Consider the following 72,089-nt stretch of genomic DNA (forward strand, 5'->3'; position numbering starts at 1 on the left):
CAATACAATACACACGTCGTTTGGAATGAATGATATTTAATCAAAGTGATGAAATAAATTAGACTAAATAAATTTCTTTGAAGTAACAAATCTTTTTTTTCCGTGCAGCCAGATTTTGATGCAGAGTATATTGAAAGAGTTGGCCACTTTTCTACAGAAATAAAATATTAATAATATTTGAAATATTCAGTCCAGAGACTGTCTGCTCACTTCGCAAACATAAAAAAAGATTAAAAGCCATACAGAAAGGTCTACGCGTAACGATAAAAAACTTGCCCTTCCGCTGCCCACATCATCTTTGACCAGGCAGTCTCAAATCTATAGAAGTAGACAAATATACAATCATATAATCAGTAAAAAACCTTGTTTTGGGAAAGTGCTTCTACAGTTTGGAAGAGTGTTTAACATACAAATTCTAGTCTTTCGGTATATCACGATGTATAGTACGATTTATGTATTTGATTTCACCAACAGCGGTACACATCAGAAATACGCGGTGTTTTGAGGTTCAACTCAATACACCTTGAACTTCACTCTTCAGGCACTCACTCATCTGGAGAACTGCGTTTATGTGGAATGAACTTCCTGAGAACATTTTTCCAAACGAATTTAATCTCCAGCGATTCAAATTCCATGTGAATCGCTACTTTCGCATAGGCATCGCTCTGAGAACGTCTTGAGAATTTTACTGTAGTGCTTGTGTTTTGTCCGTGAAAAAAATCGGTGATCAAATTTCTCCATTTTCACAAATTCACCCAAAACTTTCACTATTGACGGCTGCCAAAGAAATACTAAACAACGCAGCGTCTTCAAACTTGAAATATATGCTCTATAGATTGTGTACTGTCTGAAACAGTGATATTTTTCAAATAACTACTGCCATCTCTAGGTCAGGCCAAGTACTTCTGGCACAACTAAGATCATTAAAGAACACAATCCATTTTCGATTTGTGTTTTTTTTATCATCTTGCTCTTGGTTGAAGCCAGGAAAATTGAAATCGACAAAGATTGATACTATAGCATAGTCGAACATACTATTGAACTTTTCAAATATTTCAAAAAAGGATTAAAATTCTGATATATTCATTATCCTCTTATTTATTGAATTGATACTTTTGACGTATGAAGAAATATCTAAGTTGAAGAGTGGAATAATAGCTATTTATTATGAAACTGCTCAACTCGCTACGTAATAAAATTCCTTTGCTTATTGCTATTTGCTATTTGGTCAAAAAAATCGTGTTAAAAATACTTTTAACACTAGTATTAAAATTTTTTCAAAACTAGTGTTGAAATTTTTTTAACACGCTACTTCGTGAACATCATCTTTTGATACTGTTAACAACCATTAGAAATGTCACTTTTTAATGACAGTTGTACAAAAAATACTTTTCCTGATTTCGATTCCAGCTCTCTGACTATTCTGTTGACAACGCATGTTTCACACTACACATGGAATCAACCAAGGAATTGTACACCAATTCATGGAAAAAATGCGTTAACACCGTGATGCACATTTGCATTTCATATAATTATGTTGGTTTTATATTATGATTTGATGAGCTACCAGGGAAAATTTCAAATAAACTTTTTACCCACCAGAGTGGAATATCGCATGATGAACACAAACATGGAAATTGTCCCGTAATATTATTTGTTGTTTCACTCAAAATGATAAATATTATTTTAAAACGCAATGTGTTACAAATATTTACTATTTGCTCTGGTATGTTATTTGCGGTGAACTTTCTACTATAGCTGCAAACAAAGAAGACCACAAATTGAATTTCTGTATTTTTTTATACTAAAAGGCTTATCAGAATTTCGATATATCATTTTATAATTGATATCAACTGTATCAACTGTTATGATTTACTTTTTATTAAACAAGATCGTACGCATGCAAAATGAAATGAACATGTATCGAAGTGATGAAACATATTAATGGTATTCAGCTATATACCAGGCTTGATGCCCTTGACAGAAGAAAAGTAGATCTGCAAGCTTATGCAGATAATCTTGTCACCTTGGCAAGGTCCACGTTGGGAAGGATAGCTTGTATTATCCTTCAAAGTACAATGGACGTTGTTCACAAGTGGTGCCTGAGGGATCAAATGTCTGTGATAATCCCCTTCACCAGGAGGGTGAACAATCTAACGCCACTCTCCCACAATGGTGAGGTCATTCCATTTGAAACGGAGGTGAAATATCTTGGCATTGTTCTTGACAAAAAACTCACCTGGAACGCTCACTTGGAAAGAGTTTCACACAAAGCCAGACAGTCCCTATGGACATGTTGAAGGAGATGTGGTAAGACTTGGGGTTTAGATCCCAAACAAATCCATTGGATTTATGTGATGATTGTCAGACCAATGATCACTTATGGTGCAACTACCTGGTGGCCGAAGGCTCTACAGAAAACGGCCCAGGCGAAGCTCTCTGGCTTACAGAGGCAGGCTTGTCTGGTCATCAGTGGTGTCCTCAGTACCACACCGTTAGCAGCCAAGGAGATCTTTCTAGATTTACCCCCTCTCCATATTACATTTTTCTGGAGAGATAGGCTAGATGGACTGCATATAGACTTGTGCACATTGCCAATTGCACAAATCGATTCAATGCAGAGTGCAACAGACTGCTGGTTGACATTGGAAGTCACAGCATTCTGGAAATGACCTCTGACTTTATGCCTCCAACTGTAAAGTTCTGTTACCGAGTAGAGAGGACTGAATCCTCTGGAAGAAGGAAATATAAAGGGCAGATAGTTGTTGGTTCACAGATGAATTAAAAACACCTTCCGGTTCTGGTGCAGGTGTTTTCAGTCGCAGACCCAGGACAGAGATACCAATCGCATAGGAACCGAATCAGGTTTTCAGAGTTTGGCAGAGCCGTAGTCTTACCATCTGACCTGAAATATCACTCACCATACAAACTAATCGGCTTCGTTGAGAAGCTGGGTTTATTTGGTCTAGTGTGAATAGATGTGAGCCACAATAAATTATTGTGGGTTGCGGTGAAAGGTCGAACAGGTCCATTCACTTTTGACCTAACATATCCTAACCCTTTCTCGTGATCGCAATATAATATTTCTTACGGAAACACGGCTCAATAATACTATCCTGGATAGTGAAAAGATATGCAGTAATTACAATGTTTATCGGCAAGACCGCGAGCATCCAGTCGAGAGGTGGCGCTACTATGATTGCTGTCAACAAATCAGTTGATAGTTTTGTTCAAGGGAAGTGGGTTCCGATGCTGAGGACCTTTGAGTAACAATTATCATTATTTCAGGTGACAATATTTCAACAAAATTCAATTTATGTTGTATGTGAGTGTATATATACATGTGTATATGTATATATGTATGTGAATGAATATTTCAGTAATGTAGCAAAAAATTCTGTTAACAATCTGTCACAACAGAAATTCAATAAATCTGCTACTGACTTTCTTGAAAATGTCAACCATATTCAAATGTTGAGCTTTGTGGAATTCACATAGATAGAGGTAAGGGATGCCATATTCACTTTAAAAAACAAACAGACAAAGGACATATATGGTTTCAATACCAAAATTATCAAATGCATTGCTAATGACATAGTGTACCCCCTTACTAACCTATACAATGAGTGTGTGAAAGAAGGAACTTTTCCTACTTGTCTCAAATTGAGTTGTGTAATTCCTATACATAAAGGTGGCGCAACAAATCTGATATCAAATAATCGACCTATCTCTATCATACCTTATTTTGTCAAAATATTCGAAATACTGCTGAAAATACGTTTAACTTATCACTTTGAACCACATAATTTATTTACTGTACAGTTCGATTTTCGATCCCAACACTCAACAACAATGGCTATAAATTCACTTGTTGAGACTATAACTGATAGTTTTGAATCCGGCGGATTCACAATGTCATTTTTTTGTGACTTAAGTAAGGCGTTCGATTGTGTTTGCCCTAAAGTTTTGCTCTCAAAACTTCAATATTATAAATTATCTACAGACAGTCTTAAACTGATGAAGTCCTATCTAGACGACAGACAGCAAGCTGTTTACTTGAATGGCAAATTTACTAGCTTACTTCCTATTGAGTATAGAGTTCCCCAGGGGTCGATATTGGGACCGATCCTTTTCTTGATTTACTTCAATGATATAAGATTTAGTGACACAAGTGCTAACTTCGTGTTGTTTGCTGATGATACAACTGTATCAATTTCTGGAAATAATATTGATACTTTGCGTACCACATTCGAGGATACTCTGACACATGTCAGTGAGTGGTTTGCCGTAAATAATCTTAAACTTAATGAAGATAAGAGCCAAATAGTCATTTTTTCGTTGCGCGAAGTGCCAGATATCAGTAACCCTGAATATGTTAGGTTTCTAGGTGTATACATTGACCCCAAATTGACTTGGAATGTAAATATTGATAAACTTTTAGTCAAAATATCCAAAAATACTTATCTCCTGAGGAACTTACAAAAAGCGGTATCAAAACCAGTTCTGAAAACAGCTTTCCATGGGATTATTCAATCTCACATATCGTATTCAGTACTTGTCTGGGGCCATGTGCCCAATGCATCAGATTTATTTGGCATCCAGAGAAGAGCAATTAGGATTCTTGATAACCTTTCTTACAGGCAAGACTGTAGAAGTAGCTTCATAAATAATAAAATACTTACACTTCCGTCATTATATATATTGCAATGCCTGCTACATGTTAAAAAACATATAAGAGGTTATACTACACATGATGCAATCCATAGTTATAACGCTCGAAATAATTCAAATCTGTATCTCCAGAACTATAGAGTCAACAGAACCAGAACTGGCGTAAATTATTATGCTCCAAAAATGTATAATTCGCTTCCCCAAAATATCAAAAATCTACCTTTGAAGGAGTTCAAATACAGAATCAAAAATTTTTTAATTAAAAAAGCTTTTTATTCCTTGGATGAATATTTTAGTGATGGTTTTCGAGACATGTAATACCACTTAATCATATATATTTTAACTTGTTTTATATTTCTATTTCATAGTTAGTTTGTTTTATTTGCACAAATGTATGTATATCTATAGTAATTGTCCATTTAACCATTCAAGTTATCTGAATATTTTATATTTTGTATTTATAGATAAGCAATATCTGTTATGACCTGTGTAAACTTTGTATTAGCACCAAATATATACTACTACTATACACAGCTTTTAAGCTGTGTACATCTTCCCGAGGAGTTGTCCTCCTAGATCATGGTCCATCCTGTCCTTTCCAGGAAGATGAACAGGTCAATAGAAAACATCTCCTTTATATCAGCAGGTGTAGGCCTCCGCGAAGGTGTTGGAAGGTGCAGCGACATTACTGTCGTTGCGCGGCTTCTTCAACCTTCCTGGGGTTCCTCTAATAGATATGTTCAAGTGAGGGTGCTTTCCTGCAGGGCAGCCGGTTCCTTGCCTTCATTCAAGGCGGAGATCTTGGCGCCCGCCGCAGGAAGTGTTGCTGTTGGAGTTGGAGTGAGGGAGTAGAGGGTGCACTTATAGTTGCTGCCACTCCTGCTTCTTTCGCTCTCTTTCTCTTTCTGGCCTCGGCGCCGCAAATGCGCCGCCATCCGAGCAGTAGATTGGGGTGGACATTTCATCCTCAGTCACCGCCATAGATTGAGGTGAGTACTTCTGTCCAGCCTCGGGATTGGTTTTTGTTGTGTCTGTTTGTTTGTTTCATATATGTGTGTTCCCACGAGTAGCATTACCAGAGAAAGGCTGATTACAATGAGGTTTCGTCCAGTTCCCCAAGAGGATCGTTCGTAACCGCATATCACCCTGCGGCCATTCAGCTGTCGGCACGTTTCCTTACACCTTAGCTTGGGTAGGCTGGTCTACGGTGGTATGTTTGGCAAAGGCTTTTGGGGAGTCCGTCTGTAAAGCTACATTGGCTTCCCGGACAGGGCCTCCAGTCCCCTGGCCGTAAGGCCACATTGGCTTCCCGGGCAGGGCCTTCAGTCCCCTGGCTTTTGGGGAGTTTTAGTTCTCCTCACCCTACTTATTTCAGCTACTGACCAGGAATTCTGCAACCCCGTCCGTAAGGCCACATTGGCTTCCTGGACAGGGCCTCCAGTCCCCTGGCCGTAAGGCCACATTGGCTTCCCGGACAGGGCCTTCAGTCCCCTGGCTTTTGGGGAGTTTTAGTTCTCCTCACCCTACTTATTTCAGCTACTGACCAGGAATCCTGCAACCCCGTCTGTAAGGCCACATTGGCTTCCCGGACAGGGCCTCCAGTCCCCTGGCCGTAAGGCCACATAGGCTTCCCGGACAGGGCCTCCAGTCGTTTCCCTCCAGTCCCCTGGCCCTATCCGCCCCCGGGGACGCGTCCCATAGGTAGCCCAACCCACGGATTTAATGTATGTTGTACATATATACCTTCACTTGTTTATCAAGCATTTGGTTCTTTTTGCTCTAACCTAACAAATATTCCTACCACCCATCCGGATGATTAAGTCGTTATTTGTGGTGATTTCTAAATTCCCTCTATTCGATGGATCTTGAATAGTGTTAACAACTCTTGTTTGCCCAGTAATCATATAGATGTGAACAGTAATTCATTCATTGATATTTTTGCCGTACTTTCACCACTGATTATAATATATATTTTTTTGTTAAGATAGCATTTATAACTTATATGTGAACACTGTCTTTGGGTTCGTCCCGTTTGTATTCCTATAAAACTAAATAAGTACAATAAGTAAATAAAACAGAGTGTGAATGGGACTACTTTGAATGGAACAAAATGGGAATTGATGAGTAAATGAACAGACTTTGTATACCTACTAAAAAAATACAGAAATACGAATGAAGATAACACGGATCCCTGAGAAACACCAACATTGTGAACAAAACATCATCATTGTCGAAGAACTTTCCCCAAAGGTGACCGATTCATAGCCAAGAAAGAGTCCAATGTGTGTCATCAGAATGCTTATATGAAAATTGAACTCACTAAATCCATTCTTCATTTCGATCAGACAAGTTCACCCTTAAAATTTCGCCATACCGCCAACATTTTTCGGCAGACACGCGACCCAAAAGCGGTGTTTCCGGCCGGACCGCGTTTCTAATTAAATAGATGTTTTTGTTTGCTCAGATAATCATTTAATAGACCCTCGGTATTAGCTCGGCACGGCTAGTTGCGTCCCTTCGACGACAGATAGGAATCTGGAGATGTTATCGGCCCTTGCACGAGCCCTTTTACCCAAATAATATGCCATTTATTCTTGAGGCTGTTGCGTTCGGTTATTATTATGTATTGACTTCGGGCGCATGATTATTTTCAATTAAACTCGAATGATTGCCATGTTCGATGAATTTGAGGTGAACCGGCAGATTGGATTTCTAAGTGGGTACGTTGGTTCGGAATATGTGTAATTAGCGATCGCAGATATGCTAGACGATTATCCGCCTAATTATTATGTAGATTACTTTAATTTTTTCAGTTTTTTTCGGTATGAAAAGGCAATGAACTTTCAAGCCTCTTTGAAGGAAAACTATAACCTTTGAATCACTATTCCTAATTTTGGGAAGTAGAGATGAATAGAGAAAGTGTCATTAGTGTAAGTTGTCATATATGTAGTATTAGGTGGGTTGAGAATTTCGTAGGCTGACACACATATGGCGCTACTAGTATCAAATCCATCTGATTTTTAGTTGACCCTCACCTTAACAAGACAACTGTATAAATTTCACAGCAGTGACTTCGTTTTTCCTGACAGTTCCGATGACCAGAGAGAGTTCGTCACTCCTGTTACCTCTTGTGAGTGGCATTGTTTCTCCCCTAGATAAGTATATGACGATTATAATTCTTATTATTATTTCCCGAAGGCCAAATACATTCGGGAGGGCGCGCCAGCATTAGAAACCAATAACCACTTCCCACATGAGAGTGTTAGTGATCATTGGGCCTGATAATTATGTCACCAATGTTGGAAATTCAAGTGGCAGAAAGGGTTATTGTTTTTTATGTGAGGGATTCTGAAAATTTACGGACCGTGTATAATTCTTTTTACCGTAGTATGTGCTGGTCAGGCCACGTAGTTGATACATTCCCCGATACATTGGAGGGCGCGCCAGCATTATCAACCAACGACCACTCCCCACACCGTGGGGTGAGTGATCATTGGGTCCAAGAATAATTTGCCCTGGGCAAGCGCAGTGAGCCAAGAATGACAGCCTTCTACATCTGTCCGGCTGAGATTTCTGCCTCAGCGCGGCATGCCGGTATGATTTTAAGATTCGAGAGTAGAGAGGGTATCATTCCACCAAAGACTCCAGTGATCAGAACAACCATCTTGACAGGGTGGTCTGGGTAGAGTCTGCGGAGTTCGAAGAGAAAATCTCGATATTTTATATGTTTTTTCTCCTCTTTTCGGACGATATTCGTCTCGCCAGGAGCTGAAAACTCCACGACGAATATCGTCATGCTCTGGTGGTCGAGAAGGACTGCATCAGGCTTATTGGTTTTCATGAGCTTGAGGGTGGAGAACGAATAGTTTCAATAAATCCGGCACTTCTCGTTCCTCACAACGGACTCAATATCCCACGGAGCGTAGGGCAACACCGGTGTCTCGTCAATACCGTAAGAGTGCCGTTGATGGTAATATAGCACTCTAAGGGCCGCGTTATGTCAATGGATACAGGCCGAGACTGCATATGCTAGAAATGCTGATAGCAAGTGCATTAGGGTCTCAGGCCCTGCACCTTGTGTCAGGAACCCATCACGCGTCATCATTCCATGATGAAACCTTCAGTTTCCGACTTCAGCCCACTCGACCTGAGGAAAGCGAAAGTCAGGTGCATTGATAAGCCAAGGTCTCCAATGTTATTGAAGAAGACCACATGCATTGGCTTATCCTTGTGTTTCTGCAGAAGTGAGGTGATCTGGGCGGCTTTTATATGAGCCTTTTGCTGAACGGTTTCCATTTTGGTGACAGAGTTGTGGTCACCTCGTTCAGTGTCGAAAACTAAGAGTTCATCAGCTGCTCGGGCAGCTGCTCGGGCAGCTGCCCTAAAGAGAAATGCTCCAATTCCTCCTCTCTCATGGTCGCGGACCATGCAGATAAGGGGATCCGAACTCCTGACGACTTTACAGGTTATATCCAGTACCATTCTGTCATGTAGACACTCCAAACTCAAAAGTCCACGGCCTCCTTATTATCGGGGAAGTACAACTGTGGAACGGACGATTTGGGATGCAAACTCCTATAGAGATGCATCATTTTTCAGGTCTTTACGTTGAGTTGATACAGCTCTTCCCGAGTCCACTTCACTACTCTAAATGAGTAGAGTAAGATTGGAACGGCAAGCATGTTTGTTGAAGCAACTTTGTTCTTCCCCGACAGTTCCAATGACCAGATCTGTCAAAGTTTGTGCTGATACTTGCCGCCTAGAGAGTTCTTCACTGCTGTTACCTCTTGTGAGTAGCGTTGTTCCACCTCGAGGTAAGTATACGTCTCTCCGGCATCCAAATGGTGTAGGATGCTTCCATCTACGAGCTGCACATCGTCCTCTGCATCGTCCTCTTTTGAGTTGGACCATTGCACATTTGTCTATCGCGAATTTCATACCGATAGCATGCGTGTACTCTTCCACCACCCTCAAGGACTGATGCGAGATCTTTCTCTCCAGAGGCATAAAATTTAAGATCATCAATATAAAACAAATTGGTGACCTTGTGCCTCCGGTTGCCGGAAGTGCCACAGTTATACCCTTGAGTATTTCTGAGCGCAACGGATAATGGCAATAGTGAGGATGCAAAAGAGAAGGAGACTATTATTATTAGTATTATCGTTATTTTCTCACAGCAAATCGTCCGCATCGGTATTGTGCTTCCTATCAGGAGAAATACAAGTGACAGAAAGGTTTATTCTTTTCTATGTGAGGGATTCTAAAAATTTACGGACCGTCTATTATTATTATCATTATCGTTATTATCAAGATGATAGCCATGTTTACTTGGTCTCTTTTTAAACCAGACGTCAGTTTTCATTTTTTAACCGACTCAATTATGTTCGCCTATGGATCACACCAAAACATCAAGTACGAAAAAACATTTCTGGAGAATAATAATGATATAACGAGGGCTGATACAAAATGCGACTGCTGACCCGAAGGGAGAATCAAAGGGAACAACCGGGAGCCTCATGTAATCTGAATCCCCATTAAAACGACCATCCTTCGTCGGGCCATTGTGCTCCCGGAAAGTACCAGATGGTCGAAGGGACATGATTAAAGTTGAAATTCGAATTAAAAGCAATGGTTAATCTGTTAAAAGATTTGATAGTGACAGATAAGTTCAATTGGAAGCCAGTGTTTGCCCCCCTCGTTACCAAACACCGAATTATTGTTATTGCCTTTATGCCTCCTTTAAGAATTTAGAAAGGCAAGGGTTTAGCCGTTAATTACTTCCGAATGATCGATAAGGGGTGGATGGGGGTTAATGTATGGCTAGTTTTTGCGGGATTGAATTTACTTTGAATATTTTGTGTGAGAGTGCTTGAGAAATATAAATGGTTTGTTTTTTTGCCGGAAACAAAATGTATGTATCGAATTCATGAATTTTGATACAGTTTTGCAGATATTTTAACCTGTTACTGAGATTATAACACACGACAAAAAACTTGATAGTGAACTTCTCAGACATAAAATGCAGAATTTGAATTGGAACGGAATCCTAGGATGCCACGATGTTAAATCTGGGGTGGATGGTTTCATTATTATCGTACAAACACAAATAAACGGCAAGTGCTGAATTTGTGAAGATCAAAAGTTACCTGATAATAACTTATAAAAAGGTTTTGCAAAATCTGATAGCAACAACCAACCAACAACCAAAAATATGGGGAAAATCGTCAATGACATCATAACCAATCAAAAAAAATCGTTCATGAATCCTGAGTTGACCCTCATGATATTGCTGATCATTTCAATGATTATTTCATTTCAATAGAAGAAAATTCAGCAAAAAAATTGAACGGCCTTCAAATTATTTAGAAAATATAAACTTGTGTTTACACCCCGGCCCGATCTCTCTCACTCCAACTATAGCCAGAGTTATCGAAAAACTACAACACCACAATATCTTAAGTGAAAGCCAGTTTGTTTTTCAAAGCATCAAAAATACGCACGATGCCACTTTTTCATTTCTTTATGATATTTATTCAAAGTTTGATTCTGGTAATGTAGCAGCTGCGGTCTTTGGTGATCTTTCTAAGGCATTTGATTGCGTTCATCATGAAAAAATCTGTTTTTCCGTTAACCAGCTGTCGCACCTTTACGAACAACAACCCTTGTTAAGAAAAGTTCACCAATACGGCTGCAGAGAAATGACGCCCAAATGGCTTGAATCCTACCTTTCAGGAAGGAATCAAATGGACTTTCAGAAAAAAAAGAAAGCTTGTGTGGTGTTCCACAAGAATCCGTTTTAGGACCCATCTAATTCTTATTATACATCAATGCCATTGCAAATTTGAGCATTTCTGGAAATTTCACTTTTTTCCCTGATGACACGATATTATTGAACAACGAAAACTCAAATGATTTACACAATGTAATATCTACTGATATGAAAAAATCAAGGAGTGGCGTGATCAAGAACGAGACTCAATCTAAATTTCTAGGTATTCACATTGACAATAAGCTCAAATGTATCAAACATATCAAACAACTTGAAAGTAAAATTTGTTCTGGATGTTATGCAGTGAGAGTAACTTCAATAAATTTGGGATTCAAAACTATCAGAACGGTGTATTACGTCCTCGATTAATCCTACCTACGTTATGGAATACCGTTTTTTGGGAGTATGCAATTCATCAGCACTTCTGTCTGTATTAGTACTGCAGAAACGGCTCTCAGGTATAGATGTAAGAATAATCCTCGTGATTTATACAGACACAAATTCGTTGAGCAAAAGATTCACACAGCAATTGCTTTGTTCATTTTGGAATCGGTTTGCCTCATTTATAAAAATATGTCCCTATATGAGGCTTCATACCATTCTTATAGCACCCTTTCTACCGCGTTGAAATTGTCAGTTCCTTTAACAAATTTGGTCAGGAATTCTATTTATTAGAATGGGATCAAGATGTTTAATCACTTGCCCTCAGATAAAAGACAGGCAAATTTGACCAACAAAATGTTTAAAATAAGAGTCAAAACATTTTTGGCTGATACACCCTAAAACTTCTCAAAAGCCTTACTTGATCAAAATAAAACTTTGAAATTATTTTCCTTCACACTTCACGACTTACATCAAGAAAATATTTCGTTGCTACTTGTCAGAAAAATAACTTTTTTTGTCTGCCACATTCATCCAAACTCGCGTGTACTCATCTATCCATTTAGATTAGGAATGATTTCAATTTGTTTCTGCGTTGGTAATGGAATAGGGATTTGGGATTCATTAAGAAAATCACGTTTCATTTTGTATATTCCATTCATTTATTATAACAACAATTTTACTACACAATTATACATGTATTAACTATTAGTTTTTGGCATAGGGGTAACCTTCAGTAGCTGAATACAAATTTGAATATGTACAGATAGCTACAATGATATAAATTATCAGAAAATATTTACAATATCGTTTCTACAAGTTATCGAATAAATAAAATACAACTTTGCACGTTGAAGTGAAGGAAAAAGTGACGTACACATATTTCAAGAATGATCTGTATCACCATTCACGGTAATTCTTTACCGAAACTAATTTTGATTCTGATACCTTGAACATACTGATCCAACTCAGTTGTTGAAAAAAAATCAGCGGGAGGATCTGACAGTTACTGATGATTGTGTAATAGATTTTCGAGCTGGTTTACATTTATTCCAGCATGTTCGCGTTCTACACATTCTGCAGTTTGTTAACTAATATTAACAATTGCAATGTGTCAACCATATATTATTTACTTCGTTCTCTTTAGGTGTGGCTCATTCACTACCAGAATCTTCCTTCAGTTGTTTTTCATGAGTTTTTCCATCTTGATCTGGATTGATAAAACCATGAGATTCTGTAACTACCTATTTCAAAAATGTGTTAGTCTTTGATATAGCAAATCTTTTGTTCACCCCATTTAGTGTCTTTTGAGTTTTCTTGGTGTTAACGGCATCGACTGCTGTGGTCATTAGCCTCATGTTCTGGATAGGAAATGCCAGTTTTTCCTCAAGCCACCTAGAGAACATGACTATTCGCCATGTGAAGTTGCAGAGTCATCCCAACTCCAACTTGATCAATTCACCCAAAAATATATCTGGCTGATTGAGTCTTCTGCTGTTGATGGAGCTAGTGTGTTTCTACTTCAGCATCCAGCATTGAATGCTGGATGCAATGTTAGTATTCTTTTTTAACTCATCTTGATTACACTCAGGTGCGTAAAAATTGGTAAACTTGAAATGTAAACAAATTTCGATTTTGAATAACTTTCTCATGAATGAACCAATCTTGCTACAGGATGGCTTCGAGTGGGATCCAAAAGCTATATTCATTTCCCTTGTAATGTTTAACAATCACACCTCATCAGATGATGTTGTTGATATGAAGCAGTTCAGAATGAAAGTTGTTCCATTTGATAAAAAAATAAATGAAATTGGGTTGAAAATAAAAGAGTTGTTCAATATCAATATTATTTCGAGGTCGACGTTTTCTATTCACCTGATAGTAGTTTACTCCGGATGATAATTACAACTCCTTCAACGTTTTTTCATTATTGCATGATCAGTTCTTTCACCTTGTCTTGGATAATGTGGAACTTTATGCTGTAATAATGAACCTTCCACTCTTATTCAAGAAGCGATATTTATTCATAAGCATCTGGTGATTTTCTACTTCAATTTGTTATTTCTGACCTTTGATTCTAGACACTCAATATTACTATTGCATGTTATCTCTCACATTTCTTCTTGCAAAAATACTAACCTCTTATTTTCTCAAATGATTAATTATTCATAGACGACCCACAATTTCTATAAACGGAGCTGGCAATCCTTATATACTCTCACTTATATTTCTCTATATTCAACAATATCTTCAATGAAACCGTCATATTAAGTATATTTCTCAAAAATTCAATATCAAGTTCAAAATACGAAATTGGCGAAACTTTACGTCGAAGCTATTTTTTGGATTTGTTGGATGTGGTCTCCAGATTTATGCATGTCGTTTCGTCTACAAATATGGTTATGAAGAAATCGTCAGGCATAAGAACCTACAAACCCCGCTCAACAAATCGGTGGAATAGCTTTGACACCTTCATCTGTGGTTGTGAAAGTTTACAATTCTTGAAAGTATATTGGTCTACGTCACTTTTCCTCTGAAACAAAATAAAACAGAAAACAAACAAAGCACAATTTCACTGATCTTTTGCACGAAAACCCGTCACAACCATCACTCAAGCTTTCATACTAGCCCCGACATTGGCGGTCGACTCACAGGACTCGATGGCAAGTTATGAACGGCTGCAGCAACTGCCGCCTGGTGGTGATAATACAAAGAACTCGGGTATCCTCCAGTACTGCCACCGGTACTACCGGTGTCCCTGCTCTCCAGCTGGTGGTGGAGACTCAGAGGGTGGTTCTGTTCGAAGGGGTGCCTCATGGAGGAGTTCGGGGACTCGTGGTAGAGGATGGGTACTCTGACTAGTCTTTGTGCTGCGTGGGCCATGTTGGCGGCTTCGAGTTCGGCCGCTAACTGGCGCTTCCACTTGTTTCTCCTGTTTTGGAACCAGATTTTCACCTGGAACAAGAAAACGGGGACGTGTAGAAGGAACATTGTTGTTGAGTTACAAATTCTCCAATTACACTCTTCCTAAATATTCGGTGAAATTATGAATTGTCCTTGAACCTCGATTCTCAAAGAATTGTTTAATCCTGGATGTAACATCATTATATTGAACAAAAATCTAGCTGAAGTAGAGAAGGATGAATATACCAGTGAAGACAGCAATACATTTAAGGCAATTTCAGGCAATGTCCTAACAAGATTGAAAGTGAAAATAATGAAATAATCGATAAATTACACAAGAAAAATATTGTCGATTTAAAGGAGCTCCACCAATGAGCTATGAGTAACTGAAATTATGAGCTTGTAAATCCCCTGAAATCACATAAAGGCTTTGATTGATATAGAATCCAAGTAACACTCAATTTAGAATAGAATTAGCCGATACTCGATGAGAATCCATTACTAAGGTTTATTTTGATTTCCACCAAAAGAGGGGTTACAAAATTATGACACATGTTTTACTAGTTCACTAGATGGAGCTGTTGGAAACTTCATTCCTGTCCTAGACACAGTGATCTATCTAGGTTGCACCTGTTCTGCACCGACAAAGAAATATACTTCCAAACCAATCTTTGAGTATACACTCCATGGATTATGCATACACTAAGGATTATTTTCACAACGTTTCGGAAAAGTCCCATTTGCCATCTTGTGAGTCTGGAGTTTAGAACTAGACTGATTCATTCGAACTCTGTTCCTCAATTTATAGGGGTGGTTGGTACCATTTACCTAGGTTGCTCCTACTGCCCGTATTGGCCTGATTACCTGTACTCGTGACCTGATTACTGCACTGTTTGGAACCTTTGGTGTAATAATGGATATTACTGGAGTTTTTTACCAACAACAAACCAAGTGATCATCTTCAAGAGGAAAATCAAACTGATCTTCCTCATCTTCAAGAGCCAGATCAAACTGATCCTCCTCTTGAAGATGATCACTTGGTGATCGAAACACTTATCGAGATGTTAAAATAACGGTTTGGTGTTGGAAAAAACTCCAGTAATATCCACTGATTACCTGTGTTAACCCTATTATCTGTACTGTCCCGCCTGTCTTTGTCATCATACCTGAATTATCACGTGCTAAGTTTAGCTTTTGGGGTTGTACGGTCCGTTTGACTTTGTGGAGTGATAAGATAGATCTCCACGTTGCTGGTAACCTTTGCGTGTCACGTCTCTCTTGTTCATACTATAAGGTTGTGTTTCAATCTTGATAACCTCTCTGATTATTCGATAGTAGAAGTATTGTGTACTGTAGTCAATACGAGGTGGCGACTTTTCCCTTCACTGATAATTTGTGTTCATCCTTGCGTATGTCGATTCGCCTGTTGGTTTGGCCAATGTCTTGTTACTGTATTGACAATGTATTTCGTAAACTTCTTGAAACTCCAGTGATATCTGATCTTGTAGATTACGGAGCACGGACGTTCTGAACGAATGATGTTGCTATGTTGTGTTGGCGGAGAATTCTGCCAATTTTGTCTCTGGTTCCTGTATAATACGGTGATGTGAATGGTGTTACTAGGATTTTCTGTTCTTTTTGTGCGATCTTGAAAGCCACTTCTATGATTGTAATTGGTGGAGTTGTAGCAATGGTATTCAACTCTTGTTGTCTGTATTGAAAACTTGTTATTCCTTCTTCGCTTGTCTTTTATTCGCCATTCTTTGTAAATGTCCCATCAACTCAGTTGTTTTGTTCCATCATCACCCTCGTAGTATAAAATTATTTTGGTTGCAGAACTTGTTTATTTCCCTGGTTTTTCTCAAGCTTCAATTACACTTGCATCTAGTGATAGCTAGATTTTATATCGTTTAAAAATTACATATGAAAAGTTCCTCATGATTAATTTGCTTCAAAGTGTTAATTATCTGCTTATGTGATAATTCGGGGAATGCTCAATTATATCCTTGCCTTCACTATTGCCAAATATGGAAGACTATAGTAAAGGGTATTGTCATCCTCTTAGCGCCAATCAAAATTTGTTTTTCATTCACAATGTGATGTGGGACCAACGACAATCAAATAATTAGAGGGTTATGAACATTTTGTGTCATTACCTGAGTTTCAGTCAAGTGTAAACTAGCAGCAAGTCCGGCCCTCTCCGACGAAGAAAGATACCTCTTCATGTCGAACGTAGACTCCAGCTGAAAAACCTGCGACCTGGAAAACACCGTCCTCGTCTTCTTTTTCCTCTTGTTTGAAAGTGAGCTAGCGGGACTCAAACTGGAGCTCTGTATTTTCTTGTCTTTGTCGTTATCGTAGTCGCTCTCTTCATCTTCCACCTCTTCGTCGATGACCATGTTATCGGATTCTCTGTAGGGGCTTTTGGAGCGCATGCTCAGGTAGTTTTGATCGAGGAAAGCTGGATGCGAAGGATGGGTGATGCCGGGGTGGTGTGGGCTACCCGTTGGTGATCGCTGATGATCCGAGGGGGATGATGGTCTGGAAGATCTGCTTTCGGCGGTGTTGATGGTGGTTTGGTTGTCACGTGGCGAAGTCGGAGGACTCTGGTCATCGTTTGTGGAGCCTCCTGGAAGAGATGAAAGCGGAATATTACTACGAGTTGATATCTAAAAGAAAATTTTCATTCCTCGTTCGTCAGTACAACTGGTTATCGTTGATAGCATATAAAATGAAACTTAACGAACTTGAGAAGATCAAAACTTATTGGTACAATTCACTTTTATATTTTCACTATGAAGAGATCCGTTTCTGGCAAAACGATAGCTTCTTCAGGAAGATTGATGGATGTAGCCGATGCTACTTGGTAGGAAATCAGAATTGAAACTTACGTTACTGCAGTTTCATCCTATAAGAACATTTTCAAACTTATACATTATACATGTCTTCTTCAGGAAGACTTTTTTGATACAGTAGTCTGTATTTTGGTTTCTGAACTTAGAATAGGCTGATCAAAGAATGTAAATTTTTACGGTCTGGTTTCTCTTTAACTGTATTATCTGACCTAGTTTGTATACCTGTGAAGACAGGTAGCCAGATTTTAATAATGTGCATTGCCTCTTCTTTTCTATTGATATCATCCTTGTGTTTTAGAATTTCTATTTTCACTATTCACAGTACTTAATTTGGATCATCCTTAAGAGGAAGATCAAACTTCCTCTTGAATATGATCACTTGGTGATCTAAACACGTGTTTGTTATTCGAAAAAATGAAAAAATCATCAACATAGAGAGTAATGATAGTTCTTAGACGACTTAAGTTTTTTATGTATGAACATGGCTCTGATTTACACACTTCATATAACCATTACTCAACATTGTATTATCAACTTTTTTATGCCATGCCCTCGAGAATTGCTTGAGGCTATATATTGCATTATTTAACTTAGGCACTTTAGGTTTTCCATCATCGGTATACAGGCTGATTAACGGTGGATGGCACATTAGACGTTTCTGGTGAACCAGACAACGGATCACTTTGAAAATTTAATGGAGGGCATATTCGGACATTCTCTAGCCAACTAAAATATTTTCGACAATGCGGTGTTGCCGCTTCTATTAGAAAGCAGTAGCAACTTTGATTTTTCAAACGGAACACTCTGTATATAATATTATTTTTGGAATCTCCAACAATTGCCCGACAACCTTTCTTGATATTTCCCTATACCTATCTGTTACCGTTTTCGAAATAAAAATTAATTTCAATTTTTTTCTTCGAAAATCATGACTTCTAAAAATGCCGATATCTTTTAGTTAAGGAGTACTATGATATCGAAATTTGGTTTGGAGTTAGGTGATACTTGGATACTTCCCACACGTCAGCCTAATCTCCGTTACTTCAATGCAGGGTGGTAAAAAAATACAGTTTTTTCGTTTGCTTGAAAAAATTGCTGAAATTTGATTATTTTAAATGGAACACCCTGTATATTATTAAAAATTCGGAAAGCTGCTGAAATTTGCTTTCTTTCTATGCATATCATACCTATACCTAACTAGTCAAGTTTCGGACTTATGAACATTTATTTGTGAAAATGTCCCTTCAGAATGGTATTTCCATTTGGTATTTGGTAAGCAGGCCATGATTACTATTTGACAGTAGCGTTGTGATATTCTCCTAATAATATCGGCATTTTCGTCACTTCAGAAGTTGCAAATACCTTCAAAACGATGGAACAAAACTATTCAAACGAAGTTCTTATGAATTTGTTTATTATTTTTGGACAGTGTGACAAAATTATCAGCAGAACATGTAGAAAGTTCAATGAAATGTATCCGAATCTACCGCCAATGAACCTCAAGAAATTTATACGAATTCAGAACAATTTCAATGCATTTGGATCAACTTTAAAAGCACCAAGAAACTTGCCTCGACCCGTAACTTTCGAAGACAACCAGATTAATGTCTTAGCATATTTTCACGCATTTCCCGAGTCATCGATAAGAAGTGCTGAAGAAGATTTGGGTATAAAATATTCATCGGTTCAAAGAATCTTGCGAAAACATAAAATGCATGATTATAAATTCACCAAAATTCAAGCAATGAAGCCTCAAGATCCTCAACAGAGAGTAGAATTTTGTGAAATGTTGTTGACACGCATTCAAGAAGATCCACTTTTTTTAAATAAAATTATTTGGACTGATGAATCGAAATTTTCGAGAGAAGGGATTTTCAATAGAAAAAATCGTCATTATTGGTCCAGTGAAAATCCTCACGTCACAAAAGAAGCCGGATTTCAAGAAAAATTTAGTTTTAATGTCTTCTGCATGTTGATGGACAACAAATTGAGGTACGTGATATACGAGGAGTCATTAACATCCAGAAGCTACCTGAATATTTTGGAGAATACTGTAGACAGTTTCGTGTATAATCTGCCACTCGAAGATTATCGAAACTGTTGGTACCAACTAGACGGAGCTCCTGCACATTGCACAAGAGAAGTGAGCGCAGAACTGGATAGACTATTCGACGATCGGTGGATGAGGCGCTTGGGACCATGGAATTGGCCAGCGAGATCACCCGATCTTAATCCATTAGATTTTTATTTGTGGGGAATGTTTAAAGAAAAAGTTTACAAAATACCCGTGCGTTCGAGAGATGAATTGTTAGAAAGGATTGCCCAAACATTTGAAGATTTGGATCCCAATGAAATCAGATCTGCCACCACGAAAGCAGTCAACACCCGCATTTTAAAGTGCTTGGAAGTGAACGGCCAGCGATTCGAACATATTTTGAAATATTCCACATGATTGTTTTACTTTTTTATAGTTATTCATATCAATATTTCCAATTTCAAGTTTCTTGGTGCTTTTTTAAAGTTTATCCAAACATATTGAAATTGTTCTGAATTCGTATAAATTTCTTGAGGTTTATTGGCGGTAGATTCGTATACATTTCATTGAACTTTCTACATGTTCTGCTGATAATTTTGTCACACTGTCCAAAAATAATAAACAAATTCATAAGAACTTCGTTTGAATAGTTTTGTTCCATCATTTTGAAGGTATTTGCAACTTCTGAAGTGACGAAAATGTCGATATTATTAGGAGAATGTCACAACGCTACTGTCAAATAGTAATCATGGCCTGCTTACCAAATACCGAATGGAAATACCATTCTGAAGGGACATTTTCACAAATAAATGTTCATAAGTCCGAAACTTGACTAGTTAGGTATAGGTATGATATACATAGAAAGAAAGCAAATTTCAGCAGCTTTCCGAATTTTCAATAATATACAGGGTGTTCCATTTAAAATAATCAAATTTCAGCAACTTTTTCAAGCAAAACGTGAAATCAACTGATGTGTTTCAGCGTTTTTTTCCTAAAATACTGGTTGAAAAGATATTGATTTTATTCCGGACTTTTGCGCACCCCTCTATAAACGAATGCCAACATTTGCGAATAGGTTATGCACAAAATGTTGAATGTTTTTTCATGTGTATTGTAAATAAAGTCTGTTATCCTCAAAATATATTGTTTTTTTTCTTGTTTTGATCTTATATTTCTCTATAATATGTGGATATTTTTGTATAAAACAAAAACAACTATACCTCAAAACCTTCACAAAATGGAAAATTTTTGATGTTGTCGCGGTCAGGATGCTTCAAACTCTCATGTATAGCCATTATAAAATTAGTCGCATTTATTTTTCATTTGTTGACTAGTGATATTCAACGATTACGAAAATCCTAATGGTGATTCGATTATTTGACGAAAATATCAACAATTTGTTTTGGTTCGAAAATTTTTCCACTTAAATACTTTGCTCCAAACCCGCGTTTCTGAAGAATCCTCAACGTCCATCCTGAAGACGACAAACGCGATAAGGTCATTACCCCGGCAGTTAATTGAAACCCAGCGTGCGTCCCAAATCGGCAAGCTTTCTAATTAGACACCATTCCACAGTCTGCAGGACACCCTGCTGCTTCCTCCAACCAAAATTTGCAAGCTCACGCGAATCGCAAACGAATCTTCGCATGAATAACAAAAAAATTCAATTAGAACCACAGTTGCGGCTACACCGAAAGGCCCCCTTATCACTCGAAAATGTAACGGAACTAGATGGGGGCCGATAGCAGCGAAATGCCCAAATTTTAATTAAACCTGCATTTATTTATCCATTTGTCACCCAGCGAGAACCATTAATAGCGGAAAAGATACCATCGTTCAGGACATTTCGACATTCATAAGTACCGGACCATTTGTAGCCATTACGGCATGTGACGGTTTAGCGGCGCGTACATGTATTTTTGCGCGTTTTTAAAGTTAGATGTATGAATTCATTATCATTATTAACGTTCCAGTAGTGTTGGTCGTTGAATGGAAATATATGTCATAATTAGCGGTGTAAGGAGAAAGAGGAAAGCTGCCTCAAAATTCCCAACAATGTAGTCTTGCTTCAACAAGAGAAGAATGAGGTTAGGCTTACAATACTACATGGATGAAAAGTTTCGGACCTAACATACAGATGGCGCTATTCTTACTGCATTCACCGCTTTTTCATAAAATTTTATAAACAGGTTTCAGGTTTACCAATGGGCTCACCCCTTAGTCCACTTTTAGCAGACATATTTATGAACAACTTGGAGACCACTATAGTAAATTCCTACCTGAGTAAAACATATTCATTTTTGGTACAGATGTGTTGATGATATTCACGCCTGTTTCAGAGGTACTACACGACAGCTGAACCAATTTATGACATTCATGAATAATCTCAATAGCAATATTCAGTTCACACTCGAAACAGAGATAGAGAAACAAATAAATTCCTCAGACCTGACCATTACACACAATTAGAATGAATTTGAGTTCAATGTTTTCAGAAAACCTAGCTATACAGACATCACCATCCCAAGCGATCATAAATCAGCAGCCTACAATTCAATGTTGCACAGAGCATTCTCACCTTTGTCTGCTGATAATAATAATGGTTTCAACTGGATAGTATCATCCAGAAGTTAGTCAGGAAACAAAGCCTTATAACCTATTTTCATTATACTAGCCGCAACGGACCGATGTGGGTACTCATTTCAAATGATTTCATTTGTAGATTATGAATAGTATAATATACAGCGTCTAATATGAGGAAGCATAGAAAGAATTGCACATCCAAAAAAAATCATTGAACAAACTTGGAATTTAAAATTGTTGGGTTATGAACAACTAAGAGTGTAATCCAATTGCAGAAGTTTGATTCAAAACTCAGAATTTGTTGACCAAATGATGGAAAAATCATCTATACTGAAACATATGGTATTTTTGGATTCCTTAGGGTGAGATGGTTTCGAATCCGTCAAAAACAGGTCACTTCCGGTTTCCACTTCCGGTCGTCCGATGATTTTGACATCAATAATCATTTCACGAAGTCAAAAGGACCTCATAAACTATTTTCGCTATACTAGTCGCAACAGGTCGATGTGGGTACTCATTTCAAATGATTTCATTTGTAGTCTATAAAAAATATAATATCGAGCGCCTAATATGAAACAGCATAGGGAGAATTGCGAAGAGAATCATTGAAAACACTTCGGATTGTCACGTACAGCATGTCAAATGAAAGAAGAAGAATTGCAGAATTCATCGACAACGAAATAACAAATATGGTGCAACATGTCAGAAGGGCACTAACCCACATCTTAATTAATGATAGCTGAGTCTCAACGTGCAGCGCATCAAATGAGAGGAAAAAATGCAGAATTTATCGACAGAGAAAAAACAAAGATGGCGCAACATGACAGAAGGGGACTGAGCCATATCTTCGTTAATGATAGTTGCAGCACATCAGATGACAGGGAAACGAATGCAGATTTCATCGACAGAAAAAAAAAACGAAGACGATGCCAAGAGGGCACTGAGTTGTATCTTCACTAATAATAGGAAAATAAAATAGAAAAACAGCAGAATTCATGTGTTTGTTGCGCTATTCATATCCAAAGTGGCATGGATCAATGTCAACGCTGAATAGGCATCTAACAAAGACTCTTTGATTTCCTTTTGTTTCATTTCAGAATATGTCATCACAAATTTTTATATTCATACCCAAGGTGACATTGATCACTGCCAATGCCGAATCTGCATCCGGAGATACGCAGTTCTCAAAGCGACGAACAAAAGCTCTTTGTTCCATATTAAAATAAGTCATCACTCATTTCATTATAAATACGTCATGCATGGCGAAATGAGTTATTTGAATCCGTTGAAAGTGATACCAGTGACAAGCGCACCTCTTCTATTTGAAAGTAAGTGTTTTTAAGTTTGACTTTTTCCTCAGATGAATTTATTCAAATGTAATCTAATCAAAAGTTGGTGAGAATTGTTGAATCATTTGATTTCCAAACATTTTTCTAGATATATATATGTTGGATGATTTCAGTCAAATGTTTTTCATGTCTTGGTTTGTTTGAAATAGTATTCGCATATATTGCGAATCAAAACATGAAGCTTTCATTTTTAATTTTTCGCAGATGGATTCACAAACCCTCAGGTCAAATAACCAGAAATCAAGAAATGGGTAACAGTAACATATTAACATAACATATATAGTAACATTTGAATGGAGAGCAACTGGTTAACCTCGTCAAAACCGTCAGAGAGCACAACAATCGGCTGAAAAGGTAATGTCATCGGTATTTTGGGATATAAGTGGTGTAATATTCAGCGTTATACATAAATTGAACTTCTAATTGCTCCCACATCCTTCGTATTCGCCAGATTTGGCTCCCAGCGACTGGCTGTATGCAGACCTCAAAAAATGCTCACCGGTAAGAAATTTCGCTACAATGAAGAGATTATTGCTGTAACTAAGGCCTATTCTGGGGTAAAAGACAAATTGTTCTAGAAAAGTTATTTTGAAATGTTGCTGAAATGATTGTATATCTCTTGATGAAGACTACGTTGATGAATAAATTAATTTTAAACCAAAAAAACGCGTTTTCTCTCTTGGGCCCAGGCCTTTCCAGCCCAGGTGTTATATGCAATGTTACTAATTTCAAATTAAAGTTCTAAAGATAATTTTGTTTTGAATAACCTGAAACTTCCAAACTGCTTTCGATTTGACGAATTTCATCACTCACTAATAACCTCCACCTTCACCCCAAAGTAATCAAATTAAACAGTTCAGCAGATTAAGTCGTTCCACAACGTCACCCATATTAAGAAGAGGTTTAAAAAAGGCTTCTCTGGCATTAAACGAAATTGATTTCGTCGTCTTGAAGTTCTCCGGCTTAAGTTCTTACCATTGATGTGTGTCGAATAATCTCAAGTAGCAAGTCCGTGACAGATTTAGAAGAACTTTTACAGCGAGTGACTACAAAACCGATCTAACGGCAACTGGTTTTGACAAGTTACAGGGTGAGCCAACACTCCCACATTTCTCAATTCAAGGAAGAGTAAATTGTAGTTCAGAAACTTTGTTTGTGTAGTTATCTCATCCGTATTTTATTATTCTGTTACAAATATCATTCAAATGTTGAATTATTATATCATATATACATGAACACAATAAAAAAAGTGAATTTTCGTCAATCTTCGATTAGTCTTCAGACTTCCAAATAGACTTTCCAAATGGTTTTACCGTAAATTGACGAATAAAAAAAAATAACACATCATAACCATTGGCTGTATATTTTTTTTATTAATTGTGATTGGCTGAGTTCTAGGCAAAGACACTTAACATTTCATCAAGTATCGGCTAATTTCAATACAAATGAGAACTACCGTCACCTCGGTCTCGCAGTCACCTCTCATTCGAACTGTATTTAAACTGCACGAAATGGTTTCGGAAACCTTACTGCAAGTTTGAGTTTTAATCGACGTAAGCCTTACAAACGCGGATTGAACACGCTGTCGACAGTTAGAAAGAACGGCATGAAAATTGAATCGAACAATAAAAATACGTAGTCTTTAATCCGATTTCGAGCGGCTTAAACTTGATTATGCAATTCCTTTAAAGGCCTCGAAGCCGTACGGCAATATTTTGCAATTTGCTACAATTATAAGATCGTTTTGGGTTTATATCGTGGCTAATGTGGTTTCAATACACGACGAGAGAAATCAGCGTTGAATAAATTATATTTGATAGAAAATTTTCGACGATATCTATATAATTTGCTTTAACCGAACGCCTAATTCTGATTTTTGAGAACTTTTTAAATAAACTTGAAATTCTTTCATCAAACCTACCAATTAATTCAAAGATCGTACTCACAGGTGACTTTAATGTGAATTACGACGATGAAGAGTGTATGGTAAATCTAAATCTACATAACTTACTGACCTCTCTAAACTTGACCATGCATGTTAGTGAACATACAAGAATTACCATGTTTTCAGCCACTATCATTGACTATATCTGCTCAAATTTGGAAAAACAGAATATTAGCTGTAAAACTGTTCCTGCAGGCCTTTAAGACCATGAACCTCTTATCTTCGAAATGTCAGTCCAAACAGTGAATGAAAGAAATAAATATAGATACGGAAGAATATATAGCAAGGCGAACTACGAATCATTTAGAAACCTATTTAATATAACACCATGGGCAAACGTTTTGAACTTTGATGATTATAACTGGGCTATAATAAGTAAATTACATCGAAAATGTATTATATTGCCTACTAATGCAGATATAGATCCTAATGTGTTAAACAACTCCTACTGTATTTCTAACTCTTCTGAAATATGATTTGAATATGTTGAAGTTGTTTTCTTATTTACATAGCTCATATGATTGTCCTTGATTCGATTCCTAAATGTTCTCCCAGTTTGACCAATATATACCTTAGGATACGTTCCACACTTTAATTTATATACTCCTGATTTTTCGAATTTAAATGTTTTGTCTTTATTATTTTTACCTAACTTTCTCAACATATCACTTGTTCTACAGGGTGATTCAAAAGTACTTTGACAAACTTCAGGAGGTGATTCCTCACAATTTTCTAATATGAATTGTCCAAAAAAATTAATGTCCGGTCACGCTTCGTTTCCAAGATACAGGATGTTGAAGTTTCATTTTCATTTTCGTTTTTTTCAAATAACTTTTGAAATACTGAACTTAATTGAACGAAACTTGCTAATAGGAGGTTTTTGAGGTGTCGAATTCGAATCTGATGTTCTTATTGCTCTTACTCGTAGGGGGCGCCACCTACACGTCTTTTTCTTTTTTAAAGATTCATAACTTTTTCGGACCTACTTCTAGCACATTTTTCAGTAAAAAAATCGATTCCTCTATCATATCTACGTAAATAAGCTACCCTTGTTACTAGTCGCTGTAAGCAACCGTTTTCTAAATATTTGGACTTGAAAACTTCAAGAATGCTTTGGAAATGAATTTGACGTTTTACTCGTTTGGACAGGTCATTACTGTTGGGTTCGTTCCTTCATGACATCCTTAAGCGAAATAGTTATTTTTGTATCAAGGGTGCATAGTTAGTATTTGTTTTAATAAAATTTGCAAGAAATGTCAACATTTTATTTCAGGAAATTTTGAATATGTAGAATAAACTGAAATAAACGAAACTAAATTGTATTCAAATAAATTGTTGGGAGTGTCCACCTTCAGCGAAGACACAGGCAGTCAGTCGTCTAGTCATTGAATCTCGTACCCGCTCAAAAATTATTGGTGTGTTTCTTATTGTTTCACAGGCGTCTACTATTCGGTTTCTTAGATCTTCCTCGTTCACTACTGGAGTCTTATAAACTAGTGACTTCAAATGTTACCAAAAATAAAAATCTATCGGGTTTAGATCTGGGGACCTTGGTGCCCAAGCCCGGTTAGGTTCTTCTACACCCCTACCGATCCATCGATTTGGATAGACTGTGTTAAAGAATTCCCTGGCTACAATGCTAAAATGGGCCGGAGCCCCATCATGCATGAACCACATGCGGATACGAATTTCTAATGGTACATTCTGAAGTAGTTCCGGCAATTCATTTTCTAAAAGTGTAAGTTGCGCCATTCAGTCGGAGCGGAAGAAAGAAAGGACCTATCAAGTAATCATCAATTATATTGCCGCCCATACATTTACAGAAAATTGATACTGATAATGCCTTTCACTAACTGCGTGCGGATTTTCGAGAGCCCAAACATGGTTGTTATGAAAGTTTGTGATAGCATTTCGGGAGAAGTTTGCCTCGTCCGTGAAGAGTACATATCTTAAATATTGAGGATTTCCAGCCAATTTACTCAAAAACCATTGACACATAGTAATGCGTTGGGGAAAGTCTCGTGGCAAAAGAGCTTGTACCCTTTGAATATGGTATGGATAAAACTGTTGATCGTGGATAATTCTCCAAACTGTGGACTGAGTAGAATTGACAGCTTCGGACTGCTCGTGGCCTTCCAATAATATCAGCTGTCCTCTTAAAGCTACCTGTTTCTGCCAAACGACGGTGGAGACTAGCAAATGTTGGAGCTGAAGGCAGTACTCGATTAGGAAATCGCTCCTGGTAAATACGTCTTGCTTCGCGCGCATTGCCATCCGCAAGGCCATAAACGAAATGCATATCGGCTAATTGAGCATTATTGTTCAAATAATCCATTTTTTCAAAATAAGTGTTTTCTACTTCTACTTATGGAAACTTCAACAAAACGTCTAACTGTCACAAAATATGTAATTACCAAAACTACTCACAAACGTCAAGCATTCTTGTGCAAAATGCAAAATATTCGTAATAACTTCAACATCCATCGATTATCAAATAATCGACTTGAAGTTTTCAAGTCCAAATATTTAGAAAACGGTTGCTTAAAGCGACTAGTAACAAGGGTAGCTTATTTACGTAGATATGATAGAGGAATCGATTTTTTTACTGAAAAATGTGCTAGAAGTACGCCCAAAAAAGTTATGAATCTTTAAAAAAGAAAAAGACGTATAGGTGGCGCCCCCTACGAGTAAGAGCAATAAGAACATCGTGTTCGAATTCGATACCTCAAAAACCTCCTATTACCAAGTTTCGTTCAATCAAGTTCAGTATTTCAAAAGTTATTTGAAAAAAACGAAAATAACAATAAATCTTCAACATCCTGTATCTTGGAAACGAAGCGTTTCCGGACATTTATTTATTTGGACAATTCATATTAGAATATTGTGAGGAATCACCTCCTGAAGTTTGTCAAAGTACTTTTGAATCACCCTGTATAAGCAATTCAATATATCGTTTCTTCAAAAATTAAGCCACTTTTCCTGTTGTTTGTCCAAAATACGTTAAAACTCTATAATTTCGATTTTGATTATTAAAGAAAAAACGTCGTGCAATTTGACCTTGTCAGACTTTTTCTTGTGGGGTTTTCTTGAGTCGCAGATGTGTGCAAATAAGTCATAAACCACAGCGGTCCTCAAAGCCAACATTACCCAAGTCTTCAGTAAAATTCAGCCTGGTTCATGGGCCTTAGTCAAGTGAAATTGAACGTTTTGGATGTGCTCCACCCAAAGAAGCCGTCGTGGACATCAATATGTCAAACGAATAAAAAATTTGGTTGATATCTTACACACACTTTGTTTCATGTAAATTCGAAGACAGAAAGATGATTAGGCCTAATACTGAACCTTGCGGTAAGCCTGAATAATTTCTAGCTTCAAATTTATTTGTCTTGTATGATGTTGACACAATCAAACGCTTTTGAAAAATCGCAAAAAACAGCCGTGGTCAAATCTCCAATATTGCTACGTGAGTATACATCATAAAGTAAAGAGTATTTTATTATTTTGGAAACCGAATTGATTCGCAATCACTATGTTTTGAGCAACAGTAAACTCATTGAGCCTTCCTTTACGATTTTTTCAATAAGTTTGCTGGGGTAGGTATGAGAAAAACTGATCAAAGGGTTAAGGGGAACACACCACTATGGAATGAGGAATTTATCAAGGTCAATTTCCAGAAAATTCCAAGACATCTATAATGAAACTTTTATTTGAAAACGAATGTTGAAGAATCTACGTACTGTCGTGGGTGGAAGAACACTTAATTTCTGTTTCTTATGCACAAATTGAGATGCATCAACGATATGAGATCTATTTGAATAAAATATTCAAACATGTATTTTGATTTATCTGTAGTCGATTTAGGGAATTATTGAACATACGACCCCATAATTTAATACAATAAGTCATTATTAATTCAGCTAGAGCATGATCATGCGGTATTTGTTCTCTAGAATGTCCGTCAAAGCATAAAACTGTCTCAACCACATTCCTACGCGTTTTGTTACATAATTAGCATGGACATCCCATCTTAGATGTTTATTTACCATGATCCCCAAGTACTTCATTTCTTATGTTAGTTCTACCGAAGGAAAAGAGAATGATATCTTTATGAGGCTGGCCGCTTTGAGGTATTGAACATGTTATAACTTTATGGATGTTGAGGATCAACTAGTTGTAGTTTAGTCATACTTGGATATTCTGCAATATTTCTTAAGAATTTGTGTACACTTTGTCACAAGAATTCCCATTTACAACTATGACATGTGTCATCCGCGTAGGAAATTAAGTGTCCTTTGAAATCAAAAATAGAACTGACGCTATTCATGTAGATTAGGAACATAACTGGATCTAGTGCGTACCTTGAGGAATCCCAATTTTCACTTCTCCGGCACTGCCGGTTTACTGATCCAGTTTTTGAGGACAAAACACAAACACTACTGGAAAACCCTTACTGGAATCAAATGTGCCAAGACACTTGAACACTTCCGGTGGAAATATCTATAGAAAAGAGACAAACCTCCAACCTTTCTTCGATGTTCCAGACTATCAAGGTTGCAAGCGATGTTCGTGTCTCCAATAAGTTTAAATGGCTCTTTTCTGGATGGAATGTAGCAACTTAGGGGTGTGCTAAGGGGAGGAGCTCCACACATAAGAACAATACTCTAAAGGAGGTTTGATCTCAGCTTTATAATGCATGAAACGTTGCTGAGGTGCATTTTTTGGTTCTGAACAGTGTTCCAAACTTTTAGGAAACGGCTTTTGCAATTCCATGTGCCAAGACATATTGATGTCCATTTTAACCTCCAACGAACTCATTCGGACACATTTATCTTTTTGGAGAAAACAAATGCCTGGATTTTTGTGACATTGTATTGAACCTGGTTACTTCCACCCCAATTCAAAATTATTTCTAGATCCTCATTAGGATGTACAACCTCCTGCTGCAGGTGAAGATGTGCATCCTTAGCTGGATTTCTCCAAAAGCTTGTCATGTCAGACTGTGTCAAAAGCCTTGGCAAGATCAAGAAGAATTGTCAAACACTTTTATGATCTATCCAAGGCTTTCTCAAAGCTTTTTCAACAAAGTCAAAAACTGCATTTTCGTTATTGGAGTTCTCTATGAAGCCAAATTCTCTGTTAGTTCTGTATCTGTAGAGTAGGGAGCGTGAGTGTAGGCCCACAGCACTTAGGCCACATGTGACTCATTGGACATCCTCTCGAGGAGCTGTCCTCCTACGTCATCGTCCATCCTGTCCTTTCCAGGAAGGTAGACAGGTCACTGGGAGACATCTCCTTTATATCGGCAGGTATAGGCCAAGACTCGCCAAACAAACACTCTTTTATTGACGATAACTCCGGACACTCACATAAGACATGCCTGACAGTTTCATCTTCTGTTCACACATCCTGCATAGAGGCGTGTGCACTAGCCCCATAATATGGAGGTGTTTCCTCAGTTGCCAGTGGTCATCGCCAAATATTTCTTCGGTGCCAGCTTCCCAGGTTCAACCAGGGTGATCCTGGCAAGGTTGCATACTTTGATTCCATCCCATTTCTTTAGAGATTGAGCACGGGTGTGATGTTTGGCTAGTTCCGCAATTGTCGAAGTCATCAGGTCGTAGGCCCTTAAATTCTGAGTCTAGCCGCTTCCTTGGCTAAAGAGTCGGCAATGCCAACTACACTTCTGTCGTGCTCTTTAACCCACCTTAGGATACCGTTATTGTCTACCGAGGCTTTGGTAAATCTTGGCACTATAATACTAGATCTGAGGTAACACATTGTCAGTTCAAGGCTAATAGGGCTTGTCTGTTATCAGTGCAGATTGTTATGCTGTTGCCAGAAATTCTTTACCTGGTTATTTCTTTTGTAGCGATTGAGATACCAGCCAGTTCTGTTTGAACCTCTCTGGTATTCTTTCCCATTCCCCACTCAATCCTTAGGCTTAGTGATCTGGAGTAAACTCCACATCCTGAGCCTTCGTTGGTTTTTGAGCCGTCGGTATATATGACTATTGCATGACCCTGTGTTCTGTTTCGTTTGTATTTTGTAGGGTTTACTGAACACAAATCTGGGTTCATTTGCATCACTGGCTGCCTGCAGCAGTGGTTGCGCAGTAAGTGCTTCTTGCCATAGGCTTAGCCTCAATTGCCCCATTCCTACTTCGAGGTTTACAGCCGTGCCGTAACATGACCATTAACGCAACTTCCTTAACGTACAGGTCCAGAGGGGTCAGACTAGTAATAAATTCCATTGCCGTTGTGTTCATCCAATTCTCTGTTAGTTATAACTTGATGTTTTTTAAAGAAACCCATTTATGAATTGATAGATGTAGCCATTTATCTTTTCTTGAGTTTTTTCCTCAAAACTTTTGACAGAATTATTCATTACCGAAATTGGTCTATAGCTACCAACAAGAATTTGTTTACCTGCCTTATGAATAGGTGTAACCAATTGTTATTTTCACTGATAAGGAAGTTTGCAGAGCTCAATACTCCAAAACTTCGAATACTTCAAAGACACTTTCATAAACGAGAATAGTTCGTTATAAAATATTTTTCTTGTTGAAATATCATCTCAGTATGACTCACCATTTGGACTGGGTTGATCTTTAGGTATTTGGGATGGTATCCTTCCCCAATACCAGGGGAGAGTCCTGGGGTCAGTTGGTGTGCCACAAAGGGCGGCATATCTACTGCTCGCTGCTGCTAACGCACCAAAATGTGACATAAGTCCCAGCCTGAAACAATTGACAAGGTATAGAAAAACTCATACGGTATTATACACGGTGTTTTCAAATTACATACATTTTCCGAGGAAGTTATTTCCGGTCTATTTTGAGAAACAAAAATACTTCATCTATATACAGGTTGGTCCAAACGGAAACGACCAATTTTTTTTATAGAAGACACCAAGATTTATCAGAAACACCTTCATATATTTTATGAACTTTTTTGTAGTGTTCTTTGAGAATTTTTGACCTGCCGGAATGAATAATTCATATATTTTTCACCAAGAGGAGTTTTCTCCGGTAGTTTTTGATGCATGTTCATCAGGAATTGTCCTTTCATGCATGAAATAATTAGCTCTCTAACACTACGGTACAAAACGAGACAATCACATTCGAAAAACACAATGATGGATTTTCAACTTTGAATTGAAAATCGCTATGGAACGTTCCTCAGGCGTTTTTTTGTATTGCTTCTCGCAAACGCCACATAAATTCGATATGATACTCCTCATTAACCATAGGACCTTGTAGCAAGAACTCCTGATGCACAACGCCACGGTGATCGATGAAAACAGTGAGCAAAACCTTCACATTTGATAAAACTTGGCGGGCTTTTTTGGTCTCGGCTCTCTTGGGCTCAACAGTTTCGACTTTTTTCAAGCGAATCTGACGCCATTCAACAATTTCTGAGCGATGCTTGCAATTTGTCAATTGCACAAATCAATTTAACGCAGAGTACCACAGACTTTTGGTTGACACTGGAAGTTATAGCAATCTGGAAATAACCTCTGACTTTATGCCTCCAACTGTCAACTACGAACTTATAAAGTACTGTTCTCGAGTAGAGAGGACTAGATCCTTCGGGAGAATAAAATTTTATGAACAGATAGTTGGTTCACAGATGGATCAAAAACACCTTCCGGTTCTGGTGCAGATGTTTTCAGTCGCAGACACAGGACAGATATATCAACCTGCCTAGGAACCTATGCGACTGTATTTCAAGCGGAAATTCACGCCATTGGATTGTGTGTAGAGAGATTGGAAGAATCCAACCTCATACACAAGTCAATAAAAATATTCTCGGACAGTCAAGCGGCGTTGAAAGCTCTTGGCTCCTACCAAGCAACTTCTAAATTGGAAGCAAATTGCCAAAAACGACTTCCCTCGATAGGAATACTTAACAGATAGTCTCTGGTCTGGATTCCTGGAGATACTGGCCTGGCCATACTGGCCTGGAAGGCCATGAGGCTGCTGACTCTTTTGCAAAGTGGGTTGCTGCAAGCAGCTTCATCGGACTAGAACCTGTCATCGGCATCGCTTTAGGATTTGCCAAACAAATATTAAACACCTGGATGGTAAAAAGATTTATGGACTTCTGGCAGAATTTTCCAGGATTGGCTCACTTCAAGGCGTTTATTCACCCTTCGATCCTCATACCAAACAGTTGTTGGACTACAGTCCAACTGCATCATATGCAGAGACTCGGACTATCGGAAGACAGTGTGACATCTGACCTGGAAGACCACTCACCATACAAACTCATCGGCTTCCGTTATAAGCTGGGTTTATTAGAATAGGTGTTAGCCACAATGAACCTTTGCAAGTTGCGGTAGAGGTTTGATAGACCCACTCACTTTGGACCTAACCTAGCTCCAAAAATATAATAATAATAATAATAAGGTGTCTTCAACACCTTAGTCTACCGCAGTCGCGTGACGGATATATAGGTTCCTGACACAAGGTGCAGGGCCTGCCGCGAGGCGCCCGAGACCCTAATGCACTTGTTATCTGCATGTCCAGCATAAGCGGTCTCGGCCTATATCCATCGACATAACGCGGCCCTAAGAGTGCTATATTATCATCTAAGGCACTCTTACGGTATTGACGAGACGCCGGGGTTGCCCTACGCTCCAGGGGATATTGAATCCGTTGTGGGGAACGAGAAATACCGAATTTATTGGAACTATTCGTTCCCTACCCTCAGGCTTATACAAGCTAATAAGCCTGATGTAGTCCTTCTCGACCACCAGACCAAAGCGATATTTGTCGTCGAGTTTTCAGCTCCTGACGAGACGAATATCGTCAGAAAAGAGGAGGAAAAACGGATAAAATATCGAGATTTTCTCTTCGAACTCCGCAGACTCTACACAGATCACTCTGTCAAGATGGTTGTTCTGATTATTGGAGTCCTTGGTGAAATGATGTCGTCTCTACTCTTGAATCTTGAAATCATACCGGCTTGCCGCACTAAGGCAGACATCTTAGCCGCACAGATGCAGAAGGCTGTCATTCTTGGCTCACTGCGTTTGCTCAGGGCACATGATTCTTGGACCCAATGATCACTTACCCCACGGTGTGGGGAGTGGTCATTGGTTGATAATGCTGGCGCGCTCTCCCGAATGTATCGGGGCTTCGGGGGATAGGGCCTGACCAGCGCACACCACGGTGGAATATAATAACGTTTATTGTGCAAAAACAAGTTTTATACATAAAGAGAAAAGGGTTAGCCGGAGGTTATCTTCCACCCGTCCCATAATTAAAAAACAAAATAGGCATACAGTATATATTCAATAATATAAAAAAACTATTATGGAGATAATATAAAACATTACAATCATTTTTGAACATCTACGAAATTAATTTTCAAAGTTTTTTTGAATTGATATATAGACAAATGAATATACGGTTATAAATTATTTAGATACTTCGGTTCAAAGTAAGAAAAACATCCCTCAAATTTGCTGGTAACATGATATGGAATGGTAAATGTATCTTTTCTTAAATTGGTAGAATGATTATCAGATCGCTTACTAATTAATCTGAACAAGTAATTAGGAGTTTTGCTTTCCAATAGTTTATATAAGAATACAGATATGAGATAACGAATTCTAAACTCAATATTCAGCTGATCTGATTTCAATATATATGGAGTTACATGATCACGGTAGTTTATGCAGCACAAAAATCTCATACAAGCATTTTGTATGCGTTGAAGTTTGTGTTTACTATAGTCTGGCAAGAAGTTGTAATACACTGAGCAGCAATACTCAATATGGGGATAAATCAATGATTGAACTAATTTCAGTTCTGTTTCTTGAGAAAGCTGGAACTTGAACTTGTATAAGGATTTCAGTTTAAAAAAGCAAGTTTTCTAAATGTGTTTAACGTGCTCGTTGAACGAGAGAGTGTTATCGATATATACACCTGAATTTTTTGCTGAATTCACCCAGTCAATCGGTTCATTGTCAAGAAAAAGATGAAAATTTGTTTCAACTTCATTTCTTTGTAGGTCAGATCCCAAACATAGGGCTACTGTTTTATTTGGAGGCCATAATTTTTGGAAAATAGAAGTGTATTTTCTAAATCTAAGTTCATCCTGGTGATGGCATGGTAAATATTATTAGATTGACTTGACAGATATAATTGAAATTTATCAGCATATAAATGTACGTCGCACTGGGATAACGTGGCAGGAAAGTCAAAAATGAAAAGAGAGAACATTAATGGACCTAAAAAGCTACCTTGTGGTACACCAGAAGAAGTTTCCTGAAGAGATAAGCATAATTGATCATTATCCAGTATAACCTGTTGAGCCCTTCCTGTGAGATAGCTTCTCACCGAATCTAAAGAACTGCATTCAAACCCAATGTATTTTAGTTTTCTCAGCAATAGTTTGAAGTTTACCGGATCGAATGCTTTGCTTTGGTAAAGCATAACCAAAAATGAGACCATCGATTTGTCCCGAGCAGTAGTGATATCATTGATAACCTTCAACAGGGCAGTGTTGGTACCGTGTTTCTGTCGTAATCCAGATTGCATTTCTGAAAGTAAGTCAGCTGTATCCAAATATACTTTGATTTGTTGTGTTATTATTTTTTCAAAAATTAAAGTTCATAAGAACTTTTTTTCTTGAAACAACCTAACAAATCACCCTCTGAAATTTCATACCGTAGTTAGGACACACATGTATATACGTTTTCTTTCAATTATACCTTCAATCATCCTCCACTCGTTTTTCGAAAATAAATCCCTGAGAACTTCGAAAGATCCTAGAGAACACCCAGAAGGACTTTTACCTACGCTCATGCTTCCTTATATAAAGTCCCTTGTGGCAATCTACTAACTTAGTCTATATGCCATTAAATTTGCATCGAGTTAAGTGTGCCTCTTCGAAAGAGAACTCCTTGAGCGGAAGAAAACTTCAAGAGTTCCGCAGTATTCCCTTAAGAAGCTTAGTCAGCCTCGTTTAAGTGCCCCGATATTGCTACATGATCAGTAAACAACTTTTAAGTGGAAAGTATCGACGAAGAAAAACGATATGGTTTCGGTAATGAATGTAATTTCTGAGATGTCTATTGAATAAGAATAATAATCTCCGCTGTTTTTAGGTGAAAAATATGAAGGGAAAAATCACTTAAGGAAAACCCTCAAGGCGCTCCCAGAGCGGTGCCTGTGCGAAAGTTGTGATTCACAGTAGCGACTCGCATTCTATTTGAATCACTGGAGATTATTTCCAATTGGAAACACATTCTCAGGAAGTTTATTCCACATAAATGCAGTTCTCCAGAAGAAAGAGTTCTTAAACAATGAAGATCGAGGTGTACTGAGTTGAATCTTATATCAATGAGCAGTCACAGTCCGTCGCGTATTTATGACATGTACTGCTCTTGGTGGAATCGAATGTGCCAAGTCACTTGAACACTTTCCGTGAAAGCATCTCATAAAGAGAGACAAATCTCTAACCTCTCTTCGATATTCCAAACTATCAAGGTTGCAAGTGATGTTCGCGTCTCCAGTCAGGCGGATGGCTCCTTTCTGGAGAATCCAGTAGCTTCAGAGTATGTTTAGTGACGGAGCTCCATGCATGAGAAGAGTAGGTACTCCAAATAAAGTCAGATCTGAGCTATGTGAAGCATCAAAAGTTGCTGAGGTGTGTACAGTTTTCTGGTGGGGAACAGCCTTCCAAACTTTTGAGAAACAACCCTTGCAATTCCAGCGACATTATTCTGTCAAGACATATTGGTGTCTATTTCAACCCCCAACAAACTTATCGAAGAAGAAAGCGGAATTGTCTGACCTGACATTATTATATCCGGTTCGGATACACTTACCTTCTTGAAATTACTAATGTCATTCACGAAAATTATGAATAGAAGTGGTCCCAATACTGATCCTTGGGGAACACCATGTTTAACGAGTTTTGAATTCGAAATGCAATCATTGCTACTGACTGCTTGATATCTATTCGATAGATATGATTTTATAAGGGAGAGAGATACTCCCCTGACGCCATGTTAATATAGTTTTTCTAATAATATGTCGTGAGAGACGTAGTCGAACGCCTTAGAGAGGTCGCAGAGCGTAATAGCTGTGCTATAGAGCGTAATAGCTACTGTAGAGCGGTACTTACGAAAACGAAACTGAGATTCGTTGAATAATTTATATTTTACAAAATATGCGTGAAGACGTTATTTAATAATCTTCCCAATTATTTTGCTGAAAATGGATATTATTGAAATGGGACGATAAATGTCTCCGTTTTCAAACACAGGGATAACTTTTGATAGCTTCAAGGCATCAGGAAAAATACCACTTGTGAATATTACATTTATCAATTTAGAAAGAGGCTGCAACAATAGGAGGTCTCTTTAATGATATCACTATTTTGTTCATAAGCGTCTAAGCATTTGGAATTTTTGAGTGAGCTAATTGCACTTTGAACGTCTTCTTCGGTCACTGGGCCCAGAAAAAAAGAGCTGCAAGGTGCTGAAATTTATTAAACCGTCTTTGCATACCGTTGGTAGAGATTGAATGATATTGTCAGCAATATTAACAAAGAAGTCATTGAAATGGTCAGAAGATATGTCAGTATGAGTTATATTATCGTTGTTATTGTTTTTCTCAACATTTATTATTTGCCAACATGCTTTCGCCTTTTTTCCCGCCGAATGAATGCAATTGTGATAAGCTAATTTCTTAGAAAGTTTAAGCTGGGCAATATAATTTTTCTTCAAAGTTCTATATGTCATATAATCCGTTGGTTCTTTAGTTATATCGGCTGCAAGTTTCGAATTTGACATAGACTTCCTCATACTTTTTAGGGATTCATCATACCACATAGCTGGTGCACATTCCGTTCTTTGAGTTAAATGTTTTTATTAGAAATATTTTTTTGGCCAAATCACAATCACAAATCACAAGTATTTACAAGGTGGGAAGATAGAATTTCAACATCAATAATTGTTTTGCTAGCGTCATTAATCCCTTTTGGGTTACTTTTCTAGAAATCGTTTTATCATTTGATAAAACTGGTGTTTCCTCAATTTCAAATTGGTAAATCTATAACCTATACAGCAAGATGAAGTAGTGGTTTTTCTTGTATGTTCATGAATAATAGAAACCAAACCAAATGATGGAATTAGGTCTTGTAAATCTTTTGAAGCAGTTGAGTTTACTTTAAAATCTACGTTGAAATCGCCAGTAATGACCACTTTACTATTAGGATTAACCACATGATTTAAGAGGTTCTCTAAATTTTGTAAAAACGTATCAAAATTTCCTTTTCCAGATCTGTATACAGCTATAACAATAAAGTTTGTATTCAATAATTCTATGCCACAAAAATCAGAATTCAATTCACTATTGAATTGTTGAAATTCTAAAGGCTTCATTTCAATTGATTTTTAATGAAAATAGCACATCCTCCATTGCGTAATAGTTTTCTGAGACAAGTGTGCTGTCGTTAGCAAAGCAATATATTGAATTCTTTGTTATTTCCTATGAGTCGTTTATATGCAATAAAAAGAGCGTTGGAGACAATTTTGATCCCTGGTGAACACCAGCGTTTATGGTGACAGTTTGGCTAGCAAACCCTCATGCCACACACGGTCAAAGGCCTCAGAAATATCAAGCGCAACAGTTCTTGATACTCCATATTTCTCGATTGCGTTATTCCAAATATGGGTGACATACGATAGAAGGTCATACGGAAGTCATATCGATGATAGCTCATTACTAATTCATACAAATTAGCGTTTTTAAAATTTTGGCTATTTCGGCCTTTTTATGACATCACTTAGTTAAGATAATCCAATTGAAAGAATTTGAATCGATTATTTGTATTCAATTAACTAGTTTAGTTATCCAATAATTTTTCTGAAAAAGAGTTGGTTCGGTAACAGGATCAATTTTTTCTTAAAGAAAAACAAAACACAATTGTTTTCTTGTCGACGTTTGAATTCAATGAAATACTTCTTCAGGGCTCTGTAACAATGAATTTTCATAAACATAACTTCCACAAAACTTATACGATTATTATCGTTTCAATTTCACAAAAATAATGAGTTCTTAATCAAATTACTCACCGAATAGTAGTTTTTCCGTGTTAACCCTCAGACATGTTAGATACATATTAAAAAAAATAAAAAACATTGCAACAACAAATTTCCGAGACAACACAAAACGACATGAAACAAACGAATGGCTTTATCTGTGATTCTGATAAGGTGGTGTCTGTTTTTTAATCAATTGCGGAAAGAAAAAGAATGAAAAAAGGGTAAATTATTAAGGTATTGTACTTATCAAATTGAAATACGAAATATTAAGGCCATCGACATCTCTTCTAGTGTTAACACTATCGCATTTCAGGATATGTATCATTTCGCTCAAAAGTCTTTTGGATAAATATGATTGAACATCTAGAATAGTTGGATGATCAAAATAAAAAATGTGTCCATATTCTTTTTCATGTTCAACGAGAGCTGTAGGGCTTTTTATTTTCAGTTTCTCAGAGTCTCTCATGTGTTCTGTAACTCGTGTTTTGAGATACCGTCCGGTTTGACCAACATGACGTTTGTGACAGCTTCCACAGTTCAATTTGTACACTACATTGGATTGGATTTCTTGTGGTGTTTTTGTTTTTTGTTTCGCGAAAAAATGCTTTCCAACTGTATTTTCATTTGGAAAGGCCATTTTAATGTGTTCGGTACTGAGTAGCATTTCAAGTTTATTAGATGAATTTTGTGTTGTATGGGTTTTATCCCTGTATTTTGGAAGGAGAAACTTTTTTCTTTAATTATTTTTCTGATAAGGGCTCTAGGAAAATAATTTTCTACTAGTTAATTCTCAATTAATTGGAGATTTTTGTTATGGAATTCAGAATTGGAAATGGCAATTGTTGATTTCAAATTCCGTATAATGTTGATTTTACTCTGAAAATTATGTTTCGAAAAATAATTTAAAAATCTCTCAGAAAAAGTTGGTTTATATGGTTTATCTAAAAATGCTAACGAATTATTTCCTTCCATTTCTAAAGTAAATTTTAGTTTTGGATGAAAACTATGAAGTGTCTAATATTTCAGTTTTTTTATTTTTATTTTTTGGAATGGAAGTAACAATATCGTCAACATATCTTTTGAAAACAAGCAATGAAAATGACAACTTTTTAATGCTTATATTTTGAAGTTCTGCCATGACAAAGTGAAAATTGATTGTTACAGAGTCCTGAAGAAGAGTTCAATCAAATTTGAAACATCGGCAAGAAAACAATTGTTTATTTAAAGAAAAAATTGATCCCCTTACCAAACCAACCTTTTTTCAGGATTACTTTCATGTTCAGGGTATCCACAATTCTTCAGGATATTAACTTTTTTTAGATTCTCTTTAAAAAAATAAATTTCTCTTTCATCCATTTGTTCAACCCACCAAAATAAAGATTGAATTTTCTTTCTATAGCGATGCTTTCAAATTCACAATTAACAATATGTCCATTAGTTCATTTTCAATCTAGAAAACCGGTTAGAAATTTGAGTCTTTCAAACATTTTCAAATCACCTTTGTGAGGGCGAAAGATCAACAACAAACGGTAGAGAAATTTATGTGGCAGTTGCGAATTCCTTATCTGCTTGGATATCCGATTATTTCTGTCTTGTTCAACTGATGTTTATCCGCCGATGATTAATGAGAAGCCTAATTTAAAATGATTCCAAGCGAAATTTAATAAGTAAGTTAATTTGTTAGGTACCGTTGACTGTATAAGTATTAATAATTTTGGAATCATGAACATAATACTGATAATTTTCTGTATTTATTATTTTCAGTTCTCAGTTCACTCACTCTAGAAACAAATCTGGATTTTGAAACATTCATTAATTCTTCGATGTGTTGTAGTTTATATAGACTTTCAATCAATATCTTGTTCGATTATTATGCCTGCCAAGAAATAGATTTGATTATTCCTACTTTTAGGTTAAAACATTTCATGTTCTAAAAACATTACTATGATCTAGGGTCCGATCCGATAAATAATTCTAATCTAGTCTCAACTACCTGGAAAGAACGGATTGACTAGTAAAAGCAGGTAAATACAGGCGAACAATGGTAAAAATAGGTATTCAATAGTAAAAATCAGTTGAAAAACAAGACAAAGAATGATTTTCTGGTAAGGACACATTAAGTAGTATTGAGATGTTCAATTGAAATTGACGGAGAAGAAAAAAAAGAATCTATTGAAATGGGTAACCCTAATATACAATATTATATAAAACATATTATCAACATTATAGAAATTGAAAATTATTATAGAAAACTTAAAATGTAGATATAGTTCAAAATATATTTTAATAAAAAAACGATAAAAATTTTTTTCATTTTCAAAATTGAAAATGAAAAAATTAAAATTTCTAGTCTGAAAAATAACGACATATGCTATTAAACATGCATTGCCATATAAGTGCAGCTCCAATACAATGATTAATAGAAGAAGACAACATATAACATACATAAAATGTAGACATAGTTCAAAATTGAAAATGAAAAAATAAAAACTTCTAGCTTTAAAAATACCGACATATGCTATTAAAAATATATTGTAATATAGGTGCAGCTCCAATACAATGATAAATAGAAGAAAACAACAAACAAATACTATATATATATTGATATCATCTCACCAAGTATTATTCTATCTAGCATTATGGATGGATTTCAATGACTGTTTTTTATGCATCAAACCCCTATATGTTCTGCATAAATGCAAATTAGTATGATTTCTTGTGGAATATTTGTGCACTTCTAAATTTAGACTGACAAATTTAGAAAAATGTGAAGGTGATAAATTATTCAGAATTTTATGTATAAATGTCATAGTTGAGTAATGTAAAGAAACTGGTAGCCACCTCAAAGTTTGTAACATGATTCCGATTTTAATGAATCTGTTCACTTTTAGAACAATTCGCATACCGCGATTTTGAAGTTTTTGTAATTGAGATGTTTGGTTTAGAATAAACAAGAGAATAATAGAAGCACAGTATACAAAATGTGGTTGGATAATCTGACTGAATAGAGAGTTTTTTTAGATATTTTTTTTCATATATAATCAAGATAATTGCCTAAAAGTAATAAATTATCTAACTGTACCACTCACTACGTAGTACGTACCACAGTGTATCCTCCATCAACAAATCTCAAACGCACTGCCCACCCACGAACGATTAACGAAGAAACCATCAAACCGAAATAATAAATACCATACGTTGATACGTTGCAAAGGAGCCAGGTCTCCGACTGCTTTAAAAAACACAAGCTCCGCGAGACCGATCCAGCCAGCGACATACGTCCCGATTTGTAATTTCAGTTGCAGAAATTATAGCGTTAAAGGAGGCTAGCCTCCAGTTGGTCTTCGGTAGTGTACGACTGCGTTTGTTTTTGATTTAAATATTCGGACGGGATGCCGTGACGGACCGGGATTGAAAAATATTCCGAATGATCGTTTTAGTGTTTCTTGATAACGTTTGTTATTTGTGTATGAAACAGGCAGTATTGCATTATAGCAGTGCTTTTTGGTAATATTTTTAATGTGTTTCCTTTCAATTTCAAGGTGTTTTTAGGTTTTCACTTTTAGGTAAGTTCATTTTTTTCCATTTATCATCAAGTTTTTTTTCCAGTTATTTTGGATACGTTGGACAAAATTATAAAATCTGACGATATAGTCGATTAGTTGCTGACAAATAATTTTTAAACTTCATCTTATGATAAATAATTTTACATTAACAAAACTCTGGGAAGGTCTCAACCAAATTTGATTTCAATTAAAGCGTCAGATAATCGACAAAATTCAGGATTTAATATTAGATGGTACGATAAATGCGATTGGTCAACCAGCTCCATTAAACGAGAAAAACTTTTTTGTTGGCCCTGTGTTTCATTTTCCGTACAAACCGAATACCAAACGTGGTCTAAAATAGGATACTCCGAATTAAAAAATTTACCTCGTTCTACAGAAAGACATTTCAAATCTAAGGAGCTTATATTTTCGTCTTGTGAATTTTTTAGCAAACAAAATATAGCAACAGCTATATCGTCTTGCTTAAGAACGAATGTTATGTTTACTTTTAGTTTATTTTTTACCTTCCTATCCAAAATGACAAAATACACCTTTCAAAATGCGGGACCCTCGCAGAATATATTGAAGTTGAATGACCGCCGATTAAAAGTAGTTTGCAGGTGCCTTGTGAATTTACCTAAACAAACCAGATTTAACCTTCCTTCCTACCCCATCCTTCCTTTCCTTTCCTGGCAAGAGACGACTCTCACCTCCTTGTTGGTTCTTGCCGGACAATAAAATTTACTTTCAGACCTGTTTTTATAAGCATAATTAAGTACTTGTGTTTATAAAATATTTGTAGCAATTTTTAACAAAACCGTCAAATTAGAGGAGAAAAGTATTATTATTTATTGACTGAGAAGAGTTCTTTTATGAATAACTCAAATACAACCCTTTTTCCTTGTTTTTGTTTTTTTTAATGGTCAGTTTTATACGTATAATTTTTGGCAATACACAATTTTTGTTTGCATTTATATAAATATTACGTATTTTGCTTTAAATAGGTGCGGTACCCCAAAAAATGTTCGTGTCTCCGGCGGGCTTTTCTATGTGTATATAGTCTTTATGACTTTAGCCTCCCCTGTTTTCCAAGGCACGAGCCGTCACTGAACATCATAAATACTGTGAAAGAAGACACCTAAAGTGACTCCTAACAGGAGAAACTACAATCAGCAAGTTTTGTTATTTTTGTTTTGTTTAAAGTAGTTGAGTACTAGTCGGCAAGTCTGATAGGTCTATCAATAGTCAATATTATTCCTAGTTGACTCAGAGAGTATCTACCCAGACCAAGTTGTTTAAGCTGAGACATAAATAAAAACAAATGAAATAATCATATACAGCCAATAATTCTTTAATAAAATTTAATTTTTTAATTACTTCGATGAGTTGGTTGAAAAAACTACAACAGAAAAAAATTAAAGTATTATCAATAACAATTCACAAATAATATTTGTGATGCACTGTTTGGCTTAAATATTGATAAAGATAACTACAATAAAATTCAACAAATTTTGAAACCAATTTGAACCAATAACGAAAGAATTACAATAAAGAATTTTTATAAATAGCAGTTGACTTTTCAGCAAAACTATTTTTTGTGAATATTGAAATCTCTAAAAATATTCATCAAATAAAATGTTTGTTCTGTTATTATTATTTGCTGAACATATTCATCATTGTTTTGGTCACAAACCAGCCTAAGATTTACCAGTTATAGATCGATACTACTTCATTTGAAAGGCTATCTTAATTTTTCGTTTTTCCCTATGATATACCGTTTTTCTTTAGATTGTCTACTTCACCATCATCAAACAATACTTTTGTGAAACACTTGAATGTCAATGAACACTTTTTGAAAGATACATAGAACATACAAGTAGAGCATACAAGTTTTTTCCAGATACAAATTGGAAGTAAAACCTTCTCGAGTTTTACTCATTCAATTATATGAAAAAATCTTCCGAAACATTCCAAATAAACGTTGAATTACACAGAAATAACTCTTTCTCTGGAATTTGTACTGCAAACATTTGTTATGCAACTGAAACACGTAACATTAATATGAACACTACTCAATGTGTAATTCAATGTTCATGTAAAAGTAGTTGTTACGAAACGTTTTTTCCTCTCAGTTTGAACCTGAAAAATAACTTTTGTGTATACTCTACATGTCTGTATTTTCATTGCTGTTTTCTTCCTTCCTTTCTTTGTGAGTTTCCAACACTTTCTGTTCAACAATGGAGAAGATAGCCAAAATGTTGTTTTAATGAGCCAGTTATGAAAGTATTTCTGTGCAAAAGAAGGGCTACTCGAAACTTTTTGGCAGGCATTTGTTCACTCAGTGTTCAATTGAAGTATCTAGTAAATAACCCAAAACCAACACTCACCTAGACAAAACGGCACTGTCAGATCCGGCTGTCAAACCTGCATTTTCCAGCACGCTCTGACTCCCTCGCTCACCAGACATGAACCCATTTTTCTTCGCCGCCGGCTCCGTTCTAGACAAAATACTCGAAATAGAAAAGTTCGTCGAGCCACCGGAGCCCTTTTGAGTGGCCGAAGCCCTATTTTTGTCGGTCCTTCCGTCATCGTCTTCACAAGTTTTAATCACCGGAAAAACACCGGAGGAACGGCTGAGGCCGTAGTTGTCGGGTTCCGGGGAATTGTTCCTGCTGCTCGATTCCGGGCTGGACACCACGTTTATTTCCGTTTCTCTAGAGGGTGAGCTCATTTTTAGTGTTTATCATCGATTGGTAGCACTGAATCACTGCACAAGCACTGCACTTGACGTATTTACCCGACAGGCGAGAAACTATAAAATATCAACAACCCGAGAGCTCGGCTATGACAGAGTATCCGTTGTAAGTATTTAGATTGAGTTTGCAGGACTTGCTAGGGGCGGTGAATAGTAGGACACACCCCTGTACCGTCAGAAACACCCCTAACTTCACCTGATGCTGCTTCTTTCTGTCGGACCCTATCGCCGCCATATTTCCATCCCTTTCTCACCCCTTATAACGGTTTTGAGGTACTTTTCTAATGTGTCGCAATGTGTAAATATATTCGTCGACTGTCTCGCTCCGATTGTTGGTCTTTGTTCCGCAGTGGATGTTGGCACCCCTTAAACTGTTGTTTCTTAGTAGTTGATTCCGTCACAGGGAAGTGCTTCTGGAGTAAATGTTCAGATAAGCTTACATGTTGACAAATAATTCCGGTTATTTTGTTCTCTGCAAAGGCGTGTTTGGGACTGGTTGATTTGCTTCTTCGCGCTAGCACGGTTAATTAATTTTTCTTGATGGAAAATTGGGTTTTATGTCTCGATTATTACTGACAACAATATCTATGAAGTTTGGAAGGGTGAAATAGAGTTAAAACGTATACTGGCATTACTGATCTCCCGAATTCTCCAAAATAAGTTATTAGAGTTTTGTTGTCGGAAAAATATTTTTAAAAGCTTGTTATGAAGGCAAAAACCGAAAAAATTTGCATAAATTTGTTAGAAAAGATAGACATTATTGTGTAAATTGAAAGGGGTATGTTTTTGTGAGAGATTGGTTATTCTGAAGGAGAGGTTTTCTACTAATCATTTCTAAAAATATTCCCCTTTCCATTCAAACAGAAATCCTATCCTAAAACACGATTTTTTTTCGACCAAATAGCAATAATCAGAACATAATTATTTAATTTTCACGGAAGTTTTATTAGATATGGATACAATTAAATTCTGTTACAAATGTATTATATACATTATTATTTTTTTTGGGAAAGAAAGTTTTCGACTTTCTACTACTCCATCTATAACAAAAAAATGTGGAATGGATGTGTAGATCATGCAAAGAAACAACTTTCAGACACAAACTGGAAGAATGCCCCCCTGAAACAGCTACTTTCATATAAACATTGAATGACACGAAAGAAAGAAAATTCTTTCGAAACAAATACTTTTACATGAACATTGAAATATACAGAAGATAATTTTCTCTACCATTCTTTTCTTTGGAAGATTCCCACATTATTTGTATCAAGATGGAGTAGTAGAAAGCCAAAAACTTTCTCTCCCAAAAATTAATCACTCCTAAAAAAATAACCCCTTCAATTCAATCATTATTATCATTTATGAACATTAATATGAAAAGTACAATTGGAACAACTGCTGATATTAATACCTTGAGATGTTAAAAAGATTTGTAATATATTTAACTGTAGGGTTTTTCCTACAACTATTTAGTTTAGAAAAATTTCATTTCGTTATTGATTTTACTTTTGTATTATAAATTCTTGTTAGGAAATTAACTTTTCATAAGTCTATCATCGAGCAGTCGTACAAAATATCCATCTGCTTGGATTTTTTATGTCAATTCTTTTATTTTAATTTTTACTCATCATTCTCGTATTTTTTTTCATCGCATATCATTGAAAGACTCTTGCTCCTTGAACCGTAGTTTATTTCATTTGAACAAAAAAAAAATGAAATTACAAAGAAGTAACATAAAACCAAACAACAACCAAAAAATAATAAAAATTGAAATGTCAATAAAAGCTGAGAATTAAAAAATATCATTAACAAAAAATGAAAAATAAAAAATAAAAGATTCCAAACCAAGTGATGATACGACGTTTCGATTGTTAGTGTCCACAATCGTCTTCGGGTTTTTTATTTTTATTTTTCATTTTTTGTTAATAATAATTTTTAATTTTCAGCTTTTAATAATATTTCAAGTTTTATTTTTTGTTTGTTGTTTGGTTTCATGTTATTTCTTTTCAGTTTTTTTTTTCAAATAAAATTGTTATTTTCGGTTAATCTTCTTAACAATTTTTCAGGAATTTCAAATCAATTATACTATATTAGACAATGTAAGTCCGAACTGATGAAATACGTAGTTTATTGCCGAAAAACAAATAGATATTCAGAACGACAGGCGCCACTTGGGAGGTTTCGAGTAGGTTGTTAAGGTTATTAAAGGCCGAAGTGGTTTATCTTTCCTGAATATATTTATAACCCCGACCAGTGTTGATTTTTCCAGAGTCACTAGGAAGATATTTTATCCAGCCGATGCAGGCAGGCATTCTCTTCTGGTATTTCTTCCGGGCTAAACCTAATTCTCGTTCTCCTTGCCATGAGGTTATACTGTTATTTTTCTGTTTGTTCATTTTGTTGGTGTTATTGATAAATTTTATCATTTGTAAACGCTGCGTCCGCCTCATAATAATTCACCTATCACCAGTTTCGACAGAACTATCCGTGAGTTGACAATTCCATGGGCATTAACATTTTATTCTTGAAGTGAAGAAGACGATGCTGTAACGCTGGAGCTAGCTATGGGGATCATTCTTCAAGCAATAGGCTATTTACAAGAACATAGATTGATCGATGTAACCCTCAGCTACTGTTGTAGACTTCCATCCTCCGTGCTTCTCAATATCCGTTTTTAAATTTGCTCCTGATTCTGCTAGCAAAGAATCAGAAGACTTTCTGAAACAGTGACCTGTATATTCCTTTGGTTCTGGGAGGTTCAGAAACTAAGCAATGTTAGAGGACACTTTTCCAGATGTGTTTATACCAATTGTGTTGGCATTGCATTTATAACTTGAGTATTTCAGAAAAAACCGTTGGTGATTGATAACGGAAAGGCGTCATGCAACGTATTTATTAAAATAGTCAATTTGTTTCACAACAATGCAAAAAACTTAATATCTTCAATTAAGTATAGCCAGTATACGGCAAGTTCCGTATATTCGAAAAATAGTAGCAACTTTTATCATCGAATATTTTTCATCTAGCGCCTCATTTATAAACCTCTGGACTTGTTCTGATGTAAGATTTTTTTATTTCTTGGGCCGATAACTTTCATTTTTCCGTTTTAAGAATGCTGTTACCTAGAAATATTTGCTTGCATTAACACTATTTTTGATTCTGACACTGACTCGATGTCAGCTGTTACCTAATCACATTTCAGCAGGAATATGTGCCAAATGTGTCCGCGGTTTGCCCCTATTTTTTGAGTGTTTTGTCCACGAATTTTCCCCTTTTAATTTATATATAATATTATCAGTTGGGGAAAGGATTTCAGTAACACCAAACCCCAGAAATAGCAATAACTATTATTGATGTGAAACATCTACAGTCGCACGTAAAAATTTTACGAAATCGATTTATGGCATGGTGACGGGTCGCCGTGCGCAAGCGACTGTGTGATTTTTTTTCCACTGGTTCGGCGTTATGCTATATCTGTCGCCACACTAAGGTCGTATACTTATAGTGTATACAGTTGTATTCACTGAAGTATGGGCAACCTGTGTTTTACTAAATGAAGGATTCCTTAAAATAACTAAAGATAAAATATGTCTGACAGTGATAATTTAGAAAGTGAAAGTGAGCAGTCTCCTGCAAGGAAGCACAATCATACTACGATACATTATCAAGTCATCATTGAATTACTTATATTTTATATTTCATAATTTAAGTATATATTTATCTGTGCATTAGCCCCCATTAATTTGATCTGTCTCAAGGGTTAGTAAATGTGAAATTTACACAAATTTCATAGCATATAATATTTTCAAATCAGTTATTTATTAATTTCAATTTCAGTTTTATGAAAAATAATGCAGTAAAACACTTGCCTGAGATATAAATTTATTAGGACTGACAAAAATTGTATTCCAAAATAAGCTCTTAGCGAGTAGCGCACCAATGTTTTTCTTGTTTTTTATCAACAGAAACTTAAAAAAATTAATTGATTAATCAATTTTCTAATGGTGGAGTCTATGATGAAACATTTATTGATAATATTTATAATCTAAGATTCTTGAGTTTACTAAAATATTGAAGCCACATTGAAATTTCATCATGTATATTATAATAACATATTTTTTATAAATATTTTTGGACCCAACAATCATCACAGTTGTTACAAAATATTATTGACTACAACAAAAATCAGTTGAACAGAAGATATACCATTAATGTTATGTCAGCCTTTATTGATCTAATAGTAGTAGATCAATATAGCATATATAGCATTATATAATGATATTAATAAACTGATTTTCATTTGAGTTTCTATCCATACTTTTATATTTTATGAAAATATTCAATCAATTTATTCTAGAAACGTGGCTTCGCTCTTCCAAGAAAATTTGTCACAATTTTATGTGTGTTATGAACTAGATAGATTTGAACAGATCCAAATGTTACTGCCAAGCATTTTCTAGAATCATTCACCCTATTCTACATGACTACAGTTTCAACAATACATTAATTAATAGGAAATCGGTGATAAAGTTCTTAGGAATTATGTTTCGACGTGAATTGAACTTCAGATCTCATAAAGAGTATATAATAGCTAGGTTAGGTTTAGGTTAGGTCCAAAGTAAGTGAGTCTATTCGACCCTCCACTGCAGCCCGCATGGGTTTATTGTGGCTCACATCTATTTACACTCGACCAAATAAACCCAGAAGGTGTTTTTGATTCATCTGCTCTCAATATTTCCTTCTCCCAGAGGATCCAGTCCTCTCTACTCGGGAACAGTACTTTATAAGGCAGTTCATAGTTGACAGTTGCAGACATAAAGTCAGAGGTCATTTCCAGAATGCTGTGCACTCTGCATTAAATTGATTTGTGTAATTGACAATGTGCACAAATCTATATTCAGTCCATCCAATCTGTCTCCCCAGAAAAATGTGGAGATGAGGTAGATCCAGAAGGATCCCCATGGTCACTGACAATGTGGTACTGATGGCACCACTGATGGCCAGACGAGTCTGTCTCTGTAAGGTAGAGAGCTTCGCCTAGGGTGTTTTCTGTGAACCCTTCGGCCACCAGGCAATTTCTCCATAAATGATCATTGGTCTGACAATCATAACATAAATCCAATGGATTTGTTTGAGACCTAAACCCCAAGTTCCACCACAAATCCTTCGATATGTCCATAGGGACAGTCTGGCTTTGTGTAAAACTTTTTGCAAGTGAGCGTTCCAGGTCAGTATATAGCTAAACCACTCAAGATATTGGGTTTCATTAATAGACCATGTAAGGACTTCAGTTTGAACACTCTCAAGTTAATATATTGTTCATTAGTTAGATCATTATTGGAGTACGCTTCAAAAATCTGGTACCCATATTACGAGATACCCAAAAACCAAATGGAAGCTGTACAAAATACTTTTCCGAGGATTTGTGCATACAAGTTAGGTCTAGGAAGGGGAAAATATGTATTCAACAACATTAGAGATCAGATGAATGTATCATCTTCAAAGAATAGAAGAATTATTCTAGATATATGTTTTTAAAACAAAATTTTAACTGCCAACATCAACTGTGAGGAGATTTTATCTTTAAATAATTTGTATGTCAACAGACAGACCAGCGTCGGTACCGAAACATTTGAAATACCGTTCCACTCCACAAATTATGGTTTTTTTCCCCGTCACTCGAATGCTCAGAAATGGGAATACGTATCAACAGGTTGATATCTTCAACAGCTCCACAAATATCTTCAAAATTGAACTGAGTCCTATTATTTTCTGAAACATTTTCTTTAATTATTCTGTACTATTCCATCATTATAATGTTTTCTTTTATATACCATAATATTGTACTACTATTTTGTATATTACCACAATATTTTATTGTGATTTCACTACTGTATTGTATTTTGTTTTATATTATTAGTATTGTGTTATGTATTTATTATCTTCAGTTTAGTTAAAAATTATATAAACTTTTTTATATATATAACAACACTGTACTGTGATTTTATCACAGTTTTATACTGTGTTATGTATTTATTACCTTCAATTCAATTTAAGATTCTTCAAACTTTTGAATAAAATAAATAAATAAATATCCAACACTTTTGTAACATACTTCAGTTATCGTTCACCAATAATTGTAACAGTAATTCGAATAAGTATAACTATTCGTGCAATATAATTTCAATGTTCAACATCTGCCAGGCGTCTCGAGACGGCTCACAATTTTATTATCATTATTATTCTTTACCGAAGGGTGAGCTGGCCGGGCCCTGTTCCCTAAGCTCCGACACATTCGTGAAGGCTCGCTAGCTTTCTTAACAAATCAACACTTCCTACACCGTGAGGTAAGTGATCACTGGGTTCGAGAGTCATGCGCTTAAGCAGACGCAATAAGCCATGCATGACGTTTATCCGGCTAAGATTTCTGCCGTCGTGCGGAAAGTCGATGTGATCTCAAGATTGGAGAGGAAAGAGTACATCACTCTATCATTATTATTATTTCAGATTGTGGAAGGCTGGAGACCTAAAAAACAGAAAGGATAATCGAGTCCAAAGAAAATAATATGTTCAAAGGAATGCCTAAAATTCATCATTTCCTCTTTTCTAACCAAATTGATCCAATTATCTCGACAGCGAAGCTCATACAGGTATCCTTTTATCGAATTCGCAGAATCAACCGAACTTGTAAATGATTGAGTGGATACAAATCCAAGAGAGCTCGAAAACATCTGGATATACTTTCCCCTAGCCCAATTTTGCGCCACTCCCACCCCACCGCTCGTTCCCGACCAATGACTGAACCCGTAGACTTCCCCGTCCGCACCGAATTGCCGGCCTCCAATCACATCTGAGGTTTTCAAGTCAATATTTGTTACTTTATGAATGTTGCGTTTGCCGTCTTTGTGAAGCGAAATGATCAGTATACTGGGGCGATAAATGGCTATAGCTTCATTGCTTCATTGTGTTCCAGATTCTGTTAACATGCCTCTGTTGGTGTGTAGCCGTCTTTCTCTGGCGCTCGCTCTGCGTCTGTTTGCCGTCGATGCTGCTTTGTTTTTCTTCTATTGATCGAGACTTTTGTGTACTTCGGATTGTTGATGCGATTTCTGACGTCGTTTTCGGTTTTCAAGGTGAATTGGAAGAGTTTAGCACTTTCTCAGTTTTGCCAATTAAATAAGTAGAATACTTTCATTCAGTTCTTAATTATTCTCTATAGATTGAGGAAGGATTACTGCCCATACACTTACCTAATCATCAAACGCCTTGTTTGCTTTGTCCAATTGCCCATATTATCTCCCTTCCTTTCTATGATGTTCTATTTTCACCACGGTATTTCCCATATCTTCTAATCATAATATTTTTGTCATCTTTTTTAATGACTTCCTTTCTTAGAATACTGGTATTATTTTCCTTCTTTCATTCTGTTAACATGTTTAATCCAGCGAAGTGGCCTCCTTTCTTTTCCTGCATCGATTTTAGCTCTTCAAACATGTATCTGGTGATCTTAATAAGGATCTAAAGGTGATTTCGAATTGCAGTGAAAGTAATCAGGTTCAATTCAATGCCACAAAAACCAAGAAACGATAAATGTCTCCAAACCGGAGACATTTCACGACAGACAATTCCGCTTTCCGCTTCGATGAGTTTGTTGAGGATTAAAACTGCTAGAATTGTAAAGGATTTTTTTTTACTTTGGGAGCTGTCTGACTTGTCCACTCAGTCCAAGACTCCAGAAAAACTGCAGCCTCTTGGGCTCATTGCGTTTTTTCTCCCATCTTCTCATGAAACTCATTCCATCAGTCTCGTTTCCTGTACTAGTTTGTACAGGTTCCGTGTTGGATGTTCGTCATATTCTTCTGGACGTAATTTCTTACGTCCATATATTGCCTGCCTCCTGTGATTCAGTGCCTCACATTCACATATGATGTGTAGAGCTGTTTCTATCCCTTCGTTGCATAATTTGCAGCTGAGGTCTCCGTTGTACAACCCCATTTTATTCAGGTTTCCTCTAAGCGGACATTAACCGGTTAGTAACCCTGTAATTATTCTGAGCCAATCCCTACTATATTGAAGTAGTTCTTCGGTTCTTTTTCCGGACGGTTCCCTAATGAAGGTTCTACTGTGTTTGTTGCCAGGTACTTTTGTCCAGTACTCTGTGTGCTTCTTATTGGTCCATGTCCTGATCTGGTTACGTACCAATAATTGCAAAGGCTACTTCCACAGTATTTTGTATACAGTAATTTCATAAAGGCTGATTTGTGGTTTGAATTTTCCTACGCGCAGACCCACGCGTCGATGTCTTAGGTCTGCGCAAACGACGAGTTTAAGACAGGCATGCAAACCTTCCATAGTTGTCGAATTTCATGGGTTTCACCCAACCTACTGTGGTACATTATTTTACAACTCGTGAAAAAATGTTAAAGGTGGTCTCTTATTCCATAAAATTCTGATTGCTGGAATATTACTGGATGAGACGTTGGTTCTTAGAAATATTCCACGTATTTTATTCGAAAATGATCATTTTGGCAAATCTACAATATTATGTCGGATAACGATAATTGTCACATTGGCAACAGTGCAAAATGCAATCATAACCTATAAAATACTGTGATTTTTGTTTATTTCGTAGTTTTCACGTGTTCTAAGTTTTGTTGCATATACTTTTATTCGTTTGCTAGCAGTGTTTCTTTGAAGGAACAACTCTGCAAGAGCTGTCTACGAGGAATACCGAGTCCACAGTATACTTATATAACTATACTGTGCCGAGTCCCTGTGTGTATACAACCGTGATATCATGGTCTGCACTGATGAGGAACACTTCAAAACGGTTCGCAGTTGGTTCCTTGTTCGAATCAGGCGAAGTCCCACTATTTGTCCTAGAGAGCTCTTGCAAAGTTATTTCTTCAAAGTGAGAATCTTTGCAATTATGTCTGAGGCGACTTGGATTCCGAAAGGTTAACAGTCGTAAGGTATTTTTGATAGTCAAATTTACATTATATAAGAAGTTGCTGACTAATAGGACATGTTTCATTTAGAATAACTGTTTTTAATCTACGCAGCAACTTTTCGGGGTTGATTAGACATCTAGACTTGTATAGATTCAAATATCAAAATGTGTCAATATATGTCGAGTTATTAGCTAAAGAAGTAGTTGTTTTCTGTCGGAAAACATATATAATGGTATAGTCAAAATGTATTTGGACTTGTCAGTGATTTTATTATCAATTTTTACTTGGATAAAAGCTGGAAGCAGCAAAACAACCTATTATCTTACAGTGTAAATAATTCATAACTTCCGACTCCGAAAACTCTCACATACATTTATAGTTAGTACATACATACAAAAAAATTATTTTTGTATGATTGAACACTACATACTTAATTACTTTTTTACTTCTTCAAGTCCTGAATAGTAACTACATAATTCAGAAAGAATAGGCTCTACAGATTCCTTAATCTTGAGTGATGAATTGGTCCTTAATATAATCGAATCGGCAAACTCGTCCGCCATCTTGAATTCTCCAATCAATAAATGAATATGCTATATTTGGCCCCAAAAATCACTACAAAGAAATTTCGCATGGATTCGTACCATGGTTCATGAATAACAAAACACGTTCTTTATCTTGTCTTTTTTCTTGTTGAAATGAAAATATATTTTGTCACATTCGAATATGAACATCTGCCGATTCCATGAATTTTTAAAATCTACTTGAAACTTAGTTCATCATTGCCCAAATGATCTGGGTTACTTCAATATTACACAAATGCAAAATTATCATTTGTACAATTTTCTCAGGTGCCCAACATGGTTTTCATAGACTGTTTTTTTTTGAGCAGTTTATATGAATAGTTGTTATGTTGAGCAGTGTATACACGCTTTGGTTGAGATTGTAGTAGGGAGAAATGTCATTAGTGTCAAATACGTCATCATTATAAAAAATGAAACTCCTGGACACCGACATCAAAGGGACCGACGCTGAGTGAAACTACTGTATACAGAAATACTGTGCTACTTCTCTCCTCTCCCCTCCTCTTCTCCCCTAAGACTAGTAGATAAGGCAGTATTGCGAAATAAATTTTCAAGACACCTAAGATGCAGTTATCTATGGTATGAATGAGGATAGCTTTTTAAGTATGGTGAGTTCGATCTTCTTCTTGAAGATGGTTATCAAAACACGTGTCGAGGTGTTAAAATAACGGTTTGGTTTACAAAAAAGTCCAGTAATATTCATCACTACACCAAAGGTTCCAAATAGTGCATCACAAATATCCATTAAACACAATCCAGGTCGTCTGGAAAAGTAATTTTGGCAGCAAAACTTGGAAAATACAATTCCACCATTTAAGAAGTAGTTTCTAACAACTTGAATTGTTCTAATTTTGAATATTTTCTCGTAACAAAACCTATTACATTCAATTATAAACAATATTCTTGCAACAGCTGCTATAAAATTTAACTGCTTTATGGACATGGTACACATCAATAATGACGATAGATCATATAAAGAAAGAACTTATTTGAATAATTTCACTTCTTTAATTGACGACTTTTGTTTATTTTGTGAAACGGAAATTCAGGAAACAGATTATTCAATGCCAAACCTAAATTAGACAAAGGGAAGAGATCTGGTATATATCAACAATGTGGTGAATGCCCCGCCATATATACAGGCCAAACTGGTTGAAATTTTGATACAACATGTCATTTCGAATAAAAAATCGTTGATGTACGAACGGAGGTTGAGTGGTAGAACAAACACTGCAATTTTGAACTTCGCCTTTTGGATGTTATATTTATTTCACCCAATAAAGACCATTATCATTATTATTATTAACATCTTCAAAATTCGAAACATAAAATAGATAAAGATAATTCAAAGATCTTTCACACATGCGAAAAAGGGAAAATTATGAATCTGTTGAAATCTAAGGAAATAAACAGGTCAAAGGAAAATCCCAATTCTATTGTCCTCAACAAACAACTTGATCTAAATAATAGTCCTCTCCTGAACCTATAATCCAGTTCCCAAAACCTACATTATATCAAAAGCTTTGTTTTGGTATGTTCATGGATATTACAGGTATACAAAATGTAGGTACCAAATTATTTATGATAGGATAGAAAACTTAGGTATAAATTACTCAGATTTAAATGTAATCTGTTAGTTTTGAAAATGGTGTAATTGCCGAAACTAGTCAACAATAAGGAAATATCGTGGAAAATAGACAAAAGTGTGTTTTTGTACTGTATCCTCAGTGAATAATTTCAGCCTAAGTTATACTTACATCTTCAAATATCAAAAAGAAAATCCCAAACCCACTTCTAATCAAAATTTTCCTCTTCGAAATTATTGTTACTGTCAGTCACTCTCTTCAAAAAATGTTTCATGTTTTGTAGAGATACTTATTCTCTTTTTCAATCTCATGTTCGTAAGTAGATCAGTTTGTGGTACAAAAAAAATGTTAATTATTCAATTTCAGTTTTTCTGAGGAAGGTGATAACCACCACCGAAAGCTTGACAAAGATAAAAAGAATGTTTTGTGTCTGAAAGTTACTTCTTTGCATGATCTATACATCTATGTATTGATTGCTTCCTCAGTTTCTTTGGATGATTCCTACGTTTTTTGTATCAAACAAAGAGACACAGTGGTGGACCTTGTTTTATAATAATCAGTGATGATTTTCGTCGGCATTTTTCAAGAGATTTCCTTTCGCACAAACTCCGTCTCTTTCAAAAAAGAATTGTTTTTTAAACGACCTCGATATGTATTATTGTCCCCTTTCGACAATGTTTAGCGGATTAAGCGATTAGTCAGAAGTGTATATTAGTAGAAGTGCCTTTCTTGAAACCAACGATTGTGTCGGCATTTACACTTCCTCAACTGCTAAGTACCGATAAGTACCTATTCTTCGTCGGCCATTAGTATTGTGTCATAGATGAGATTATAGCAAATTCTCCTCGATTTTCGGGGATGTGTTATTCAATAACTCCACCTAAGTGTGAGCTTAGGTCTTCTCGTGGGGAAAAACAGCAGCTGCTTTGTGAACTGTATTCAGATTTTTCTAAGCTCTTGGAAATTTTATCGCATATTACCAAAATACATTGGTGTTCAAGAAATTGAATAATTTTTATATTCATTTCCGTTGAATAGTCTAGTGATACAAATGACTTATATTTAATGAAAATAATAATAATAATATACTTTTCTGTCATTATCTGCTCGACAATGACTCTCAGTATCCAAAAGAGTATTTTATTGTTCCATGGTTTTCATTTATAAAATATTAAATAAAATGCTCCACCATACTTGCTTTCGAAAAGGACATTCATCACCATTCTACTAGGCACAACAGTCACATTTATATTAATAGAACAAATACAAGAAATAGTATGAGCAGTTTATTTTTTAAAGGTTTTGTCCAATTCAATGATTTACCTGATTTAATTGAATCTATTCTATCATTGAAGATTTTCAAGAGCGAACTGTTGAAATATATTCATGATGAAAATTGAAAAATTCCTTTTTGTTCAGTTCAAATTCTGTATGTATATAAAGTTGAATTATTTATATAAATTTTGTTGATTATATTATATTTTAAGTTAAGCTAACCTGCATATTAGGGAATCCTAATTCAATGAATAAAAAAAAATCAATTAGAATAAATCTTGTGGACAATGCTTGTGAAAAATAAATACAAATGTAAATACAGACATAAAAAATGTGAATATGAAAACATGGTCGTGTAAAGACTAGTTTAAAAATATTATCAACACTTATATAATAGACATATAAACATTCATACTTATATATAATATTACATAAATAAACACACTCATTGCATCAGACAATCAAACATTCGTATCCAAACTAGAATATAAACAAAAATCTTATATAACCTAAATTCAAATATGCACATTTTGTCACGTAAATTAATCATTATGGAACTCTTACAAATTATAATAGGGTCTATCAGCCAAAAATGTTTTTACCCTTATTCTAAACATTTTGCCTGTCTTATATCTGAGGGCTAGTGATAAAACATCTTGATCCCAGTGTAATTAATACAATTCCTGACCAAATTTGTTAAAAGAATTGTCATTTTCGACGCGGCGGTGGAATGGGTGCTATAAGAATGGCATGAGCCTCAAATAGGGAGATATTTTTGTAAATGAGGCAAACCGATTCCAAAATGAACAAAGCAATCCCTGTTAAAATCTTTTGCTCAAAGAATTTGTGTTTGCACGAATCACGAGGTTTAATCTTACACATATACCCGATAGCCCGCACTGTTGCCACAGCTACCCCGTACGGTGTAGTTCTACCCCTCTTGAACTTAATTTCACCCTCTCGCTCCCCTCAAGCAAATCTACCCCGCTCAGATATAAAGCAAAAGAATGTAAAATAAAAATTGAAAAAATGAACAAATATTTTGAATTTGAATCTACCGCGTTACACGAGCCGAGTACCTTTGGCAACGTTGGCGTAAACTGAGTGTCTGGCACCGCTGACGGCGATTCCTTGGATTGTGTCACGATGTGATTGTGTCTTACCGTAAGACTCTGATAGTTCCGATATTCTGTGACTGAGTACTGAGTTACACTACAACAATGCTCTTCTGCTCTTTCAATGATAACTTAAGGTGCGTATTCACCAAAAAAGCGAGCACGAGCGAACAAGAGTGAACGAGCATTCTGCATCAATAATCGTCTGGTGAGTACGGGCTAGCGAGTAAGCGAACGTATGCTTGTTCAGAAAAGATCGAGAAGAAGGCGGTACATTAAAAGGTGCTCGCACAAAGTAGATGGATCAACCACGACTACAAACTTGAAGATATTCGCTCTGGTGTGGACGTGACATCAATATGTCGAGCAAACACAAGCGAACACGAGCAAACATACACGAATGCTCGCTCATGCTCGCTCGTGCTCGCTTTTTTGGTGAATACGCACCTTTAGACAAGAATGTTATCGAGCGCAGTGATCATGCTCGGTGCGTTGAAATGTTGATTGATGTTTGTGACATGACATTCGACATTTTTAGTTGAAGTTGAGAACGTAAATGTGGAAATGTTTATGCTATGTGCAATCTCAGTCTGTGATGTAAATGTAGTTATATGTATAGTCGAAGTAACCGTTATTGTGCACTATTAAAGTTGTCGGCACTCTCAAAGGTCAAAAAAAATCAACAAATAGAAATGAACCGGCAGCAAACTAGTCCACGTGGACTGTAGACTTGGTGTTTAATATTGAATGCGGCCTTTGATTATCGCTGTCGTGTACAGTTCAGGAACTGACGTTTTCCAGTGTAGTGATTCGAATAGCGATGATGAAAAATGCGAAAAAGAGATACCAGTGAGTATCACAGAGAGTATGTTTCAATATATATAATAATCTACATTCTACATTTCAAGGGAAACAAACTATTACAAGCAACATCAGATTTGACCGAAATTCCTTTCTCAACTGAACGTAAAATAGTCAAAAACAAAACTTATGAACGCAAGACGCGATGTCATTACCAAAACCTTCAAATCTTTATCTAATAAAATAATTGCAAAACAATATACGACTGTTACAAAATCAATGAGATCCCTACAACTGAAATCATAAGGAATAAATTGAATACTTCCGGCCATAACATGAGCTGCTGTGACAAAACTCTTCAGAATTGGATTAAGAAACTAGGATTTAGATTTAAAATAATAAACAAACGTCAAGCAGTTATGGAAAGCAGAAGAATAGTGGAATTGCGTAACAAATGCTTAGAACAAATATATACAAGAACAACGGCACATTTTCTATTTGGACAAAACTTGGTATAACACTTACGACACACGAGAATGTGTACACCTAACATGCCTGCAAACAAAAGATCGCGACTAATCATTGTGTATTGCGGAGGAAGTAAAGGATGGGCTCTGAATTGTTTGAAATTATGTGTAAAAAACTTGAGAACTGCAATATTGACTATCATAAGAACATAGAAGCTAATATTTTCGAGGAACGGTTTGAAAACACATCGATCCCAAATTTTGATGCAATGGCATGTGACATGTTTTTGATTACGATCGTCAACTTCATCATAGAACATCATAGGCATAAGTTGATGCGTCAGTGTGATTGGTGTCATGATGTGAATGTGGTTCCACCCCGGTTCTACCCCGCTCCCTTTTAGAAATCTACCTCGATAAAAAATATCTTGTGGCAAACCTGATAGCCCGTTTCTGTTAATTATTTTCCCGCCAAAGTTTTGAATTTAATTCAATTCTTTTTCAGGGCTCTGTAAATTGATATTTATGAAACTTTATTACTGTTGTCGTTTTTTGATGTTATAGAAAGAAATAACGAAATTATAATAAAACTAGCTGGCCCGGCAAACGATATTTTGGTACACAAATTATTTCTAGGGAATTTCTAGGGTAGAAAATAATAACTAACTCATTGTAAGTGTGTGTCAAAACAATAACACTTACAAATAATATTAATTCCTCATCCTCTTAGTCCATATTCAGCTAACACAAACAAACTGGGTGGTTTGTCCACTCGACAGCTTGCCACGTTTAGTTGTACGTGTGAAAAACATGGTGTGTTCAAATCCAAGCCACAAAAAGAATTGGCACATCTGTAGGTATTACAGAGATTCGTCAAGCGAAGGTTGCAAGGGCAGTCAATTGTAATGTTGTAAAGTTGAAAAGACTGTAAAATTGTAAAGTTGTAAATAGTGAAGTTGTAAAGACTGTACGACCGGTTTCGGTTAGTTAGACCATTCTCCAGTAACTGATACATTCTGTCAAGACAAGTCCTTAAATATACAAATAAACAAAATATACAAAAACCTACTTGTGGAGTTTTTTAGCTACCAATGGATCCTTAACTAGTTGTCAAAATTCACAAATTCAAAAGGATAGAGCTGCATAGTGGTCATTGGGAGTTTTGAAAATGGGGTTTTTATACAATTTATTCATTTTCAATGCTTCCAACACATTTATCTTCCTCCTTTATTGCACATATAAAGATTTTTTATTTTTCCTTCATTTATTCTGTGATTTGTTCCTTGTAGATATCTAGATGGTGTTTCAAATTTGATCCTCACCATTGGGATCTCGCTAATAATGGGAATAATGGGCCGGTGAGGTGGCCAGCAGGGTCTCCAGACTTAAGTGTTATGGATAAATTAATATGGGGTACATTGAAAAATTGAGTTTATGGTCAGAGGAAATATCAAAATATTGAGGACCTTCAACACATCATTGTTAGAGAGTTCGGAAGATTGAGGAGGAGGGAAATTGATCGTGCAGTGAATAATATTCGAAGAAGGGCACAGTTGTGTTACCATGAACAATGCCAGCATTTTGCATTTTTGTTTGTTTAAAGTTCTATTTGCATTGAAAAGGACACAACGTCTAATTCACCTCATACACACACATTTTGATTGTTGATTCTGTCTCCGTATTTTTTCATTGGCTTTCCAAACAAAACAAACTCGGTGATATTTTGATCTAATAACTTGAACATAGTTTGATGTGGTTGTCGTCTTTCGAGATACAAGTTAAAATACATTTCTAATGTCCTAACACTTTTTCTATCGTATTTGTAATGAATTTGTATCATATCTCTTATTTCTTCATTCGTGAAAGCCATTTTTCGCCAAAAATTCAATGACTTGTACAATAACGAAATGTCATTGAGTGTAACAAATTGGAAGTCAAATCTAGAAACGTCAAAGTCAAAGCCTACTATGAAAAGAATCTCCGTCTTCCGAAAAAGAATGATATTTTATGATTGAAAAAATAAAATCTGATTTTATTCAAAACAGAAAGAATCCAATGTAGCGCCCATTAGAAAAAATAAAGTTGATGATAGTGGCTGGATAACGAAACGTCGGATAGCAAATCTGAAAAAACCATTATGTAGCAGGAAAAAGGGACAACGTGGAAGTGCGGTATCTTATGTTGAAATTTCTGCCAGTCTGGCCTTTTCTGTGAGTGTATAACTGTCGGGTTTCGTAAGATAAATCGAAAGATATATTTGATTTCCAAAAGTATAAAATCCCCATCTTCCGACTCAATGAACCGCCACTGAATATGTCTACACTTACTTCTCGATAATCGCATAATCCTCTTGACACAATGGCAGCTTGTTACCAAGCCAGGCGTGCATAAGAGATCATTAGTTAGCAAAACACTCCTATTGTCACCTTTTGTGCGAGCAATGAGGTCTTAAGTACACCTCGAAGGGTCCTCACCAACACTTTGCTTTCAATAGAATAAGGAATTGCCGAACATGTTTGTAACTTGGGATTCTTGGTATATCATTGTGAAGTTTTCATGATCTTCGTCTGGAGTGTGTTAGTATAAGGATGAACTGAGTGTTTCTTATCAGCATTCAGAGCCCTAACGTGCTTTATAAATGCTTTGAGAGTTACTATCTACTTTTTTCATAACGAAAGTATTATATTTCAACGAATTATATGAATGATTTGAGAAATGAAGGCTTTCACACTTTTCAAAACAGTTGAATAAGTTTTGCTCTTTTTGGAACTTTTGTACAAGAATCAGAATTATTATACAGCGTGACTCACGGTCGACGGTAGGTTAGACATTTCTTGAAATCGCAAAGCATGATTTTTCTGAAAATTTCACCTCTCACATTTCCTTACCTGTTCTATCGATCTGAAATATTTTCAGCATTGCGGCGTTGCCACTTACATCAAAGAGTCTTAGCAACTTAATTTTTTTTAATGGAACACCCCATATATTGATACATTTTTGGAATCGCTCTGGTATTTTAATACTTTTTTGTTAAAAATGTCCCATACCTATCACTATCTGTTTTCGATATAAAAAATAAATTGTGCCAAATATGGTCCAAAACATAGCCTTAATTGAAATCAAGTACATCAGTACTCTCAATTCATGAAAAGTTGATATTTCGATGATAGTTTGGACAAACTCGAAATATTCAAATAACACCAAGAAATCAACTCCATATCATACAGGGCGTGCTAAAATTACTATTATTTCCAATTGTGCATAAAAGTAGTCAAAAGTTCATTTTTTAAAATGAAACCCCCTGTATATGACTCGGTAAATTGAAAGATGGTGAAAAATGCTTCAAGATGATATATCATGTCCCTATACCTAAATCGTCAAGTTTTCTCAATAAAGTCGCTTCTTCTAGAAACATTTTTTAGAATTTGGATTTAGGTAGCAGTGGAATTATTAAGCTTATAGCAGTTCGGTTACTTTTATAAGTGATTTACAAAGAGTTATCGACGGTGTTTCGAATCATTTTTCAAAATGAATGCAAATATCGATTATTCAAACGAAGTTCTTATGAAATTATTTATTATACACTCGCAAATATGAATTTTTCCTGTTAACTTGATTTTTTCAAATGTAAAGGGGGTGGCTCGTCGGCTTTTTGTGAAAGATCATTTTCTTACGAATAATTTAATGCCACGCACTTTCAATTTATTTTCTCTATTTTTCTGAATAATTGCAAGAAAGTCGCAAATTAGTCCATTAAGGTTATAAATTTTCAAAATGGCCTCCTCCTTAATCACGACAAAATTCAACTTTTTCAATTTTTGCGCGCATCACATTGATTAGCTGTTCCTCAGTGATGTCCTGGAATGCCACCCTTACTTTATGCTCTAGTTCTTCACGAGTAGCTGATGTGTTGTAAACCTGATTTTTAGTTGCTCCCCAGAGAAAAAAATCTAGCGGAATAAGAACCTGTGATATAGAATATGAAAAAGAAATAATACATAAATGTAAAAATATGACAACTCACCTCGCAAGCCACGGAATAGGTCCATAAGTGCCAATCCACTTTTATGGGAAGGTGTCATTCAGATTTTCACTTACGACTTGAGAATTGTGAGGTGGCGCTCCATCTTGTTGAAAACAGATATCAACTACAGGTCGACTCTATCTATACAGATTTTTCTAAAGCATTCGATAGGATGAACCAAAATTTGCTTATCACCAAACTGTCTTCGTTGGGTTTTTATGGACCAATCTTGCAATGGATCCACAGTTCCTTATCTGGTAGAAGCCATATAGTAAAAATAGGAGGCTGTGTATCATTCACAATTCCTGTTCCTTCGGGTGTTCCTCAGGGTTCCCAATGTGGACCTTTGCTATTCAACCTATTTATTAATGATCTAGCTATAATTATAAAACATAGTGGGAAATAGAAGAATTATTTTAGATGTATGTTTTTTAAGCAAAATTTTAACTGGCCACATCAACTGTGAGGAGATTTTATCTTTAATTAATTTGAATGTCAACAGACAGACCAGAACCAGTACCGAAACATTTAAAATACCGTTCAACTCCACAAATTATGTTTTTTCCTCTCCTGTCACTCGAATGCTCAGAAATGGAAATATGTATCAACAGGTTGATATCATTAGCAGCTCCACAAATACCATCAAAATTGAACTGAGTCGCATTATTTCCTGAAACATTTCCTTTGAACATTCTATACTATTTCATCATTATATTGCTTTATTTCTATAATATATATCATATTATTATTATTGTGCTATGTATTCATTATCTTCGTTCAGTTTAAGATTTTACAAACTTTTTTTTTTCTTTTTTCTCCATGACAAAATTGAACTGTGATTTTTATCTCTATATTACTGTATTGCGTTTTATATTGTATTATGTATTTATTGAATTTATTATCTTTAATTTAGTTGAGATTTTACAAATTATTTTTATAACAAATTGTAATTGGGACTACCCGTTGAATAAATAAATAAATAAAAAAAACTTGGTTACCTAGTGGTAAATCTTCAATGAAATCATTAATTTGATTTCTAAGGAACTGTATATATCTTTCCGCAGTTCGCGTAGAACATCGCTGCCGTGTGACAAAATTATACGGAAAATTGGTAATTTACTAAACTATTGACAAAAGTGTGCATATTGAGACTTTTCTAGCACTGAAAAATCACATGTATTGCAATAAAACACTTCAACCGCAATCACAAAATGCGCCAAAGGCAACCTATTTTCAACAAAATCTCTCTGAAGACCATCAAGCTTCAAGCAAAATCTGAAAAGACCTCAACCGGCTAAAACGCAAATCGCTCGAGATCCACATGTTGGCTCGCTACACTAAACAGCACTCCAATCGCGTCTGCACTTTTGAGGTACTTAACTCTAATACCTCTAATCTATGTATAAGCTCTTATGGCACCTTAAGTGCCTCTTCATCATAATGAGCGAGCCGAAACGGCCCTTATGGAATGCGTCGATAAGGGGTTTGCGATATTGTCAACATTTACCGAAGATTATCACCGGGGATGTTTGGAGAGACTGTTGAGAATGTATTGTTCGAGAAGGACAAAGAAAGTAGGACTGTTTCGAGACATGTCGAAGGAGAAATTTGCGTAATCGGATCGCTTTGTTGGGACTTGAGTTCTTTCATGTGTGTGAGTAGTGGAAGGTGAGGAAATTGATGTTGATACACCTCTTGAGACATAAAGAATAGCGGGGATTTTTCATTGGCTTCATTGATCTCTTTTGAAATGTTCTGCTATCCGCGACCTGAAAAAATTAAAAACATAAATGGAAAACTCTATAAGGGCGCAGAAAGGGACAATGGGGAACTTGCATAAACATTTGATCATGAAAATTATATTGAGAATCAAAAGATATTATTGTAATGAAGCCTTCTTTACCAAAAAAAATATTTTTTAATGCTATTCATTCTATACAGGGTGTAACTGAATAAGTGTAAAACATTTGAGGAGGTGATTCCTCATCGAAAAAAAAGATAGGATCTTTCATATAAAGAAACTTCATTGGAACATCCCTTGTTAAGATACAACCCCATAAAGGGGGTACATAAAATTTGTATACCAATTTTTTTCACGAGCACTGAAGGAGTTACAATATTGAAATTAACCTGACGTTTTGTACTACCAAAAAGACACTTATCCAGAAATTTATTTGGTTTACCCCATGGTTTTCGATTTTCGATAGCCTGTTTCATTCTAAACAAAAAATGTCTCTTGGGTTTTTTGCCCAAAATGAACCAGTTCGCGGCGAAAATTATTTTACGAACAACTACAGAGATACATTGTCATAAATGCGAACTGGATTTATTGTTATTTTATAGTTAGTACCTGCATTAAACGATTAAAGGGTAATGAACAAAACTAATTCATTAATATCAAAACACACAACATGTAGAAATCATAGTAAATGTTCAATATGTCTACCTTCAGACATTACGCATGCGTCTAGACTTCGGCGCATTGAGCCACGTATTCGCTCAAATATTCCTGAGTCTTTCTGATTACCCTGCACGCATCGATGATGCGGTTTCTTAAGTCCTCTACATCGTGAACAGGAGTACGATAAACCAAATGCTGTAAATGGCCCCAAATAGAGAAATCGAGAGGATTGAGATCCGGGGATCGAGCGGGCCAGATCTGTGGTCCTCCTCGACCTATCCACTGATTTGCATATGTTTCAGTTAAATGCTGACGTGCTACTTGACTGAAATGGGTGGGAGCCCCATCATGCATAAAAAACATATCCCTTCTGACGCAAAAAGGAACTTCCTCCAGCAGTACTGGATGCACTTCTCTTAAAAATTGAACGTTTGCCTCACCATTTAATCGAGGAGGTAGAAAATGAGGCCCAATTAAATCATCCCCAATAACTCCGAACCACACGTTAAGAGAAAACTGTTCTTGATGGGTAGTTTCGACAATAGCGTGAGGGTTTTCATCAGCCCATATGTGGTAATTATGAAAATTAATAATCTTGTCCCGAGAAAAACTACATTCGTCTGTGAATTCTATCGTCTTGAGAAAGTCACAATTTCGGGGTGAGTGGCGGGGGGTCACTGTCTCTCTCTTATGGGTGTTTGACAGTCCTCCGGTGCAGACCACACGGCACTCACCCAGTAAAGTTATCGGTCAACCACCCAATCCCGCACCTGCGGGCAACAGGCGTTGGCCGGTTTCAAGCTAGATGTGTGGGAGAGGTGTCTCGCAAGAGCCCTCGGCGGTTACTCATCCAACGCTGGAAAGGTAACTTTCCTAACATGAGTGCCCCTTGGGGTAACGTAAGGGTATGCGGTGCAGACCACACGGCGTACACCCAAAAGTTGTTGATGAACCGCCCTATCCCGCACCTACACGGGTAATGGGCGCGACATCTTCGACATATGATGTGTGGTAGAGAATGCTCGTGAGAGTCCTCGACGGTTACTCATCAAACGTTGGAAAGGAAACTTTCCTAACATGAGTTCTAGGGGGAAGGTGAGTGCCCGCTCGCGGCTGGAGGCTAGTGAGCCTCATCTCCAACTGGCGTTGGCCTCTTAGGGGCAGCGGCTCCGCTAGCGGGTAAAGGGATACAGGGTTGCGGTAATCCATTCATGGATACATTGCAGCCCCATTCTGAGGCACTGGACGGCTCATGCTGTTCCGTGATCCTCGCCTGCTTCTGTACGGATCCAAGCGTTCGAGGTGTCGGGGCTCGCGGTCCTTCCGGGCTCTAGTATCCGAGTCTGGTCTTGGAGGGCACCAAGGCAGACGCTTGAGGTGTCGGATCCCGGTTGGACGGAGCTACTAGTATCCGAGCTTAGGACCCCGGCCGGCCATATTCCCAATTGATTTGGCATGGTTGGCGGGGGCAGGTGTGTGGGGGGCCTAACCGGCCCCCAGGCCCCCCGGTGCGGTCGTAACTATGACTCTCTTAATGCATCAGCATCCAATTGCAAAATTCAAGATGGTTCGGAAAGTCTCGCGGTAACAGTGCTTGTACTCGTTGCAGATGGTAAGGGTATAAGAGTTGTTCCTTTGAAATTCGAAATACCTTCATATGATCAACATTTAGCTAGAAAGCAATCTCTCTAATACTGGTAGTAGGTTGTTCTTCAATCAAATTAAGTACTGCTTCCTCAAGCTGTGGTGTTCAAATTTCTCGATGGCGACCACAATCCTGCGTTCTTTTGTCGAATGAACCATATTATCGTCATCGTTGATGAAATTAATATTCTATGTGAAGGATGCTGCTGTCGAGGATACATTTCAGCATATCTTCTAGAAGCTTCTAACCCATTCCCCTGCGACAGACCGTAAACGTTATGTATATCAGCCATTTCCTCATTTGTGTATGCCATTTTAATAACAAGTGAATTATTAAAGTAACAAATTAGGAACAGAACAACAACACACAATTAGTATTAATTCAATTTCGAAAATTCACAAACTGATAGCGCCATACCAATTTAATTGTCACTATCGCTAATAGCGACCTACTGAATAGATTAGTTTCGTATTTTCGCATTTATGACGATGTATCTCTGTAGTTGTTCGTAAAATAATTTTTTGCTGTGAACTGGTTTATTTTGGGCAAAAAACCCAAAAGACATTTTTTTTAGAATGAAACAGGCTATTACATTGGATATAAATTTTAGGGGTTGCGTTTTCCAACCCTTACAACCATGAGATGAACCAAATAAATTACTGGCTAAGTGTCTTTTTGGTAGTACAAAACGTCAGGTTAATTTCAATATTGTTACTTTTTTAGTGCTTGTGAAAAAAATTGTGATACAAATTTTATGTACCCCCTTTATGGAGCTGTATCTTAACAATGGATGCTCCAATGAAATTTCTTTATATGAATGATCCTATCTTTTTTTCGATGAGAAATCGCCTCCTTGAATGTTTTACACTTATTAAGTTACACCCTGTATAGAGTGGTGTCTATGATTAGATACTGCATCTTAGTATGGGGTGGCTTATTTAAAACAACACTACATAATCTTGACGTAATACAAAACACACTGATCAAAATCGCTTTGAAGAAGGATAGGAGATATTTTACAGAGTTACTCTACGAACAAAGTGGTTTATTCAAAGTTAGAAAATTATACGCTCATCAATGTTCATTATGGATTTTTCAAATGAAGATGGCAATAGTGTTACTACTTTATAAAAAGGGAGAACAGAACGATATGGGTTATTATAGGCCAATCAGTTTGTTGACAGCTTTTTCTGAGTTGTTCGAAGTGATCATATCTACTAGAATTATCATTTCCTCAATGCCTATAATTTGTTCAATGATTTGCAACACGGTTTTCTCTAAGGAAAAAATACATAGATGAAATTCATTCTCTACTAGAACAAGACTCTATGGCTTGTGGTGTTTTTCTGGACCTGAGTAAAACTTTTACAAAAGTTGTGTCATCATGGTATTAGGGGTAAAGCTTTTGATCTCATGATATCGTATCTTAGCAACTGAAAACAAAAAGTTTGCATTAAACATCGAACAGAAGTTTTTTACTCTGACATAGCTGGTATTCATAGAGGTGTCCCACAAGGATGTGTGCTAGGTCCTTTGTTGTTTATCATTTATATAAACGATTTTTCGGAAATTAAAAAAAATACCAGTACCAAACTTGTCAGTTATGCTGATGATTCCAATCTTGTTATACCTCTTGACTGCCATATGAATTTGGAAAGTGATGTATTGAATGTTGTTTCTACATCCTCAACATATTTCATTCAAAATGAACTTCTTTTGAATACAGCCAAAACTAATTGTATCGTTTTCAGAACAGTTAATACTTCCATCATTATTCCAGAACATGGGCCCTGAAAAGTTGAATTTTTCATCATGTACAAAAATGTTAGGTGTCTATCTAGATGACAAATTAAACTCAAACATATTGAGCATCTTGCAAAAAACTGGCTAGCAAATGTTATGCAATTAGAATTTTGAGAAGTCACTTGAATACTTCTGCACTAAAAACAGCATATTATGGAACCGTATGTCCTTTCCTCAAATATGGATTTATGTTCTGGGGTGGGGGGTGGAAGCACTAACTTAGAACACATTTTCATTATGCAAAAACGTATAATAAAGAATAAGCTCAACATGAACTTAACAGGCTCCTGTCGTGGGACTTTTAAAAGTGATAAATTACTTTATATGGGATCTATATTTATGTTTGTGTTATTTTCGTTTATGACAACAAAGAAAAATTCATTATACATAAAAACATTCACTAATACTATACTAGGAACAATTCGAACCTCGTTCTTCCTAAACATATACTAAGAAATACAGAAAGAGGTCCACGCTATATGGCCATCAAACTATATAATCATTTACCACTGACAATCATAGAAGAAGGCAGACGGCATACTTTCAAAATTCTTGTTTTCGATTTGTTGTGTAACATGGAACCATATTCGATGCAATAATTTTTTATGGCAACTTCATAACGATTGCAGGAAACAGAAGAAGGATAGATATTAGTATTAGGCATCAAAATTTTTATAATCCTAACAAATATAGACATGATATTTGCGAGAGTATATTTTTATTTTCATTATATTTTGATATCTATATATTTTAGACTAATGCGTTTATATCTGTGACACTTATCTTATGTTTTTCTCTTCTTTTTCAATATTGAGTTATACTAAAATGTACTCCCACGAATGTATAAACCTGTGATAATCTTTTGTTATCTTTTGTTGTATTCTAGTTATATATTTATACCTTACTGACTTAAGTTTTCATATGTTCAATTTGAAAACTTCAATAAAATCTATCTATCTAACATCATAACACATAAATATAATACGCGAATGACCTCCAACCAAGCAATTAAAATACCACGTTGTAGATTGAGTCATAACCAGAAATTTGTAACTTATTTTGGCACGAAATTATACAATAAGCTGCCACTTTTTATAAAGAATATTATTAATTACTGTAAATTGAGGAAAGAACTGAAAGTTTTCATCAGAAATCATTATGATCAATTGCAGAATATCTTTGAAAATGTTTGAGCTAAATTACCTGCTCTCTCTTTTCTTATTACCCCCCTCTAGCCATCATTATTCAACTGCAGTTATACAGTGATATATAACTAAACAACCTATTTCAGCTTTTATGTATATTATATAACACAACCAATATCAGCCACGACACAAGCCCGGATTAGGATACTACAGATTGTCTAATACATATATGGTTCTATGATAGGATTATTAATGACAATTTGAATTGTAAATTGCAGACCTCATTTTTTTTCATGTAATGAAGTTGTTTTGCAGTTCTTACAGTTCTTCTATAAATGTTTTCGTACCTATTATATAGGGAGTTGAAGCCTTCATTGTTACCTAAATATTTCCAAATTGAATATAGGGATCGTAGATTTCCTGCTGTGACCTTTTT

General features: G+C 36.2%; 1 protein-coding gene across 1 annotated transcript; it reads right to left on the reverse strand.

Moving 5' to 3' along the window:
• Positions 1-13,663: 13,663 nt before the first annotated feature.
• On the reverse strand, positions 13,664-45,954 carry Hmx (H6 family homeobox). Its single transcript, XM_074173244.1, has 4 exons — positions 45,489-45,954; positions 32,080-32,228; positions 16,882-17,354; positions 13,664-14,776 (listed from the first exon to the last, which is right to left on the reverse strand). The coding sequence occupies exons 1-4, from the start codon at positions 45,830-45,832 to the stop codon at positions 14,441-14,443; spliced, it is 1,302 nt and encodes a 433-aa protein (XP_074029345.1). The 5' UTR covers positions 45,833-45,954; the 3' UTR covers positions 13,664-14,440.
• Between the last annotated feature and the right edge of the window lie 26,135 nt (positions 45,955-72,089).

The sequence above is a fragment of the Leptinotarsa decemlineata genome, unplaced genomic scaffold (assembly GCF_025532065.1).
Source record: "Leptinotarsa decemlineata unplaced genomic scaffold, Ldec_3_MD MMD2_P_RNA_scaffold_12, whole genome shotgun sequence".
Lineage (NCBI taxonomy): Eukaryota > Metazoa > Arthropoda > Insecta > Coleoptera > Chrysomelidae > Leptinotarsa > Leptinotarsa decemlineata.

Coding starts and splice junctions, on each gene's coding strand:
- Hmx (XM_074173244.1), bottom strand. CDS start 45,832: ATGAGCTCACCCTCTAGAGAAACGGAAATAAACGTGGTGTCCAGCCCG. Junction 32,229..45,488: donor GACAGTGCCGTTTTGTCTAG/GTGAGTGTTGGT, acceptor CAATTGTTTCAG/GCTGGGACTTATGTCACATT. Junction 14,777..16,881: donor TACACTTGACTGAAACTCAG/GTAATGACACAA, acceptor TTCTTGTTCCAG/GTGAAAATCTGGTTCCAAAA.